The sequence below is a fragment of the Lepisosteus platostomus genome, chromosome 1 (genome assembly GCF_059453375.1).
Source record: "Lepisosteus platostomus isolate fLepPlt1 chromosome 1, fLepPlt1.hap1, whole genome shotgun sequence".
NCBI classification, from domain to species: domain Eukaryota; kingdom Metazoa; phylum Chordata; class Actinopteri; order Semionotiformes; family Lepisosteidae; genus Lepisosteus; species Lepisosteus platostomus.
In genome coordinates, this window is record NC_142611.1 from 32,237,274 (window position 1) to 32,309,362 (window position 72,089).

At 39.4% G+C, this 72,089-nt stretch overlaps 1 pseudogene; it reads left to right on the forward strand.

Moving 5' to 3' along the window:
• Positions 1-6,411: 6,411 nt before the first annotated feature.
• LOC148677890 (uncharacterized) lies at positions 6,412-7,516 on the forward strand (annotated as a pseudogene).
• Positions 7,517-72,089: the final 64,573 nt, after the last annotated feature.

Sequence of the window (72,089 nt, forward strand, 5' to 3'; positions counted from 1 at the left end):
ACTCCCTTATGATCTGACGCTCTAGTAGAGCATCCAACGTCTGCTTTATGGACTCGTATGCCGTGAGGGGAATGCGATACTGCCTGACATAGGTTGGGTGGGCGCCAGGGGCACTGTGTGCAAATCCGTCACCCCGCAGTCATAGGCGTCCCGTGCAAACACTTCCTGGAAATCCTGGAAGATCTGACGCAGCTGCTGACGCTGGCTTTCCGTTTCCAGGGCATCTGCCTTACCAACCTGTTCCTGTACCTGCTCTAGGAACCCCGCTTTTGACGGCATGGCGGTATCCTGGGTCGCACTCTCGGCTGAGTGGTCCGTCAGAACACCTGCGTGTACTGTGTACACAACCATCTCATCCTTATCACTAAGGTCCAGCCTGCACACCTCCTGGTTGCAGAATCCCTCTATTGGCATAATTGCAATCATCCGCCGGGGGTAGGTGTAGTACACCTGCTCGGTTCCCCCCTCCCTGGCCAAGGGACCAGGGAGCTTCCCCAGTACTGGGATGGCCAGTTCGAAATCATAGAAACCATTGTCAATTACCAGTCCCATGTCAGTGCGAGCAGGGATTTTGACATCTTGTTTTGCTATGTTCTGCACCAACAGGCAGGTGGCTCGGCCATTCCGTTCCAGTCTGGGGGTACCACAGACTGCTAGGTTCAGTCTGATAAACTGAGCTGATGGTTGGAAGAAAACCATCTCAGCGTCCATTCTCTGTCCCTTCTTTAGGACAAGGCGTACCGGAAACCCTGCTGTTGACGCAGGAACGATCAGGTCTGATTCGTTTACTACCTGGCAGGCCTGAGGAATCGTCTGACCTGACCGAATGTTCTCGGGGTCGCCGCTTAGAGAGTGGGCATCTGGGTTCACCCGTGTCCACAGCACACTGTTTACTGTGTCCAGCTGGGCGCCCAGTCGAACCAACAGGTCTGCACCAATACAGACCGAATGGGTCAGCTGAGGTGCTACCTGGAAGTAGTGAGCAAACTTCCTTTTTCCGATGGAGATGGAAGCTACACAGCTTCCTTTGCTCCAAATGGACCTATGAGGTGGGGGTGCCCACCACAGAACCTGTGACTGCGTCACCAGGGTCACCTGACGGCTTCGCGACAGGTCCTCAAACAGACCTTTACTGATTATGGACTTCTCAGAGCTGAGACTAAGAATTACATCATCAGCCTGCACTTCTGCCACCTGGACCCCTCCCACCACCATGGGGTGGTAGTCCTGGTCCCCCTGAGGTGCCAGGATGCACAGAAAGGACTCCCATTCATTACCGGACAGGGAGATCCACTCTTCTTCAGGGATGAAAAAGGGGTGTGCTTTACCTAGCGGGTCAAGCAGCTGCTCGGAGCACTGCTCCTGTAGTTGGGAGACCGTGGGAGTGCTGGCCTGGGCAGGACTTCCCTGTAGTTTTGGAAAGCAAGAAAATACATTTATTTCTCGTCCAGAGGAACCAGGAAGAACCTTGAACTCAGCTATAGTGTTCAGTGGGCACTGTGTGAGCACAGCATAACCACTGAACCCCCCTTTTTGCTGTGCGACAGGCTTAGGGTTTTTGACCTGAGCCCACAATTTTCCATGCTGGCAGTCCAACAGAGGCTCCAGCCTGTCAAGCAGGTCTTGGCCAATGAGTAGTGGCTCTGTTTTAAACCTAGAGATGTAAACAGGATGCACCACGTTCATTGGCCCGAACCGAAGTGCCACTCACACTCGGTGTGTGATCCTGGCATGATCCTGGGTATAGCTGGAAATATCTATCTTACACGGTTCTACCTTAAGTTTGATGCCTTTTCCTTTCGCTACTCGTTTGAGCTCGCTGATCGACTGACATCAAACTATTTTCAGCCCCAGTGTCAATCAGTGCTTCTCTATCTAAGACGTTTTCAAGAGAAACCTTGATATAAATACGCCTTGCTTTGCCTTTCTGGCTGAGATTCCCTAAGAATTGTTGGAAGCCTGCCTTTTCTTTGACTTCAGGGGCGGGGTCAGCGCCCAGCTCAGAGTCACAGCCTTCTTCCAGGCAGGAACCCTCCCACCCAATCAGATAGACTGAGGGAGGGGCTTGGGACGGATCCCCGCCTCCTCCAGTGAGGAGGGGCGTGGTCCCCCTCAGCTCATTCACGCTTCCGGCATTCGGTGCGGAAGGTTTACCCTGTCCTGATCTCTCAAGCAGGGCTTGTTCAAGCCTGGCCAGGCGGGCTGCAGTCGAATCCCTTCGTCCAGCCTTATGATAGGCTCTGCCTGAGCCCTTGCCTTCCCCGTAGCGCTCACGGCGGCTCTGACGCTTAGTGCGGTCCTGCCTGCCTATTTTGCGCTGGGGCTTAGTGGGCTCAGGAACCTCAGCTCCCTCGAGCTGAGGCGAGTTGTCAACCCTGCTGGCTTTAGTGGCGAACACCGCCGTTTTAGCAGGTTTTAGCTCTGAGGAAGCAGAGACTTCAGCTCCCCAGGCTTTTTGAGCCAACCTTCTAATGTCAGCCATTTTCATCGCTTTTGCATCAGTGTGCATCACAATCATTTTCCTGACTGATGGATGCAGATTAGCAATGAATAAACCTTTGAAATTCACGTTCTCTTCGCAACCCTCTTCATTCCACCCTGCAAAATAAGTGCGCCTAAGCCTCTCATAATAGTCGCGAGGGGCTTCAGCTTTTTCGTGCTTAATATGGTTCGCAGCGGCCACGACAGAGATGGGATCAATAAAAGCCGAAAATTCTCCGATCATTGCCTGACACAGCTCCTCAAAGCTATTACAGACCTCCGGTCCTTGTCTAGACATCCACTCGTGGACCGCTCGGCTGGTAGTTTTCCTTACTAACATAGCCTTTTCCTGTTCGGACGCTTCGGGCATAAACTGCAAAGTATATCTCAACTCATCGATGTAGGTTTCCACATTATTCCCTGACACTGACGGGTCAAACCTTTCTACATCATTGGCTAACTGCCTCAGGGAGTGGAGGTTAATTTTTACAGTTTCTCCGTGGGCGGGGAGACGGCCGTGATCAGGAGCAGGGAGTCTATGCCTGAATTGAATTGCCCTTGCGTCTCGCGCAGGACTTGGCGATCTCCCCCATGCCGATCCGACCACAGACCCTGGCCGGGAGAAACCTCCTCCGGGCTGCTAGGTGGGCTGGCATGCAAGTGGGATCTAGCCTGTTTTGCTTCCAGTACGGCAGCATCTAACTCCTTTTGCCTTTCCTGGCTGAGCTCGTTTAAACTCTCAATTTCTTTTTCTTTTTCTTTCAAGCTTGCTTCCAGGTCTCTCCTAGCTACCTCAGCCGCAGTTTCTCTAGCAGACAGGTCATTTAATTTACCTAAAACTTCCCTGAGTCTGTCTTCACCTTCCTCTTTTTTCAGTCTCTTTTCTCTGATTATATCCAACAACTCAACTCGCTCCGCCTTATATCTTTCTAGCTTTCCCTGAAGCTTTTGAAACTTTGTCAGCTCGGACAAAGACAGTTCCAGCTGTTTAGCTAGATTTAAGGCGAAACTAGATAGGACCTGAACTGCGTTCACAGACCCTCCTGTGTTAAGCTGGTTCGCTACCTTAGCTACTAAACCTACTTGCAGCTTCTCAATATCATTAAAGTTCAACTTTTCGATACCGCTCCAGTAACCAGGATTGTCGTCGCTAGAAATAGTACTTATAAGCGACTCCACTTCAGACATTTTAGCGGCCATTGTCATTACGTCAGAGAAACTTTAAGAGTATTACTTTTTTCTTTAACCAAAATACAGTATGGAATCTAAACACCGGAGCAGATGGATTTCCAATCAGCACACGATACACTAAACGCTAGAAAACAGGGGGATTTCTTTACGCAGTTATCAGCACACCCGGTATTCCTGTATAGAAGCCGCGGTGCTATACTGAACTTCGCAACATCAGTTATTGATTTGCAATGTTAAAACAGTAAATTGTGACAAAACTGATAAAGTATTAGTTCTTTTTTCAATTGCTAATACACAAAAACTGATACTTTGAATTCCCCAAACCTTTTCTTCACTTACCAAAAGAAAAACTCTTTTGGCAAAACGTTAGGCACACGTTTAATCACAAAGCACAATTAACCTTATTAAGGTTGTCATGCAGAAAACACTGCTATTCCACACAAAAAATCCAGTCTCTACAATGAAACACAAATAACACACGGTTGTCATGTTTTAAGCAATAACCAGCTTAATTGTACACACTGTTACATCCCAGCCTCGCAGGAATCACCGCACCACACATTCCTTTGTGGGCTCAATTATCTAATCATTCATGCAATCTCCTGCGGCTTACTAATACCTGCCGAGCTCATCTGTCCTCACTCAGTATTGGGTTTTCCCTCTGTCAGAGCTCCGATTGTTCTCCGTGACACTGCTTAAACTCGTTATGTCTCCCGTCTATCGACCCTGTTTGCTCCGACCTTGCGTACTGCTTACTGTCTTGTGGACCTGTGGATATCCCTGTGCGAACCCTGCCTGTCTACTTGGACTATGCTTCTGTCTGTGCCCTCAGTACCTCCACTAGTTTTCTGACCATACCGATGTGAATCCAGCTCGCGTCCTTGGATCACACCTTTGTCTACGCCCTCGGTACCTCCGCTGTGTATGGACCAGCCTGTTGAACCCCGACCTCGACCTCTCCTACCACACTCTAGCTGTGCTTAGAGGAATTCCTGCATAGGCTCCAACATTGCCCCCCAGGCGACCATAACACACAAATAGTTTTAAAGTTGCAATCAACCAATGAGGTAATGCAGTTTGAACACATACATAAAAAGGGCCTCAGGTGAGCTCTTTGGTATGTTTGGTGAAATGGAAAACAACAATCAAGCAAGGACCAGAGTAAGAGGAAGAGTGCAGGTGAGAGGAGCTCAAGAAAGAAGAAGAGGAGCAAGACAATGTACAATGGTGTGAAAAAGTGTTTTCCCCCTTCCTGATTTCTTATTTTTTTGCACATTTGTCACACTGAAATGTTTCAGATCATCAAACAAATTGAAATATTAGACAAAGATAACACAAGTACACACAAAATGCAGTTTTTAAATGAAGGTTTTTATTATTAAGGGAAAAAAAGCCAAACCTAGGACCTGCCTGACAAAGTGAAGTAGACCAAAAGATCCTCAAAAGCTAGACATCATGCTGCGATGAACAAATGAGAAACAGAGTAATTGAGATTTATCAGTCTGGAAAAGGTTATAAAGCCATTTCTAAAGCTGTGGGACTCCAGCGAACCACAGTGAGAGCCATTATCCACAAATGGCGAAAACATGGAACAGTGGTGAACCTTCCCAGGAGTGGCTGGCCAACCAAAATTACCCCAAGAGCGCAGCGATGACTCATCCAAGAGGTCACAAAAAAACCCACAGCAACATCCAAAGAACTGCAGGCTTCACTTGCCTCAGTTAAGGTCAGTGTTCATGACTCCACCATAAGAAAGAGACTGGGCAAAAATGGCCTGGATGGCAGAGTTCCAAGACGAAAACCACTGCTGAGCAAAAAGAACATAAAGGCTCATCTCAGTTTTGCCAGAAAACATCTTGATGATCCCCAAGACTTTTGGGAAAATACTCTGTGGACTGACATGACAAAAGTTGAACTTTTTGGAAGGTGTGTGTCCCATTACATCTGGCGTAAAAGTAACACAGCATTTCAGAAAAGGAACATCATACCAGCAGTAAATTATGGTGGTGGTAGTGTGATGGTCTGGGGCTGTTTTGCTGGTTCAGGACCTGGAAGGCTTGCTGTGGTAAATGGAAACATGAATTCTGCTGTCTACCAAAAAATCCTGAAGGAGAATGTCCAGCCATCTGTTCGTGACCTCAAGCTGAAGCGCACTTGGGTTCTGGAGCAGGACAATGATCCAAAACACACCAGCAAGTCCACCTCTGAATGACTTAAGAAAAACAAAATGAAGACTTTGGAGTGGCCTAGTCAGAGTCCTGACCTGAATCCGATTGAGATGTTGTGGCATGACCTTAAAAAAGCAGTTAAGGCTCGAAAACCCTCCAATGTGGCTGAATTACAACAATTCTGCAAAGATGAGTGGGCCAAAATTCCTCCAGAGCGCTGTAAAAGACTCATTGCCAGTTATCGCAAATGCTTGATTGCAGTTGTTGCTGCTAAGGGTGGCCCAACCAGTTATTAGGTTTAGGGGGCGATCACTTTTTCACACAGGGCCATGTAGGTTTGTCTTTTTTTTTCCCTTAATAATAAAAACCTTCATTTAAAAACTGCATTTTGTGTTTACTTGTGTTATCTTTGTCTAATATTTCAATTTGTTTGATGATCTGAAACATTTCAGTGTGATAAACATGCCAAAAAATAAGAAATCAGGAAGGGGGAAACACTTTTTCACACCACTGTATTACAGATAAGATACGTGCAACAATCATCAACCATGTTCTTGTTCATGGCATGACAATGAGTGAAGACGGACAAAGGGTACAGGCAAATTTGAGCCTCTTCTTGGTTGCTTCGATAATCAGGATGTTCAGAGAAGGAAATAGATAGTTCAGATTACTGTATCTCTGTCTTTTGTTTGCTCTTGTATATTTCAGTATGTCACTGCATTGATGCAGGTGGGAATAGAAAATATTTGAACACTTTGTAAAAGCCAAATGTATTCTATTTTTACAGAATTGAAAGGAAGCCAGACAACGGTGGTAGACAACATATCTTTTCACAAGATCAGGAGAATGCCATTGTAGACATGGTCCGTGCCAACAATTGTATGAGGTTAAGAGATATACAGACTCAAATAATTGAGGACAAAAATGTTACAAGAAATTGAAAGGGTCAGCCTGAATAACATTCACCATGTTCTTCAGAGCAACATAATGCACATGAAGCAAGTTTATCGTGTACCATTCCAACGGACCACTGACAGCGTATAAGACGTGTGTGTTCAATATGGAAAAGTAAGACCTTTTTAAAACACCTGGGTTGTCTACAGTTAAGTGTGTCAGTAACATTACAGTACTGTATACTGTTCATTGTGGCCTACCTGATAGGTTTCACTGAATTATAGTGTAAAATACTGTATTGATTATAGTATACCAATTAAAATGACTTTTATTACTGTTATCACATCTCTGTTCCAGAGAATTTTTGAGCTGGAGTCTATGGACACTCCACAGGAATTTATCTTTGTTGATGAGGCAGGCCTTAGCCTTACATAGAGAAGGAGGAGAGGACAGAACATCATTGACCACAGTGACATTGTGGATGTCCCTGGCATGCGTGGGGGCAATGTCACCCTCTGTGCAGCACTCAGCCATTAAGGAGTCCTCCACTGCCATGCCACCCTAGGACCATATAACACAGCACATCTAATGACATTTCTTAGTGATCTTTGGGATCTGATTGAACAAGACCATAGAGAGCAGGAGCAACCAGAACATCCTTCTTTCATTTGTGACCATGTCAGTTTTCATCACAGTATTCAGGTCTGTGAATGGTTCAACGACAATCCACAATTCTTAAATGCCTTCCTTCCACCTTATTCCCCATTTCTCAGCTCTGTTGAAGAATTTTTCTCGGCATGGTGATGGAAGGTATATGACAGACATCCATATGAATGGAAAAATCCCAGTGTGTGTTCTGTGTGTAATTTTTTTTTCTGTTATGTCCATACTGCTGACCCTTGATTCTTCTCCCTTCCCCATTGGCCCACCATTACACCACACTTTCAGACGTCATCATCAATTAGCTCTCAGCCAATCAGAACACATCTTATTCAGCATATAACATGGAGATTTTCAGCAAGGAGAGGCCTTTCGTTTGACTTCTGTCCCGTTTGGTTTTGGTTATCGCTTTGCTTTGCTTTTCGTTATTGCTTCGGCTTCGTTGGTTTGTTTAGTTTTGCTTTGTGTGTGTGTATTTTCGTATAGCTTCGGCTTTGTCGTTTTGTTGGTTTTTAGTTAGTTTATTTGTACTTTCGTTTGTTTGTGTGTTTATCCTTGTTTTGCCATTACCTTGCCCTAACGTGCTACATGTTCAACCTTTGTGTTCTTTTGTACCCTGTTCCTGTTCATTACTCTTGTTTTCCCTTATTTTTATTCCTGGTTCACTTGTGTTTTTGTGTGAACTTTTGTATATAAGGTTAGTTTAGGTTGTTGGGTACACTTTACACACTTAGTTGACTTTGTATTTGTAATACTAGTTTAGTATGGGTGAGTGTCATTTGTCTTGTATGGTTTTGGGTAGTCAGTGGAGGTTAGTTAGGGTGTTGAAGACACCGAAGACCATGTGTTTCGGGTTTTCTTTTGCAGTCAGGTTAGCTTTCCCTCACTTTCCTAGCCAGCTCCATTTTGTTTGTTATTTTCTTTTCTTTGGCACCACTCTAGTTCCTTACCCTTATCACCGTTCCTAATCCCTCACCAAAACCCACCTGCTTCCAAGAGAATTATCCTAAGTGTTACACCCCTTTACCCCTAGACACTTGAGGTCGTAACAGGTGGATTTGCCACAGTAGGTGGTATTTCCTACACTGTGTGGCCAGGGAAGATATTGCGTGTATTGTAGATGAAGTCCTTTGGCCTGGCCCAGCCCAGAGACGGAATGCTGAGGCAGAATAAATCCACATTTTTTTTCTTTCTGTCTAATGGATGTATTCTTTCTATAGAACTTCTATGTTTGATTTTTACTTTGTTCCCAAAACCTCATTTGTGTCTCCATAAATAAAGGTTAACAATTTGGATGTATTTTTTTGTACTGTGTTGTTTCTTCTGCACTCACAGTTTTTACATGGACTTCACCAACATACATATTTATACTTCTTTTCTTTGTGCAGGTATTACCAATTCATTAGCATCTTTCATAACAGTGTTTTCAATTGATTGTACTAGTGTCTAGTTCAGAGTCAGTAGTGCCTATGCATTCAATGGATTTGTGTGTGTTTTGGAGGTAAAGTTTCATTATGAGGAACGTTAACATGCTTTTGAGTCAATTGTTTGCTTTTGACAGACAGAGATGCATTTTGGTGAATTTGGTTTGAGTTTTTGGATTTGTGTTTAAGGTTTTGAAAAAATGGGATATAATTTCAGAACATTTGTTTTAGCAGTTGTAAAAAACTGTAATACACTCACAATCCCATGCACACACATACACACATTCACACATAACAGGTATTTAAAAAAATACTTAACAAAGTTACAATGCTATCCTTTAAATTTGTAACCTGGAATATCTGTGGTATTGGTTCATAGGAAAAAAGGATTCATGTTATCAATCAATTAAATTACTGGCTGACATGTTTAATACAATAAGGTCATTTAGCAAAATCAGAGCATCAAATATCACAGTCCTCACAATTCTCCATTTTAATAAAAGAATAACATGAATCTATGAAACTACCATTACTTACCTTATATTATAATTAGTGCCTCCATTAATAACAATAAGTTAACAATAAGTCTGAATAATGAGGACCTTTCTTTTTTCCATAGATTTTTTCAAAATTTATTTAGTTTGCAAATTCAATAATCATAATACAAGATGACTTTAACTCAGCACTGGACAGATCAAATAATATCAAAAGATAACTCAGGAAATTGGCACTCCACTGAAACATTAAAACAATACATAAATGACATTGGTCTTGGAGATACAGTAGTTGACAATTGAACACATCATCAAGGGAATATTCTTACTTTTCACACCTTCATCAGTCATTTTCCCATATTGATTTTTTTTCTCACTAGTAGTTCAATTATATCTGACATTTCAGATATCAAAATTTACCCAATTACAATATGTGATCTTGACCTTGTTTCCTTCAATTTAAATAATAAACAATCTAAATAACCCACTACTCAATGGCACTTTAATACAGTATATCGCTACTAAAAGATGAAGACTTCAATACATTTTTCAAAATAGATTGGGCATCCTTCATAGAATAAATTATTTAGCTAGAAATTACATCTATTTTACTTTGGGAAACTGGCAAAGTAGTATTGAGGGGCAAAATAATATACTCATCTTATAAGAAAAAAAGGAACAAGAACTCGAAAACAATTTGGAAGAAAAAATCAAAAAGAACTGAATGAATAGGGGAATATAAACTTTATTTATTAAAAAGCTGAATTTCTTATACAGAGGCTCAGATATGATAATTTTGAACACAATAATAAATCAGAAAACTATTTTGCACAAGTTAAAATGTAATACAGAAAAACCAATTATTGCTGTCATAAGGAAGTCAGCAAGGAAAACAATGCAAACATTGCAAGACACTTTTTGTATATTCTATAGCAAGTTATACACATCAGACCATGAACTGACTCAAACACATATTGATTTATGTTTTCTGAATTATACAGACCTTCCAAAAGTAACAAAAGAACAAGCAGATGCACTGGATACCCCCACTGACATCTGATTAATTTTCTAAAGCAGTAGTTCTCAAACTTTTTAGACCAAGTACCTCCTCTGATCAAACCAAAGCATCCAAGTACCACCTACAAGTCATCTTCTCATGGGAACCCCAGAAAATCTCAATGACCAACATGAGCACGTGTGCATGCACACACTCACATACACATATAATAAATATTATAAAAATAAACATTATTTGATATAGTTCCTGTAAAGGTGGCTTCTCAAAGCGCTTTACAGAATGACAAAAGGAACAACAATAATTAAAAATAAACAATAAAAAAGCACCATTTCAGTGAGGGTAGTGATCCTGTTTAGTCCAGCAAACCAGATGTGAATTCATTGGTTGAGCCTTAATACAATTCACAACAGAGTCTAACAGGTTTTAAATCGTCAGTCGTTTATTTTAATGGCAAAGGCCTGGCGGTGGATGCTACAGTTCATATCTGGAGAAACCTCCCTAATTCGTGCAACTACACCGCTGTGTCGGGTTGTCATCGCTCAAGCAACGTCTGTACAACTGGTACGCATACTATAGTTTGAGAACCACTATTCTAAAGCAATTAGATGCCAAATAATAAAGGGATATAGTGTGACTGAGATTTATTTAAATTGAGATGCTAATGTAAATATTGGACATAAGTTGGTGCTTTTTGTAATTATTTACTAACCCTGTTGTAAGGAATATGCAGTGCATGTCTTTGTCAGTGTTAGAGATCCACCCAGCGCCAATTAACCTATTACTTCACCACACCAGCCGGCACCAATTAAACTATTACTTCACCACACCCCTTCCTTTACTATTTAAACCTTCTCCACACAACATTCCACACTTGGTATTAGACAAGTATTCCTCTACCTGAGCTCTTGCCTCCTGCCAACTCTACCTCACTGGAAAGCCTTTTGTTACTTTCGAGGACTCTGACCTAACTAGCCTGTTTAACTACGATTTTGCCTACCTCTTCATTGGACTTGTTTGCCTCCAGATTTCTCTTTTAATACCCATCTAGGGTTCTACTAGTTTTTTCCGCTCTAACAGTCAGTCACTGTTCAACATACTGTATCTGTAACTAAGATGAAGTATAACAACTGTAGCCTGTGAAGGTGCATAAGCAGACACAAATGTAGCCTGTGCATAAAAACAAAATGATAATGTGTTCATTTATTCATCTGAAGGATCTCCGAATGGATCTCATTTATTCAATGGAAATAAAAACCACTATAGTATGATACATGTTCAAATTCAAACCTGAAGCTGCAAACTCGTTTGTTTCTTGACTAACTGTAATTAGTATTGCATTAGTATTTACATACTGTACCCTATTCTGATATATTTTAGCATAATACAATTCTTCAGGATTAAACTGTGTAAATTTGCTATTGTATATCCAAGTTTACAAACATGGTCAGGTAAAGCATAACTCATACTTTCATCTGTTACACCTTTCCTCCACTTTCCACTTTCCTTCCATCTCTCCTCACAGTTCTGCAGGGGGTCCCAGCCTTATCAACCCACATGGAGGGAAGAAGGGGGAGGAGGATGATCAAACATAATGTTTTGATAACATCACTAATCTTATATTTTTGTAATTTACTGTCTTTAAATATAATTTTTTATTCTAGATTATAATTATAAAAATGTATTAGACATAGTGGCTTTAATGAAAATATACACAATTACAAACCTTGCAAATGTTATTTCAGTCCAAGTGTTGTTGTAAACCAGTAGAATTGGTTATTATTCCAGCCATTGACAGCATTCACAATTGGTAACCCATGTTATTAATTTATAATTGTAATATTTAATGTAATATATATATAATAAAAATGTCAAAATAGTATAGGCCATATTGTACTGTAAGAGAAAGACTATTGTTTGTTTACTTTTAGAAAGTAACTTCTTCCTAACAAACAATCTTAAATCTTTTAAAACAGAAGTTGTTAATCCTACTGTACTTCTTTCCTGCATATGAGATCACGATGTTCCCAGTGGGTGTTGTGTTTTGATTACTGAAGATGTAAAGATTTAATGAGCACCAGGAAACATTTTCACCAAGTGAGATTGTTCAGCCACATAATTTTATAAATTATGCCTGGATTTTTGGTTTCACGGGGCAAGATCAAGTTGAATCCAGTTGGAAAAAGTGCAGCAACATTAGAATACCACTTTTTTGTGTACAGTACAAAACATTTGTCTCCAAAAACCACTAGAATTGCCATTTTTGTATAGAATTTGGTATACCGTGGAAATTTGTAACCCCTTTCATAGTTTGCAAGTTCAGTCAAAATGTGAACCGTATTGTCTGTAGTAAACATTTCAACACTGCTTTTCAAGTGTACATTTTTATTTCAATTAAGTTCAAGTAGGTTGCTGTGTCAGCATGCATAGGCTGCAAAGAACAAGTAAAAGTCCAGTTATTCCAAGCTGAAAGGAGATGAAAAGAGACACAATGTTTTAGCTGTGAAGCCTTCTTTAGGTGTGAAGAAGCTGAAAGGTTGTGTCTCTTTTCTATGTGCTCATCTCTGCAACACTGTACTCTTTATAACAACTAGATAGTTAATGCCTCTAAATTGCTTTTTAGTCACTCCGGGGCAAGCGACTGTCCCTCTTCCTTAGTATAATATCTGATCTGAAGTCCTCAGTATCTAGTACAGATCCAGCCATTCAGAATGTGCAGAGGATAATGCAGTACTTTGCAGTTCGGGTGCTGCGGGTTACCACATCTTTTATAAAATACTCCGTTGTGGGACTGTACTACTTTGTAAAACCACCAGGCAGATCAGTGAAAGCTTAACGTGGGTTGTGGAGCATTTGGGCTGTCACTAGAAAATGCCTGGTTTTGAATCTTGGTCAATGTTGAGGGGCAATCTTTTTCCAATTACAGAATTTAAGTTGTATACTGTTTAGTCTATTAAACTGTGTATTATAGTATGTTAAATATTGAATTAATTAAAAAGTAGATATATTTTATCAAAGCAAGATTGCTCAGTTGGATATATACATAAATATAGTTTATTATACTGTAGCTTGAGAACATGATGTGCCTTTTTCAGGTTTATATACGATTTTTAAGATTTTGTCATGTTGTAAAGGCTTGTCTTAAATTGCCTCACTGGGATGAATAAAGTATTTTGAATTAAATTGAATTAAACTGGTTGAACTGTTTTTTTTACACCCACTGTTGACAGTATTCACATTTGCTCATTCATGTTTTTCTTTTATTATTCATATCATTAATTAAACATGCACACTAGAGAGATTAAATGAAGCAATTGTTTAACGAACAACTAATGCACCACAAATGTCACCTGTCGATCATCTTTGGCCAGCAAATCACGTGCTGCGGCAACCTGCAGCCCCAATCCCGTGTTAAGGTGATTTACTATGCATTTTAAATGGCTGCATTTGTAGGTGCTTTGGGCTTAAGAAACTGTGAATGTAAAGGGAATATTTAACACACTGTGATATATAAAATTAATTAAAATATTAATATAGCATACATGTTAATTAGATTTTATTTTAAGAGAACAAGTATATTTAACATTGTAATTAAAATATATACTTTATTCATTTCGAAATGAAAATAACATTTTAAAATTAAATGTAATCTATACAGCTGTCTTAGCTAGCTTCTAGCTTCTTTACTTCTTGAGGAGGCTCAGGTCCTTCAATGTATGTAGTAAGATGCTACATATGTTCTATCAGTCGGTGGTAGCGAGCGCCATTTTCTACGCAGTGGTATGCTGGGGCCCTGGGATTAGAGCAGTGGATTCTAAAAGGCTGAACAAGATCATCAGGATAGCAAGCTCTGTCATTGGGTCTGACCTGGACCCCATGGAGGTAGTGGCTGAGAGGAGAATGGTGTCCAAACTAGAGGCCATCATGGACAACATCTCCCATCCCTTCTATGACAGGCTTGTAGAAATGAAGAGCACGTTCAGCAGTAGACTGATTCATCCACGGTGCGACAGGGAGCGCTACAGGAGGTCATTCTTGCCTTCTGTCATAAGACTGTACAACGCATCCACCTTGCGTCTGGGCAGAGGCAACATTGACAGTGACCTGTTTCTGGACTGAACGCATCTACACATCTTCTGCTACATCTGTTCTCTTTCTTTTTCCCGTTTACAACCATTTATTGTGCAATATATGCCAGGGACCCGTGCAATACATTTATATTTATATCTATATCTATATTTACATCTATATTTATATTCACATGTGTGTTACAATTTTTCTGGGTACTGTTCTGTTCTAGTTTTTTCTTTGTGTGTCCGGACTTTGAGTAACTCTTTTAGTGCACCCGTCACTGTACTGATTGTATTGTATGTATTGTACTATTATTATTATTGTATCATTCGTTACACTGTGGCTGTGTTGTCTGTGTAAAGCTGCTGTTCCACTGCAATTTCCCTCACGGGATCAATAAAGTATCTATCTATATTATATTTAATTTTTCCATTACATTTCAAAGTGGTATTACAAATAAAATAATTTCTTATAATACAATAATATTATTTTCATAATTACATATAAATAATGTGATACAGATAATTAATAAACATCAAAATACTATATACATATTATTTATTTGGTTTAAATATTACAGAAAGAGTCTTAATTTCTTAAAAGTACAACTGGCACATTGGCCTTTTCTCCCTCGGCATTGTGCCTTTTCAACAAAGAGATGTAATTAAGTTTTACACCTCAGTATTTGGCACATTTGCACAATCATTAAACTGGTACTTGAATCAATCATTTTAGAGTTCTCTGCTTATCCAAGCCTACCAGGGTAACATTTTTTCATGCATCTTATCTTATTTATTGAAACGTCCTCCTAGAAAAGAAAAAAATGACTAATTTAAAAGTAAATTTTACTCCAGTTTGGTGGATGTCTGTTTTACGTGAGTTCTACAGCTCATAGAGCAATGTGTAGCGGTGAGGCTTATTAATAAGAAAGAATTAAGTGTTCTGAGCTTTCCCAAATGAGGCCCCATCTCTGTTCATCTCTGTGGTGCAGCCACAGAGAAACTATTCATGCAGGCTGATTTAAGGTTTCCTTTGATAAGGGACAGCTCACAAAGGGGGATGCACTTAGCTACGCCTGGCTATCATGATCAATGGTCATCCATTGGCGCCTATCTGTCTAGGGAGGGCCAGATGGACATCTGGACTGCATTCCTGTGTCAGGAGTAAGTGACTCATATCTCACCTTGATCAACCAATCAGGGACTGGTAGGGCCGAGTAACCCACGTGGGACTCTGATGCCCATGGAACTTTCAGCCAATCAATGAGCTGAAGTTCCTCCAGGTAAAAACAGGCAACACAGAGCTCCAAGACTATTGTAGTGTAGAATTCTGTGGACTTTTCTAAAGGGAATTCAAAGGAGAATTCCAGGGCAGGACGGCCCAGGAGCAGAAGGCTCCCAAGGGCAGGACATTCTCGCAGCGCGCCTCCTGACCATCCTGAGACTCAGCCCGGACAACCACGGAACGGCCAGTGTGTCCGAGTGCCAGAACTTTCCTTTGTTCTAAGAGTCTAGAGCAGAGGTTGCCAGAGAGTAACCAGAGGATCCACCCGAGGTTAGCACCAGCAGCAGGCCTCGTGAACAGGTCAGAACTGTGGACAGCTGAATCACTATTCAGAACTAGCTCTTCATCAGGAACGAACCGGTCCTCTTCCTGACTTGCTGGGACCCACAGTCATCTTTTCTCCTGTGCGCAAACTTTGCTAGTTAAAGCCAACACTAACTAGCTGGTCAGTGAGCATCTGCAGCGCACCGTCGCAAACCGCACAGCACAGCCTGGCACCTAGCCAGAGAGCACGGATTGGACAGCAACAAGTCTGCAACTGTTTCTTTGTGCCCGCAGGAGATCTGAATCCCCAGAGATTGGATGAGTATTCAACTTCAATGCATTACAGCTGGAGAATTCAATTGTTATCCCAACCAGTTGATATCAATTTAATTCCTAAGAGTTATGTACTTGTTTTGAGTATCTAATGTAGAAGTTATAACCAAGTTCATTTATGAAACGGTCTTAAGGAATGATATACTGAACGTATGTCCTCTTGATATGTGTAACACTTTGTAACTGACTGAATATATACCTTTTGTATTCTGATAACCCTCTCGATAAGATCTGTCCCCTACAGAACTGGTGCCTTCAGAGAGCACACTACAAATGTGTCAAACAAATCTTACATTTTCTGAAAATGGCTTACCTGATAATGCTATCATGGAAATGGTGACTCACTCAGTGCTCTGATATGTTCCCTAAAATGGTTGACGAGTCCATTGGTCTGAAACAGGTAATTTAAAGGTTGGACCCTTTCTTTCTAAATTTCATTGTGGTATTAACCTTTATTTGCGCTTTACCTACCAGTACATTTAGATGCTTTTCCCCACTCAAACCAGTTTCAGAGTTTATAACATTATGCTTATTCCAATATTACATTTTACAAGTCCAAGTCAACTGTAAATTCAGCAGTCAAGAAGAGTGTGTGGTACTTGTTAAAAAGAATGGAGTAATGATCTCACATTTGTGGGCACCCCATAATGCAACAAGATGTACGAACCTTGCACATCCAATATAAATGCTTATGATAAGAACTTTAAAATGTTGGTTGCAATTGAATGCTAGTTGTGCCAATGCCATAAAACAGAGTTAAAATCAATCATCTGAAGCTGCTGTTTTCTAATTAAGTAAAAAAAAAACAATTTACATTTATGAATATTTGAAAAAAAGAAAGAAAAGTTTTCAATTTTTTACTTTAATAATACAGAAGTCTTTCTATTTATAAAACAAATCACTAACTATACCTGGAAATGGAATGAATGAAGAAATATGGAATTTATTTTTAAAATCTTATTCTTTTTTATATTTAAGTGACAATTTATCAATATATTTGAAATTGCTATTTTTTTTACGTTTTTGAAAAATGAGATGCAAATCGTAACAGATAATTATCATGAGTGTGATGTTTTTCACCAACCATTGTAAATAAGATACTACAGAAGTTCAATGTGTAATATTGTAGCCTTTTTGTAGGTGATACAATCCGGGCAAGTATCAGCAAATCAATACAAAAACACCTGATAACCTCAGAAGATTCAGTTTAATTGTCAGAATTGCACTTCAATACTTATAAATAATTCAACAAGACTTATTTCATTCCTATACTTTGTGACTCCCAAAGTTAACACCAGAAAAAAAAGGTATGTTTCAAATAGACAACACAGAAATTTAACAATATTTTGATTTTTTAAAACCAAATGGACATTTCTGAATTTTAAATCTCTCTGCATTTGTTTTTTTTAGTCCTAATCCAGATGATTGTGATAAAGTAGTGGTATTGATTTCTAAAAACTAAAATAAATAATTAAGTAGCTTAGTGGGTATAATTAAGGACAAAGTCATGATAGAAATCAAGGTGTCTTACTGACTTTAGTCCAACTCTCTGCATCTCCCCAGCTTTGTTCTTTTTTCCTACTACTTTTTACCATTTCTCATCATGTGTCATTTACTAGTTTTATTATGTTTTATAATGAATCCTACTGTATAAATAATGGCTAAACAAGTGTTTTGTAAATATTTGTAATACAGTAGTTTTATTTTTGTAATAAAATTGAAGCAATACAATGCAATGGTATCTTCTAAATGGAAATCAATAAAACAGTCACTATTGCCACCATTCTAAATTAAAAATATTTTTAAGCACTATTTCTATAAATTGGAAACATGTATTGGCAATTTTAATGAATTGGTGATAGATTTACAACAAATACAGCAGTGCCCATATTTTGTGGAATGTCATTCAGTGCAAAAATTATATATATAAGGAGGGTAATAAACTATATATAAAATTGAGGGATTATAAAATAAAAATAACTAAATAAGGTTCTGACAATAGCTTGCTATGCAAGCAAATAAGATTAAGAATTACATACCATAAAGTCAGGTGACACTGAATCACCTCAGTTGCCTCACTGTTACCTGGCACATACTGCACTATGCAGCCACTCAGAATGCTCAAAGTGTAATGTGCCGAACCGCAACAACTGCTCTACTCTGTAAAACCGACATGTGGAGCATTGAATCCTTAATGTACTTTGTGTTAGCTGTGTCTGTCACATATGTATGAGTTAATAATAATAATAATAATAATAATAATAATAATAATAATAATAATAATAATAATAACAACAACAATAATAATAATAACACATTTAAATAGGTGTTATCCCATTAATCATACTGTACTGTGACACATATTAATTACATATAGTATACAGAATTATTAGTAATTGTGTAAAAATAGTAACAATTTTATTTCACATTGATTGCTAAAATACATTATACACAGTGGATTTAAACACATTTATAACAAAACAAATATGTAAAAAGTTAGTAGTGACTTGAATGACTTACAGTATCAAACAATCACATACTTGTAAGTTACTTTGGAGCTGATAAGCTTGCACTGTACTTTTTTTTTCTTTTAGGAAACCACATTTGTACCACAACTACACTGCATTAAGTTTTTTGCATTAAGGCTATCATAATATGACTTTTTCGAAGTAGCAGTTTCTACCATTTTGTCAAACCATTACACTTTAAATGAATTAGCAGTTCTTTTGCACTTAACATATTTCACGTCTTTCAACATAGTGAACCAATATTTTTATTTTTTTAATGAAAGAAACTTTTAACAGTGATACAAATGAAAAAAATTTTTTTAAAACAATTAGTCTACATTTCTACAATATCAACATTCAACGATGCACACTGTGCAAACCGAAAAAGGAAAGGAGTATCAAGTGAGCATGAGCAGTGAGGTACAAGAATACGAGAGCATAGATATCGATTGATGAGTATCAGTAATAATGCACACAGCCAAGTTGGGCCACTTGCAGCCAGTCTCATGAGGTCAATTTAGCATTTTTCAATTGACGACTATGTTTGTTTTATTATTATTATCAGATTTTCTGTTTTCTGTGTGCACTGATTTCATAACCGGTGTGCACGCGGACACCTTAGAAGGAAGCTAATACTTAAAAAATTAATGAGCTTCATTTTTTGGAAACATCATGATTGTTACACCAATGAGTGAAGTTTGACATAATTTGTTACAGTTATTAATTTTAAAATAAAATAATTTCTCTTATGAACTAATTCCTAAGATTCAATTTTTTTTCCCCTCATGGCACCAGGACTTGTGGCAGCCATAGTTCATACCTTTGCATTATCTTGCACATGTGCACCTGTTTAAAATTGCACCTGAATAGAAAGAAAATCTGAGGCATGATTTGCTCATGCACTGAATTCATATTGTCTGTAGCAAATGCACAAACACTGCTTTTCAGGTGAACATTTGTATTACGATAAATAAAGTTGAGTAGGTAGCTGCATCAGCCTGCATAGGCTGCAAAGGAACAGGTAAAGGTTAATTCCATGCTGAAAGGAAAAGAAAAAAAGACATAACATTTTGGAGCCTTCTTCATTCTTCTTTTTTACTGTATGTTTTATGCACTTTTTATTCTTTTGCATGTTTGATGTTGTTTCCTCTATTTATGGCATTGAGGAACTAAACCAAGTAATTAATTTTCCCATATAAATTCCCAGTAATCAATTTTACTGAAGGAACTGTGTTTTAAAAAATTCTCAATATAGTACTGGTCATAAATTGTTCCGGTATCATTAAAGGTGATCGTAAGTGATATAGGATTATTTCATCATTCCCTTTTCCATTTTACTTATTATTCCTTTGGTCAAAGCAAAAAAGGTTCAACTGTATTATAGTGTCCTCACGTGTGTAATGCAATTTATCTAACGAGGCTATTCATTTAAATTAATTGGCATTTTAAAGCTGACTTATTCTATTTTAGTAATTTTTAAAACATTGCTATTACAATTATCTTCTTTATAAATTCTAAATCCCACAATTTGGCTTAATTTGCAATATTTCACTTTGTCTTTCTCTGGAGTCTTTCATTTTGAGCAGAAGCAGATAATTAATTAGCTTTTCCTCTGCATAAGCCTGCATATTATCTTTGTTGTAACAGAAGAAATAAGGTTCTTGATACCGAGATGAAGTAAAACAGATGAGTTTATTGCATGCAAGGAACAATAAAGCTGAAGTCTTGTTCACCATACTGTTACAAACTTTTGGGTTATATAGTGTCTTCTACTCCGTTTCTGACGTCACTCGGTCTGATGGTAAAGAGGGGGGTTCATGGTATTTGGCCAGTTTACGATGTTCTGGACAAATGGTCAGTTTAAGATTACACCCAGGGGGGTTCCTAGCTTGCATCTGCAATCCTTATCAGTTAACCCCCTTTCCTGCCATAAACCCCAGCTTGTGACTTAGAAGTCTAAACCTCATACAGAAAGGATTAAATTCAAACCCCCGTCTTCACATCTTTCTTCATTCCCCCCTTATAAAATACGGCATACGTCAGTGTAGCCTATTTTTATACATACAATGTCAGGGCAGATCTTTCCTTTCTTGGCGAACAGGTATGTATTGCCATGACATTGTACGTTCCACGTTTATACCAAGATGTGATACATGTTTTTGTGCACGTGATGATTACAATTATACATATAAACAATACTATTCCTACAAATAAACACTGTAAAAAGGTTCCACCCCAGGCCCCAAACACAGACTTTACCCAAGACCCAATTCCCCAATTTTCAGTATAATAGTCCTGATATTTCTGTCCCTCATTGTAAATGTGTTGGGCCAGATCTGAGATGTGCTCAGAATTATCAGGAATATATGTTCAGCATTCAGTGCCAATTACTGCACAAGTTCCTCCTTGGGCCGCCAGTACATAATCTAAAGCTAGTCGGTTCTGCATGGCCACTGTTCTGAGGGCTACCATCTCATCATTAACAGCCTTCAGACTAGATGAGGTAGAATTTGCTAATTCTTCTAAAGTCGAGGCCATTTGAATTAACTCTCGACTCAGAAAGTTCATGCCGGCTTGTGGAAATATTATACCTAAATAATATTCTCAATCAGCCAATTTTCTTTGTGGTCTGTGGTTAGGTCCGAAGGGGCTGTGGGTTTGAACATGGATATGAGGAACCACATATCCTAAATAACATGAGCCAGACCACTGGGCTGGCAACCATGGGTAGGCTCGTTTTCCACAAATGAAATATGTTCCGTTTGGCGCTCCCCATGCCTCTGAAAATAAGAAGCTTATACCGAATTGTGGGGTGTGCCGATCCCATCCTGGAATTTGGAAGGTAGAGGTGGATATATTTGCAGCGATGGTAAGGTTGCAACGACTCCATCCAACCAAGTGCAGACCATAAGTGTGCTGAAAACATATGTTTCCCTCACGTTCCTTATTTAGAGTCAGGCATGGTGGTGTATGGCTTCTGTTATATTTAGGAGCGTAAGAGCCTGTGAAACTCGTGGGCTCTAAGCCTCGCTCCTGTAGATATTGTAATGTTGTGCAGGTTAAAGTCGTGTTATGGCAACCCCCATAGTTTGTCATATTAAAATCTCCTAAATTATCCCTCCAAATGATCATGCCTATGACTTCCTCAAGACGCCAAGGAATGGCCCCCATAGGAAGTCCTCCCTGTACATATTGGGGTAATGTGGCACACACCCAGCAGGCACTTTGGTTGGTTTTCTTAGCTGTCAGATAGGAGAGGCCTAAAAAGGAATTAATTCCATGTTCTCCTTTGTGGGAGAGATGATCACTAATCCCTGCGGAACATAGTCCTACAGCAACAATTATCGTTATTGACAGAAATGATTTCATTCTGAGTCTGTAACTGGGGATGAGGCTTGTCGGCAGTGTGATGCGTGAATCCAGCGATCTTTTCCTTCCACTCGAACCACAGACTCGGTTTTCAGCAGGATCTGGTATGGTCCGTCCCACCTGGGCTGGAGAACCTGTGAAGGAAATTTCCTGATCCACACCCACTCTCCTGGGATGAGGTTGTGCCCTCCTTCAGGTGGTGGTCCCCACACCTCCAGGACCTGCTCGCAGGCTCCTTGGGTGGCCTCTGTCAGCAACTTGCAATAATACAAAGGAATGGTTGATCCATCTGAGGAAACCCCCGTCTCAGCACCTGTAAGAGAGCTTGTTTCAAATTATTAAAGGCGGCTTTTGCTGCGGGAACCAAGGCAATCTTGTCCTTGTACTGCACTCCCCCCTTAAGCAGATCTGTTAAGAGTTGTGCTCACCCTGTAAAAACATTGCACCCAGGCCCTGTTAAAATTTCACAATGCTAGACACAAAAGGGCCTTATCATAACTGCTTCTATTAGACACTCTAAAGCTGAAGCAACTCAGACTTGTGGGTTTCCTCGTCAGGGGAAGCACTCAGAATACCATCAACATACTGAGTGATCACAGTAAGTTGAAGCCACGTGATACCCTGTTCTGGATAGTCATTCTTTGTAATGCATAATATTCCAACCCAATAGATCTGGGATAAAACCACCCATTAAAATCTGGTACTCGGCAAGTAAAACTTGCTGTCCCAATACTCCTGTGGCCTCCTGCCGTCTTCCCATATACATTAATCTATAGCACACTGTTGAACAGAGGAGTGAAACAAGCATGACAGTAGTGCTCCAGTATCCCCTAACAGAGAAACCAACACTCCATTAACAGTACATTTTTAACCACTGGACTGGGACAGACTTAGGGAGGCTACAAGGGATTTACAGGATCTAATCGTTAGGTAAACAGATCTTCTCACAAGACGTTATTCTCCCCAGTCTCGATTCTAAACCTACAGCGTTTCAGCATGTCTGGTTTTGAGACATTTGAATAAAACCAAATTGTTTCCATTATTGCAACTAATTGTATAAAAATACAAAAACTGTTTAACTACTTTTACGTCCACCTGTACTGTACTTATACGTTTCAGACGCTCTTATATTTTCCAATCTCCTTAAGTTGATTTTCGTCAAGTCTCTTTAGTTACGTCTCTAGCCAGTCCCGCTGGCTAAACACACTCACACCGTCATTTAGTATACCAAAACTCACAGTTACACACATACATGCCGGCACACAAATTCATAAAACACACATACGCATCGAGAATATATTTTTCTCTTCGTACTACAATGTGCTGTATTCTTGTTTTACTTCTACATTAATCCTTTTAATTCCTGAAGCGCACTCCAGGTTCGCTGCATTTCTAATTTCGGGTGCGGTGCTTTAACCCACCGGTCAATATCTTCCGGTTTTGGATTTGATCGTATGGGGGAATCAGGGAAGGTAGGTGCGAGTGCAGACCCCCTCGACGGGGTGCGAGACAGTGTTAGAGTGGCGCTGTCATCAACGGCGCCAGCCCCTGCTACATCAAGTCCTTTCCCACTTCGAGTGAGAGTACAGATCTGCGGGCGCCCTCCCTCTAACAGGGGAGACCCTGATCCGTCTTTATCACACTCATACCAAGTGTTATCCCAATCAGACCCCCCTTCTCCATATGGCCACTGTGGGAATTGATCCCAATTATTTTCGTTTCCTGCCTGTTTGTTCCCCTGTGGGAGAGCAGGATATAACTTAGTCGCCGGCTGTAGCACATTAACCAGTGCAGCGTGACCAGGAGTTAATTCCTTCTTTAGTTTCTCATTCTCCTGTACTACCTCTTTTAGCTTTTTTTTCTATACTCTTTCGTAGCGAGTAAAATATCTTTTCTTCCGGGTTTTTGTTTTCCCCGTAAACACACTTTTAAGTCACATCCCAATTTCTTTCTTTTTTTTTTCTCATGTATCTGCCACCACTGGTGCTGGCCGTGCACCAGGGTGGGAGCTACATGCTTGTGCTTTTGCCAATCAATACTCATATGCTTTCTTTACAGGCGTCTTCGCCCCAGACTCCCTCTGACAAACTCAACTTTTCACATATTTTTCTCCCTTTTTTGTTCCTGTCAACTTACACTTTTCCGATATATAAACGGACCCTTCCACCACTTTCTCAAACCATCAGTTAGCACGCATGTTCGATCTTTTTAAGATTTACTTTTGTCGTGTGTGAGGTAACAGCTCATTCAGTAGGGGGATGTTTTCACTTGGAAAAACCTGTGCATTACTGCACTCATTCAGCTAAGGGCGTCTGTTACCTCCAGATCTAAATGCCTCTCAGAGACTTTAGAGGACTTACACCACACTGTTCACAGGTAAGGAACGAGACCTCGAAGACCCCCTTTCTTGATCAGTAATTCACCATCCCCAGAACGCCAGCATCGCTGCTTTTGCCCCGGGGTGGACTTACGCACTGAGCTCAATCAGGGCGATTCTCGGGTCTCAACGTCCTTTAAATCCTGCTACTTAATGCTTTGCTCTTTTATTATGAGGTGTGTTTATGTTAGTGTAGTGTGTGTATATGTATTTCACAAACAAGGAAAACACCAAAAACATACATACATATATATCTATCTCTTCTACTCCTGTTTCCTTTAAAACAAAAAACCACGCCACGCCAATCCGTGCACGATCAAGGCGTAGCTAATCTCAGGACCCCGGGCGCAATTAAGGCCCACACCAATCCTGGATTATACGTGCATTTAATGTACCACTCAGCTCCAGAACCCCGGGCGCAATTAAGGCCCACACCGATCCTGAGCCAAAGAACTCCGGGCGCAATTAAGGCCCACACCAGTCCTGAATTACGTGCATTTAATGCACCACTCAGCTCCAGAACCCCGGGCGCAATTAAGGCCCACACCGATCCTGAGCCACAGAACTCCGGGCGCAATTAAGGCCCAAACCAGTTCTGACCTTCAGAACTCCGGGCGCAATTAAGGCCCACACCAGTCCTGAACTACGTGCATTTAATGCACCACTTGCTCTAGAACCCCGGGCGCAATCAAGGCCCACACCGATCCTGAGCCTCAGAACTCCGGGCGCAATTAAGGCCCAAACCAGTTCTGACCTTCAGAACTCCGGGCGCAATTAAGGCCCACACAAGTCCTGAACTTCACGGTAAGGGTCCAAAACCCGTTCAAAAACTCCACGCGCAATTAAGGCATACGACAGCTTCGAACGCCTGTACACAATACCGCGGAACCCCTGCCAGACCAAATTCTGGGCTTACAGCAAACAACCCATTATATACACCGGTGTCTTCCCCGGACCAGAGGAATTCAGAAACTCACGTTTACTCCGTCATCTCGGGCGATTCTCGCAGGGAGCAGAGACTTCTCAATCGGTCAGAGAGAGTCGGGACTTTTAAATAAAAGAGGAGTCCTTACCTCTTAGTTATGTGCGCGCTGACGTCTCTCCTGCCGATGGGAAGTTCTGCGCCTTCTGGAGCATCCTGCTGACTACGCCAAATTTGTTGTAACAGAAGAAATAAGGTTCTTGATCCCGAGATGAAGTAAAACAGATGAGTTTATTGCATGCAAGGAACAATAAAGCCGAAGTCTTGTTTCCCGCAAGAAACAACAAAACCGAAGTATTGTTCACCGTACTGTTACAAACTTTTGGGTTATATAGTGTCTTCTTCTCCGTTTCTGACGTCACTCGGTCTGATGGTAAAGAAGGGGGTTCATGGTATTTGGCCAGTTTACGATGTTCTGGACAAATGGTCAGTTTAAGATTACACCCAGGGGGGTTCCTAGCTTGCATCTGCAATCCTTATCAGTTAACCCCCTTTCCTGCCATAAACCCCAGCTTGTGACTTAGAAGTCTAAACCTCATACAGAAAGGATTAAATTCAAACCCCCGTCTTCACATCTTTCTTCATCTTGTTATGTTAATATAACTTATTTGGAAACTGCACATATCTGGAAGAACTAAGCTCATGACATTTTTTAAGTGTCACATACATCCTATGAAACAATACAGGGAGATAGAAATTGGATAAGAATAAAGGTTGGAAACACTTCAAAACATGAGAGAATATGGTTGATCTTACATGTCCAGCTGTTTTCATCACACTACGGTAACAAATGAAACAAAAACCTCCTAAAAACAGGGTTTTCCACAATTGCAGATACATTCTTTCTGTCTCTCATTTTACCACACCAGAAACAACATATTTTGGTATTGTTTTGTTAATGTTCATAAAATGTCATATAAATGACCAATTTTTAATAAAGACATTTATGAAGAAATCCTTAGATGTCAGTGTTAAAGTGCTATTGATTATTTTGTGTAGTAACAATAAGGGAAGAGAGGAAAATGAAATATTTAATATATTTCTCCACTTACAGTATGCTTTTCTGGAATGTGTACTTTATATATGCTGGAATATGCAGTGACTCATAATGCTTTGATCTGATTTTTGTTGGTGTGGAAATAATTAGTAGCAAAACATTTTGCTTTTGTTTTGCTATTGCATTTTGCTTAAATAAAGTTGAGCAGCTTAAATTTATTTTTATATTAACACAGCTTGACTATGCAGAAAGTCAAACATACCCTGGTACAAAATGCTGACATTTAGTGAGTTTCCACAATACCAACACTTGGTATCTTGCCGATCATTGCATTTTGGATGATAAAACATCTCCACATGGTGGCACATACTGTAGATAGGTTAAACTCCAGACCAGGGGTGCTACCTGCATGGAATTTGTATGTTCTCCCCATGTTCTCTTGGGTTTTCACTGGGTGCTTCAGTGAACAAATGGTAAGATAATTGGCTTCTGGGAAAATTGGTGTGAATGTATGTGTTTGTATGTACAGTATGTGTTCCTGCAATGGACTACTGTACCATCCAGATTTTATGCTGCCTTACACTAGGGGTTATGCTCCAGTTCTCTTACAGATGGAGCCATTCAAAACGAGCGAGGTACGCTGCGGTACAAAGCGGTGGGTGTGTCGCATCAGAACGCGTCATAACGCGTCACATTGCATCACATTTTTTCCCATATTATATTCCCTGTTATTCAAATTCTAAAAGTGTGTTTTTTTTTGGTGATAACGAAATCACAGAAAAGGTTAAAACATTATCCCATTTCAAAAAGTATATACACTTAATATGGTCAGAAGGAGCACGTAAAAATGTTTCCAAAATAACCACATGTAAGACTTTGATGCTTAAAATGTTTAGTGGAATACTGGTGTGTATTTTTTAAAAAAAATACCAATACCAGCCATATACAGTTTGTAATGTAGGGATTTCTATGTTTATGTCTTTATCTATTGGTTACATTAGTGACAAAGGCTAAACTTTTAGCTTCAGTAATGCGTACGCTGTATGGCCGACATTACATATATGTTTGTTATGAAAATATGGTGTTGATAATATTTATTGTCAGTAATAATATCAGTAGCAGCTTGAAATCATTCATTGTTATTAATAAATGACTTAGCTTTGAACATGTTGTGATACTTAGAAATATAAAAAAATGTCAATATAGTGTCCATAATATTTTCGATTTTCTATTCTTCAGTGCCTGAACACTTCAAACTTTATAAAGTCAATTTCTCTCTAGTACATAATTTACTGGCATTGTACTAATCTAATACACACAATTGGGGGGGCAGTAAATCCATCACTGAGATGCATCACCCATGTGGGCAACAATTGGCAGGTATTATGTCAGCAGATCAATTACACAGCACATCCAGTGTGTCTCACAAAGGAAGACAGTTTGTCACACTGCAGGCCAGCAGTGGCTCACAGCCTGCAGCTCCCAGGAAGAATAAAAGCATTCCCACGAGGAATCACAGCTGTCCCATGGATCAAAGACGTGGTCGGGTTTGGCTTTCCATCCATCATTTTATCCCCACTAAGCATGCACCCAATAATTCCTGACTGCCACTGAAGGGGTGTTCCATCTTTGATCTCTCACTGGCAATACTGCTCTGATTACACTCCTCTCTGGACATGCTAGCACACCCTTTTCAGTTAGCGGAAACTAGTCTAAGCCTGAAATAGTCTAAGCCTTGGACAATGAGTACTTGCTCAGTTGGAAGCCAACTTCTGCTGTGACTATAGCAGCCACTATCCAAGTCGGCAGCAAGTCTTTACTGGCTGCCCAAGTGGGCAATCAGCCTCTGCTGTGACCATAACAGCTGCTACTCCAGTCAGCAACCTACATCTGCAGAAAGTGATTCAGCATCTAACAGTGGGTACCTAGTCCCTGCTGTGGCTTCTAAAGCCTTACTGATCTGCTATAAGGTGGCAGCCAATCTCTGTTGAGACTTCTACAGCCATACAGGACAGCTAGAAGCCAATAGCCAATCACTACCTCAGCTCACTGCAATGCTGCAAGTTTCTCTAATCTACTACAAGGCAGCAGCTAGTCTGTACCAGCCTGCTGCAGTCACTTAAGCTTCATTAACGTGCTGCAACTTTAACAGCCTCACCAGTCTGCTACAAGTTAGCAGCTGACCTCTGATGCAACTTCTACAGCTAGCTGGTCTGCTACAAGAAACATCCAGTCCCCACGCCAGCCTGCTGAGGTTCCTACAGCTTCACTAGCTCAGCTGTGACTTCTACAGCTTCTCCGGCCCACTACGAGCCACTCGGGCCCAGCCACTCACTGCAGCAGCCCACTGTGACAATCACAGCCATTTCGTTCTGCTTCATATCAAGAACCAGTAAGCATCAATCCATCCTGACCGCATGCGCTTGGCTCTCTGGATCTCTTTTCCTCAATCCTGATGAGTTCCTAGTAAACCACCCCAATGATGAATGCTCACTGAAGCAGAGAGTGGTACATGGAGCTGAACCAGGTCAACCCGGTGATGTAGTCCAGGGCATCATCTATCCTCGACAGAGGGTAGGAATCTTTCCGGGTGACCTCGTTCAGCTTGCGGTAGTTGACGCAGAACCTCCACAAGCCGTCTTTTTTTTTTACCGGTACAGCTGGTGCTGACCACGGGCTTGCGGAGGCCCAATCACCCCCGCTTCGGCCATCTTCCGGATCTTTTCCTCGGCGGCAGGCTGCTTGGCGTAAACCATGCGTCCCGGTGGGATGCGGATTGGCCGAGCATCGCTGGTGTTGATTTCGTGTTGGACCAGGGCAGTGCGGGAGCAGTCCTCATCTCTCGCTGCAAAGAGGTCCTCGTTCTGGGCGAGTAGCTCCTGGAGCTGCTGCCGCTGGTCCTGATCGAGGCCCTCGCAGCTCCGCTGGTAGAGGTCCTCAATGGGACGCCTCGCTTCCACGCAACGCGCGGCCATCGCTGCCTTGTCTGGCCCCCCGGCTGACTCGGGGGCAGGATCCAGCACGCTCGCTCCCTGGCTTGCAGGTCCGGTCTTCCCCGGCGGCTGTCGCCGCCGCCACCGCATCGTTTTCCCCCGGCTCCAGCAAGCCCGCGTCCCTCGGCCTTCGCCGGGCCTGCCCTCCACCAGGTGAAGCACTCCCCCTGCCACACGAACTCCTGCCGGCCCAAGTCCAAACTGGCCCCCACTCGCTGCAGTAGGTCCAGCCCCAGAATGCAGTCCTCCTGGATGGGTGCGAGGTAGCAGGGGTGGCGCACCATTGCTGCACCTAGACGGAAGGCAAGCACCTGTTTCCCTCGGACTGCAGCGAGCTGTCCCGTCACGGTCCTTAGCCGCAGGCTGGAGGCCTCCCATCCTGGGGGATTGGTGCCCTCGGTGTCGGGGAGGACGCCCGGCCGGAGTAGGGCTACCGATGAACCGGTGTCGAGTAGGGCCAGGCAGGGTTGCTCCTCGATTTGGCAGTGGAGGTACAGGCCCCAGCTACAGCAGACTCGCCCCACGGTGGCGTGAGGGGCGCCGGTCTTCACAGCGCTCTCCGGAGTGGGGGTTGAGGTGTTCAAGGGCGGCCGTCCCCGCGCAGAGCCGCCCCGTTCCCGTTTCACGACGCCGATCGAGGAGTGCGAGGTTCGGGTGCCTGGCAGAACCGTGCTTGGTGTCCCCTCTTCCTGCAGCGGTCGCAAATCAGGGTGCGGGGCTGTTCCGCGGGGGTCGCTGCATGGGCTGGCTCCTCTTCCCCCTAGCTGGATTCCTCCATCACCACCTCGGTCAGCCGGCAGGGCGCACTGCGTCTGCTGGCGCTTCCAGCCACCCCGAACACGTCCTCAGCCCGTGTAGCAAGGGCCGAGGCCTGCTCCAGCGATGCCTCCCGGGGAAAAGTTGGGTATCCTCGGCGGGCGAGGAACATCACATCAGCAGCAACTGGGCCCAGTCGCTCTCCTGGTCGGCACTGCCGCAGGGTCAGCCTCTCCCGCATCAGGTCCGGCGCCTCCTCCACACCGAAGCGCAGCTGCAGAGCTGCTGCCAGCACCACGTATTCGCCTCTGTCCTCCTCCGGGACGTCCAGGAGCACCTGGCAGGCCCCTCCTTCCAGCGCCGCCGCCAGGTGGCCGGCCATCTCCTCCCGGCTCCAGCCATTCGTCTGGGCCGCGAGCTGGAACTGCGTCTCGTAGGTTTCCCAAGGCGCTTCCCCGCCATAGCGACCGGGTCTGACTTCTGACACCAATGTAGAGTTTACAGGTTCTTCTCAGAACAAAGGACCAGCGGAGACGCGATTAGCAAATCAAGCGATAGCTTTATTCATTAACAACCACAAAACCAGGATATACACGCACATGAGGAGACTGACGGAACACTTACACATCTTTAGAGTGGTAATTACTTAATAACACGCTATACACTTATAAGACTACACAGGGCACTAGAACTACTAGGACATTATTTACACAGGTAGGGTCAGCCGCTGGTCATCGTGCTGACCCTCAGACTCTCACCGTCTACAACTCCCAGCATGCCCAGCGGTACTATGAGTGCCTAGGGGCGCTTCCTCCTCACCACCAGGCAAGGGCGTTACAATATAAATAGGAAGGACCTTGTCCGGGAGTGTCGAGGGAAGATCTCACTATAGTTTGACTTAGTGCTTCCCTATTGAGTGATGCTGGAGACCTGGGTTCAAATCTTCAGCTGGAAGGGTGTGAGCCTGAAAGCGCTACATTATTAATACTATCTTCCGTGTCGCATTAACTAACTCTTCAGTTTATTCCATCAGACAGTATTTGAATATAATTATATCGTTTTTTTATTTCTTTAGATACACCCATATATTATAAATGCCCTTAGGCTGGGCAAACTATTTTTTTATTTTTTAAAAAAGAAATAAAAAATGAGATATAATGATGTGTTCTTGCTTAACTTAAACATTGCATGATTTTAAAAGCTATAAAAACAGGTTTCGATAGTTAATATCCACTTTTTATGCAAGAAAAATGGGTGATCTTTCTTCCTTGTGATCAGCTTAGAATCTTTGTGTACGCTGTAAGTTGTTTTCTTCTTAATTAAACATTTAAAATATATGAATTTCATAAAGACAACACATTTCAAACAGAAAAAAACATATTCTGTTCTCTTCCTGGTATGTACAACAGATCAGCAAGTCATTTTTTTCCCAATTGCTTTTTCCCCCCTGTATTTATCATATTGGCTAGCTAATGTCCTCTTTGCTAGCTAATGGTACTTGTGGCTGTATTTCTGCATTGCGTAGCAATGAGGGACTATATTCTCAGGCGAAGGAACGTAAACATCTTAATTTTCGTGTTAAATAATTTTTTTAAATTTAAATTCATTCTATACAGCACTTGCATATTGGGGGACTGTTTTATAAAAGCAATAAGGCACTTGAGGCCTCTGCTATAACGTGGGTATAGTCACACTTAAAAGGTTGTCTTTTATTGACATAAAATGTCAAGAAAGTGTCCATAATATTTGCTATTTTAGTTTTTTCAAACAAATTATTTGTTAAAACAAAACTAAAGGCGACAACTGGGGTCAAACGCCGGACCTCAGGCTTATAAGGCACATGCTTAAGCCATCATACCACAGACGCAGTGACGTAGAAAGTAGTGAAACAGACATACACATACAGATGCAGCCATTCAAAACGAGTGGGTTATACCACGTTAAAACGTGGTGCGCTTGTCGCGTTATAACACGGGTTACCGTATAATACCGTATAATTCTGCATAATACCGCACGTAAGATAATAGTATCCGGAATTACTGCCAGGTGGAGCTAATAAAGCTCAACCTCTCATGTACATCGTTTGAGCTGTCGCCATCAAAGTCTTTACCAAAGATATTACTAATAGTATTAATAATGAATGACCTTGGACAAGCTGTAAACTCAAACTGGTCCACATTCTTTGTAACCGTCTTTGTAAACGAAAATACTTTATTTTTTCATTGACAAAAAATAACACCACAGCATTTCGTTGATCTGATCATGCATTTGTTTCCAATCATACAAAGTATGCCTTTCACATGCTCATAAAAGATATTAATTTAGGAATATAAACATATTACTGTAAGTAAACTGTACTGTATATGGCTGGTCTTGGTATTTTAAAGAAAAAATACACACCAGTATTCAATTTCTCCCTAAACATTTTAAGCATCAAAGTCTTACATGTGGTTATTTTGGAAACGTTTTTACATGCTCCTTGCTCCCTCTGACCATGTTAATGTACTGGATGTTTATACAGTATACAGTACTCTGTGAGAAAAGTGATAGTTTTAAGCTTTTCTGCGAATACGCTCGATACTGGAGTAAACAAGCATACTTTTAGAATTTGATTTTTAGGAAATATAATATGGAATCGTGTATCTAAAGAAATTAATAACGATATAATTATATTCATGTACTGTAACACAAACAGTAGTATATACTGTACACATACAGTATCTATTGATATGTGTATGGCTGTTTCATCACTTGTCATGTGACCATGCTAGTGTCGTGATGGTTTAAGTGTCTGACTTATAAGCGAGAGGTTGGCTATTCAAATCCAGCAAGCGCCACGACTTTTCTTTTAACAAACATTTCTTTGAAAAAATAAAATAGCAATATTAGTGACAATTAATTGACTTTTTTATATTTCTAAATATCACAACATGTTAGAATCTAAGTCATTTTTTAATAACAATGAATAGTCACCATCTTTCCCTCTGAATTGCTCCAGTTGCAGGAACCTGTATCGTGTGTATCCCTTTCGATCTTCCTTCAGATTTAAAAGGTTATTAATAATATTTTCGGTGTCGCATCTTCTCAGTTTAGCTGATCTTTTGCTGCCTACGCATGTTTACACAGATCCCTTTGTAAACGATCATACTTGACTGAGAAAGCTTTAGAGAACATCAGCTCAGCCAGAGGACTGATCACAGATTTATCATAGATCACACTATCAGGGATCTGTGTAAACATGCGTAGGCAGCAAAAGATCAGCTAAACTGGGAAGATGCGACACCGAAAATATTATTAATAACCTTTTAAATCTGAATGGAGATCGAAAGGGATCCACTCGATACAGGTTCCTGCTACTGGAGCAATTCAGAGGTGAAAGACGGTGACTAGTCATTGTTATTAAAAAATGACTTAGATTCGAACATGTTGTGATTTTTAGAAATATAAAAAAGTCAATTAATTGTCACTAATAGTGCTATTTTATTTTTTCAAAGAAATGTTTGTTAAAAGAAAAGTCATGGCGCTAGCTGGATTTGAATAGCCAACTTCTCGCTTATAAGTTAGGCACTTAAACCATCACACCACTAGCACAGTCACATGACAAGTGGTGAAACAGCCGTACACATATCAATAGATACTGTATGTGTACAGTATATACTACTGTTTGTGTTACAGTACATGAATATAATTATATTGTTATTAATTTCTTTAGATACACGATTCCATGTTATATTCCCTATTAATCAAATTCTAAAAGTATGCTTGTTTACTCCGGTATCGAGCGTATTTGCAGAAAAGCTTAAAACTATCACTTTTCTCACAGAGTACTGTATACTGTATACACATCCAGTACAGTAACACGGTCAGAGGGAGCAACGAGAACGTAAAAACGTTTCTGAAATAACCACATGTATGACTTTGATGCTTAAAATGTTTAGGGAGAAATGGAATACTGGTGTGTATTTTTTCTTTAAACTACAGTACCAATACCAGCCATATACAGTTTACGTCATATGTTTATGTTCCTAAATTAATATCGTTTATGACCTTCAGATGCATTATGCTCCTATTCTTTATATGCTCAGCTACTAAAATTTCCCTTCAGTGGTAAAATTCCATGTAAATATTCAATACTAAGCGGATTAAAACGTGCACAATAAAGACATTAAATGATTAAATCTTTCCACGACCGACCAACGCACCACAAGTGCCCCTGTCAGTCATTTTGGCCAGCCAATCATGTACCGCGGTATGATGTAGGTAGTTGCATGCAGTACGGGTTTCTGGCGTGTACTTTGAATGGATGCATCTGTATGTCACTATACCGGATAAAGTGCTTTGACAATGGATGGAAGAAAAGAAAAGAAATGTTGCTTGTGTTGATGAAGCAGACATTCCAGCTTTGGTTACTTGATACAATACAGAATGAGGATTGCTGAAGATGTCCTCCCGTATCAAAAATATCTCTCCTTCTTTTTCTATAACATTTTAATTTATTTATTGTATCTTGTTTTTGACTTGTTGGTATGTTGTATACTCGCTAGCACACTTAAACTCACAACATCCCACTATTTTGAGAAGTATACTCCTAAGAGAGAGATTTATTTTACAAATTGGATGTTAACTCTCAAAACAGAGTGACTCCTCACGTATAGAACAATCAAAATAAGAACATGTTTTCACTGTGTGATATAACACACAAAATTGCAATTGAACACATAATTGAAACCCTGCAACCCAAAAAAATGAATAATTGGATCAGGTATCTTTCTGAATTCATTGTCATCCATTAAGCTGAAAACCCTTACATTCACTATAACCAATTACTCTTACAAATTACAAAGAACACCTTACACATTTTCCAATTTCACTATCTTACTTGTTAGAAGATAAGTCTTAAAGTTGCAGTTCTTTTTAAAGGGAAGCTATCATACTTTCTGCTGGCTTTTTTCTTGTTTTTGTCAACTTCTCCTTACAGAGCATTTTAATTTCTCTTTGCTGAATGGTTGAATTTGCCTTCCTAAGATGGCAACATTATGCTTTGATGACTTAGGTCAGGTACAGAGACAAATCTTTACTAGTGTCACAAAATGCTCTTCAAAGAAGTGCATTCACCTTATTTTCATACAATAAACTTGCTGTGCTGTTCAAGCGTGCCATATCAAATATAATTCAAGAACTAATTCATAAGAAAGAAATAGGAGCAAGAAAAAAATCCTAAACAAGGTGGCATGGTGAGGCATTAGTTAGCATCACTGCCTTGCAGTGCTGGGGCTCTGGGTTCAATTCGGACCTGGGCTCCTTTCTGAATGGAGTTTGTATGTTCTCCCTGCGTTCAGATGGGTTTCCTCTGGATGTTCTGGTTTCCTCCTGCAGGGTAAAAATATACAGGTCCGATAGGTCAATTGGCTTCTGGGAAAATATTCTTTTGTGACAATCACAGCCATTGATAATATTGTTAAAACTCAACTGTATTTTACACTTGTATGTGAGATCATGGTGTACACACTGGGTATTGTATTTTGATTCCTGAGGATTCAAAGAGCACTAGGGTACTGTTTAACGAAGTAAGATAACTTTAGTAAATTTGTTGACAATAATGTGGATTTTCAGTTTCACAACCAAATTGTATCTAGTTGGGAATTATCTATATGAAGTTTGCCACCCTACAAACAGCACAAACAATGAAAACACCTGCATTCGTTTGTGCTCAATTTTGTTTTAAAGTAAATTAAAAGTAATATTACTTTGGGCTGTAGAGTTGGCTAAACACAGTCTGCCAGTCGGAAACAGGGAGTCTCAGGTATAGGTGAAACTGAATGGCAAGCCTTCTGGAAAGAGAGCCGGATGGCTCTTGAGGCAGAAAACTGCTACACAACCCATAGGTTGGAAAAAGAAGGGACACTTGGGTACAGGTTAAACTGAGTAGTGAGCTTCCTGAAAAAGGGGACAAAATGGGTTTGCAGGGCAGGCTTCAGGCTAAAAACTATTGTGCAGATCTGAGTGCAGGCTTGAGGTAAGTAACTGCTGCAAAGAAAAACTGCTGCAAAAAAAAAGGGAGCCTCGTGTAAGGAGGAAACTGAAGTGTGAGCTTCCTGAGAAGGGGACCAAATGGGTTACAGGGCAAATTTGAGGCTGCAATTTCTGCGCAGATTGAAGTACTGTCTTGTTTAGTAGAGAAATGTAGAGAGTGAAATGTAGAGAGTGAAAGTAGTAGTGTCAATAAAAACCAGGGGTGAGTTAAAGAAGTGAGTGGGCCTCGGAATTAAATAGAAAACTGGGAAATGAATAATAAGATATTAAAGCAAAGTGATCCGGTCAGAGCAGCAAACTCTCGAAAACTATACTCTCGTATATAAAACTATACTCTCGAAGCAATTGTGATAGTAACACAGTAAAATGTTATAAAAAATATAAGTGTATAAAGACCTGCATCTGATCACTTAAAAAAGGCCATCATTAGACCATCATATTGGCAACATGATGAGCTTGATTTGACTATCAAGACTAAACATGTTTACCATAGTGTGGGTGTTAAATTCTCCTATCATCATTTGCCTGAGAAAGAGTGTAACTGAAAATCATGGAAATCTGTCAAGACCTGAATTTCCTTTATGCAGAAATTAGGGTCTGCTGTACCAGGACCTTTATCTTATTTTGCTGCATGTTTATTTCCAATATGGAAATAAAATGATTGCAGAATGTTCTAGTTTGTTTCCCTTCTATTACTTTTTTTTAATATGCAGGTTTAAAATGAGTTTTTATTTCATTAAACCTGCATTGGAGACTGAAGTCCAGTTACATTGTAAGTCTCATTCCTAACACAATCTCTGTAGAATCATTTGATAGCAGGCCTGTAAATTTAAAATAGCTGCAATGAGCCAAGCAAACATCTTATTAATTAGCACCTGAGAGAAAATGTAAAATTTACACTGCTCAATCCACATCTCTTTAGTGTTGGTATTGAGCATTAAATCAAGCATACTTACATATTTTATAATCTGGTGATAATTCATTATTGAAGAATAAGAAAAATGCAGAAATTGGTATGTAAATCACTATTAGGAATTACTGGTTTAATTTCCTTCAAATAAAATGTATCAACATTTAGACTAAAGAGTATTTTGCAAATTAAAAACAATACAGATTTGATAAATGTGTAACTAATGAGTGCAGAGAATTACATTTTTACATGTAAAATTGACAAAATGTCATGACCGGTTTAGATATCACTGTCTGTCAGCATTAACACCGCTGTTTTCAAAACTAATTGCAATTCTGCTTTTAAAATGAATGACTTTAGTCTGCTTTTCAAATCTTGTAGCACTACAGAGATCCTGGAAAAATAAAAGTTGTGAAGAAGCTATGGTGTTTGTTTAGCAGTAAGCTGTTTATATGCTCACAGCTCACATGGAGTTTTCTGGTGAAATACTAAAGTTAATTATAATAAAGAACAGGGGATAAAGGAGAGGGGGATGAGGAGACAAGAAGCAGAAGGAAGATAGGGAGAGAGGGAGAACATAATTAACTCTTCTTCTCGTGCCAAGGTAGACGATATTGTTCTGATTAGTATGAGGATATTTCCGGTTACAGGGTTGGTCTTCTATGTTTCCTGTTCAGTAGAACATCAACCTCTGAGAAGCACTGTATAGCATATAGTGTAATTTAACAACATGTTATGGCAGCAATTCACGCTGCGGCAGGACAATGATCCAAAACATAATGCACACTTAACCAAGGGATTTATCAGGAAGAAGAAGTGGTGACTTTTGGACTGGCCAAATGAATCTCCTGATTTAAATCCTTTTGAGAATGTGTTTGTAGATTCAGATTAGAAAACTCCACAAAAAAAGCAACAGCTTAATATGGCAGTTAAAGCTTGGCAAAGTATCTCAAAGGAATTTATCAAGAGTCTGGCTATGCCAATGGTCACAGACTTGAAGCAGTCATTGCAAGTATGGGACTCTATACAAACTTATATAAATAATTCGTTTACTTTACGTTAATTAGTCTCATTAAATATGCTGACCTGAAATTGGGGGTGATTGAACACATTTTTGTTCTAATGTGGTTTAACATGTATGCACATAAATATCCAGAGATTCTGACAAAAATATCCGGAGATAACATTCTGTATTTTGCCACATACTGTATTTATCTTTTGATTTGAAGTACAACTTTCAGCAGTACACAACAAAAATGACTTCACTCTCCTGACTCAATAACTAAGTTTTTGACTGTATCTCTTTTTATTATTATTGATTGAATATCCTCCATATATTAAAATACAGCATCCTTTTCTTTGTTGTATCAATAATTGGAGGCAGAGGTTATTTACTGCTTCTATTTTCTTAACAATACTACAGCTTGGAACATTGAAAATAAGCCTCTTAATGAAAGGTAACTGTATTCTTCAACATTATTTTAAATAATAAATCTTTAAGGAATATGAAAGTCCTCATCAAGCTTATAACACTCTGGTTTGGAAGTAATATTATTTACACTTTTTATTTTGAATCACTCTGTCGGCAAAAAAAACAGAAAACATTTCCTAATGAGCTCCCAAAAGACACAGTTTCCACAGTAATTTGGCAGAAATCCTTTTGAACATATGACAGCCTATTATGTGTTCATCAGCTAAATGAGGTATATAAACTGTCACAGAAAATACTAACAAAATAATATGCTCATGCAAAAGTGCCTTCCCAAAATATTCTTTTTAACACAGTCTAGTTTGTATGTATTGCAAAGAGTGAATAACAATGTATTATATGTGTTGTCAAGCATAACACTGGTAACAATGGTGAATCAGTGACATATAGATGAAGTTTCCAGGTCCTGTGGGTATTACCCTATTGCAGACAGAGCCTGTCATCAAGAGAGATGCTGAATATTTAAATGCTGGAACACATCCAGATGATATACTGCAAGTCTTACCATAGGGAGTTAAAGGTTGCAAAGTCTTGAGTCTCATTGTAAGAGTGTAGCCTGGCAAAGAATAGCCAGCACAGGATACAAATATATTTTTGGGGTTCTTTATTTCCAGGTAAGCATGGTGTCTGAACTGTTTTGTTAGTTTGGAAAATAATTAAAAAAACTAAAACAAAAGAAATGACATATAATGATATTTTTGCCTACACAAAATATGGTAGTGGCTCTTCCACGCAGCATGTGCAGAAATAGGCCGCTCACAGGCTGTGCAGGTCACCTCTCAGCTCTACCCTCACTGAGAACGTTACAACTCTCTGAAGAAATTTCATTTTTTAAACTGTAACTCACTGCTTCCTAGTCCCTACTGCCCATGCACAGAATGCTGAAATTGGCAAGAACTAAGATACACCGTGATCTAAGAGGCAGCGCTATCTAGTGGATTTGGCATAACAGACAGCTATTCGCCACTGGGTCACATTCTCCTCTTCTGCATAGTCAACGTCCCGGTGACTATCAACCCTTCACCCCCTTGACTGCCTTCCTAAAAAGGACAGCACTTAAGTTTGTTATAATGTGGGAAAAGACTTCTGGAGTTAAGGAGATCGCATTACAGACAGACTTGGGTTCATGAAAAGGATTAGTTTGCACCCCAGCATTGGCTCTATGACTTCTGTGTGGAACAAGAGTAGGTACATTTAATACACGGTCACTTGGAGAGAAGCTGGTAGTAGGCTCAGCACTAGAAGGCTCGGTATCAGCCTTAGTCCTAACCTGCACAGCACCTGTAGATTCAGGAGCAGGTTCAAACCTAACAGGCTCAGAGAACACTTCAGATTCACTACCACAGGGGTCCTCTGTGTAGCAATATCTACTGACTCAGGGAACACCTCCTGAGTTAATCTCGGAAGCGAAACCTCCTCCAACACTACAAACTCTGGCGAAGGCTCAGAAAGGGTACTAACAGAGAATGCTGTGGGAGACCGGTTTCTAACACACCTGGGGGCTGGGACAGGGCCCACACATGGCCTTAAATTAACCCTGTGTACCTGCTTTATAGGAACACCCTCCAATGGTATTTCTGGTACCCTGCACCTCTACCACCCTATTAACAGTAGGTCCCCAAGCATCCTGTATCATTATTTCTCACCAACGGTCTGTGTCTCAGATAAACCAGCTGATCTACACTGACTGGGGGACAGAACACTTTGTCTACTTGCAGTGCAAAAGCTTTTTGTTCTGTGTACTCTTTGGCTCGGGCATGTGCTTCGTTCAACCGTTCCTGGTGGACCACTGGCCAATCATTTCTTTTATCCAGCACCTCCTCCTGGCCCAGCAACGCATCAACAGGTAAGTGAGGATGCACTCCATAAAGAAGGAAGTAAGGTGAATATCCCGTACTAGCGTGAGGTGTCAGATTGTAGGCATAGACTAACTCTGGCAGATGTTCCGACCAACGGCGCTTCTTCTCAGGAGGCAACGTGCGTAAAAGGTCATGTAGAGTCCTGTTGAACCGTTCACAGTGTGGGTTTCCTTGAGGATATAAAGGATTGGTGCATGTTTTCTTCACTCCGTAAAGTTTACACAGCTCTGCAACTACCTGACTCTCAAAGGTTTTTCACTGGTCACTATGCAACCTTTCAGGGCATCAAAATTTCATAAACCATTCTTTCAGGAGGACTTTCGCCGTAGTGTCTGCCTTCTGATCACGAGTTGGAAAAGCCTGTGTAAACTTGGTAAACACATCAGTAACTACCAACACATTCTCCTGCCCGTTAGAGGCTGGCTCGAGGACCATGTAGTCGATAGTGACAACCTCTAAAAGCCTAGTAGCTATAAATGGTTTGATGGGTGCCTGGATTTTTGGCTGTGGCATTTTGGTCAGGATACACCTTTGACACTTCTTGACCCACTGTTCCACATCATTATACTTGCCCACCCAAAAGCCTCTCTGCCTCAACAGATTCTGAGTGCGTTTGATTCTTTGATGGCCCATCTGGCCATGTACACTTTCCAATATTTGATCTTTCATACAATCAGGCAGGAGGAGTTGGAAACACTCACTGACATGAGGATCTTCAATCACCCTGTACAACACCCCATCACGCTCTCGCACCCGATGCCACTGCTTCAACAAAGACAAGGTAGATTAAGACAACTTTTATCTCTCCTTATTTCCTGTTTTTTTCTGCTTATCCCAAAACATCCGGAAAGCACTGAGAGAGGGATCAGCATCTTGAAACGGATGGAGCTCCTTCTTTGTATACCCTGGGAAAGTTTGGGTGTTACTCTGTGACCTGTTATCACAATCCACTCCAGCTACCAAAACATGGATCTGTCTTATTTTAATACTACTACTACTACTACTACTAATAATAATAATAATTGCTTACACTTATATAGCGCTTTTCTGGACACTCCACTCAAAGCGCTTTACAGGTAATGGGGACTCCCCTCCACCACCACCAATGTGCAGCATCCACCTTGATGATGCGACGGCAGCCATAGTGCGCCAGAACGCTCACCACACATCAGCTATTAGTGGGGAGAAGAGCAGTACTGAAGCCAATTCAAAGATGGGGATTATTAGGAGGCCATGACTGGTAAGGACCAATGGGAAATTTGGCCAGGATGCCGGGGTTACACCCCTACTCTATTCGAGAAACACCCTGCGATTTTTAATGACCACATAGAGTCAGGACCTCGGTTTTACATCTCATCCGAAGGACAGTACCTGTTTTTACAGTATAGTATCCCAGTCACTATACTGGAGCATTAGGACCCACAGAGACCGCAGGGTGAGCACCCCCTGCTGGCCCCACCAAAACCTCTTCCAGCAGCAACTTTAGTTTTTCCCAGGAGGTCTCCCATGCAGGTACTGACCAGGCTCACACCTGCTTAGCTTCAGTGGGTTGCCAGTTGTGAGTTGCAGGGTGATATGGCTGCTGGCCGAAATACCTAGCTTGGTTCTTGGCCCGAGCCAAACATCTTCCTATGAGAAGTTCATGACTTGTTCTTGTACCATATGACTGTGAGAGGACACAAGCATAGGCATGACAATCAGGCCACCTGGCAAAGGCACATTCAAAGGCTCCAACAGCATCTTTACATTGCTTTCTCTCATGTGTCTGAGCCATTTAGCTAAGACAGTAGCTACTGATGCAGCAGGGACATGGATAGTGTCTCTTCCCGCTACACATACCACAGATGACTTTTCAATTAGGTTCACTTTGTGCATCTGCTGAAACGTTTCCCTCCAATCAAAATCCAGCTCGCCAACCAGTGCAGAATCAAACTCAGCACAGACCAGCTGTCTGCATTTGCCGATAATATTTATGCCTATGAGGCCTGGGAAAGAGGAACGATAATCTTTTGGCTCCTTTACCACCAAAAACCCACAGTCTGATACTGTCATCCCCATCGTCTCCACATCCAATTCAAGATATCCTAGGTAAGGTATTTCTAAGCCATTTACAGCGGTTAACTTAAGCCACCCTGATATTGAAAGCATGTCTTCGTCCTCCCCCAATAAGTGTTCTCTGAAGAAACTCTCTGAAAGAGTACTGTCCTGGCTACCAGTATCTAATAGACATGACAGAGTGACTCCCCCAATCATCAAGTCTACAGTAGGACATCTGCCCACAGAATGTTCCAGTAACTTGGCACGATCACAGTCAGGTTTGCTTGAACCTATGGTTTTCCCCTGAATCGCCTGGCTCGTCACAACCGGGGGCTCTCGTTTTCCTGCACTACAGGGATGTTTGATGATGGGAGATGCTTTTGAGTACAGTTTTTTGCTATGTGCCCCACCTCTTTACACTGAAAGCAGATAAGCTTGCCATCATCAGTAAACTTGGGTTTAACTTTATGTTTGCTCGCAGTTTCATTACTGCGTAGTTCCCTCTGCATAGTGAGGTCTCTGACAGCATTAGTCAACTCCCCAATAGCTTTACCCTGCTCTACTACTACTTTAAGGACATCTTCTAAAGTGAGCGCCTTTTCTATGTGAGCATCAATAGCAGAGCATTGTGTCAACCCGTCTGTGTTACTGCTTTTACAGTGCCTTGCGAAAGTATTCGGCCCCCTTGAACTTTTCAACCTTTTGCCACATTTCAGGCTTCAAACATAAAGATATAAATTTTTTATTTTATGTGAAGAATCACCAACAAGTGGGACACAATTGTGAAGTGGAACGAAATCTATTGGATTTTTGAAACTTTTTTAACTAATAAAAAAATGAAAAGTGGGGCGTGCAAAATTATTCGGCCCCTTTACTTTCAGTGCAGCAAACTCACTCCAGAAGTTCAGCGAGGATCTCTGAATGATCCAATGTTGTCCTAAATGACTGATGGTGATAAATAGAATCCACCTGTGTGTAATCAAGTCTCTGTATAAATGCACCTGCTCTGTGATAGTCTCAAGGTTCTGTTGAAAGCGCAGAGAGCATCATGAAGACCAAGGAACACACCAGGCAGGTCCGTAATACTGTTGTGGAGAAGTTTAAAGCTGGATTTGGATACAAAAAGATTTCCCAAGCTTCAAACATCCCAAGGAGCACTGTGCAAGCGATCATCTTGAAATGGAAGGAGTATCAGACCACTGCAAATCTACCAAGACCTGGCCGTCCCTCTAAACTTTCAGCTCAGACAAGGAGAAGACTGATCAGAGATGCAGCCAAGAGGCCCATGATCACTCTGGATGAACTGCAGAGAACTACAGCTGAGGTGGGAGAGTCTGTCCATAGGACAACAATCAGTCTTACACTGCACAAATCTGGCCTTTATGGAAGAGTGGCAAGAAGAAAGCCATTTCTCAAAGATATCCATAAAAAGTCTCGTCTAAAGTTTGCCACAAGCCACCTGGGAGACACCCCAAACATGTGGAAGAAGGTGCTCTGGTCAGATGAAACCAAAATCGAACTTTTTGGCCACAATGCAAAACGATATGTTTGGCGTAAAAGCAACACAGCTCATCACCCTCAACACACCATCCCCACTGTCAAACATGGTGGTGGCAGCATCATGGTTTGGGCCTGCTTTTCTTCAGCAGGGACAGGGAAGATGGTTAAAATTGAGGGGAAGATGGATGCAGCCAAATACAGGACCATTCTGGATGAAAACCTGTTGGAGTCTGCAAAAGACCTGAAACTGGGACGGAGATTTATCTTCCAACAAGACAATGATCCCAAACATACAGCAAAATCTACAAAGGAATGGTTCACAAATAAACGTATCCAGGTGTTTGAATGGCCAAGTCAAAGTCCAGACCTGAATCCAATCGAGAATCTGTGGAAAGAGCTGAAAACTGCTGTTCACAAACGCTCTCCATCCAACCTCACTGAGCTCGAGCTGTTTTGCAAGGAAGAATGGGCAAGAATTTCAGTCTCTCGATGTGCAAAACTGATAGAGACATACCCCAAGCGACTTGCAGCTGTAATCGCAGCAAAAGGTGGCTCTACAAAGTATTAACGCAAGGGGGCCGAATAATTTTGCACGCCCCACTTTTTATTTTTTTATTAGTTAAAAAAGTTTCAAAAATCCAATAGATTTCGTTCCACTTCACAATTGTGTCCCACTTGTTGGTGATTCTTCACATACAATAAAAAATTTATATCTTTATGTTTGAAGCCTGAAATGTGGCAAAAGGTTGAAAAGTTCAAGGGGGCCGAATACTTTCGCAAGGCACTGTAAATGTTTTGGAACTACAGGCCTTGTCTTTCAAACTTCACGTAACAGCTTCATCCCATACGTCGATGAGAGTATACTCCGGTTTATCTCTGATAAACTTGCGAAGCTCCCTCCGCAGAGACAAATCCCTAATCCCCTCTATGAACTGATCTCGGATAGCTTGCTTCTCACCCGACACTGTATCAGGTGATACCTTTAACACAGAACTGAGCATGAGAGAGAGAGAGTGAGAGTAATCACGAAGATCTTCCCCCTCCCTTTGCTTACAGCCATAAAAGTCTTGTAATAGCTGGGAAACACTGGGCTTCTCTCTGAAAGCATGTCTGAGGTAACTGAATACATCACTGACCTGTCTAGATTCACCACCCGTACATAAACGTACTTCCTCTAGGTCCGGACCCTTCAACAATGATAACACAAGGTTGTACTGCTCAACAGGAGTCTGTTCTCTGGCTCTGATTACTTGTTCAACTTCTTCGATAAAGTCATCAACAGAACAACCATCTTTAGTTATATCACCACTAAAAGGTTGTACATTACGTTCTCTAGGTAGATAGATAGATACTTTATTGATCCCGTGAGGGAAATTGCAGTGCAACAGCAGCTTAACACACACAACACAGCCACAGTGTAACGAATTATATAATAATAGTACAATACATACAATACAATACAAGAGTTACTCACAGTCCGGACACACAAGAACAAACTAGAACAGAACAGTACACAGAAAATCGTATCACACATATGAATATAAATATAGATGTTACTATAGATATAAATATAAATGTATTGCACAGGTCCCTGGCATATATTGCAAAAAAGTGGTTGTAAACGGGAAAAAGAAAAAGAAAAAGAAAGAGAACAGATGTAGCAGTAGATGTGTTGTATGCGTTTAGTCCAGAAACAGGTCACTGTCGATGTTGCCTCTGCCAAGACGCAAGGTGGATGCGTTGTACAGTCTTATGGCAGACGGCAAAAATGACCTCCTGTAGCGCTCCCTGTTGCACCGTGGATGAATCAGTCTATTGCTGAACGTGCTCTTCATTCCTGCAAGCCTGTCATAGAGGGGATGGGAGAAGTTGTCCATGATGGCCTCTAGTTTGGACATCATTCTCCTCTCAGCCACTACCTCCAAGGGGTCCAGGTCAGACCCAATGACAGAGCTTGCTCTCCTGATGAGCTTGTTCAGCCTTTTGGAATCTACTGCTCTAATCCCAGAGCCCCAGCACACCATTGCGTAGAAAATGGCACTCGCTACCACCGACTGATAGAACATGTGTAGCATCTTACTACACACATTGAAGGACCTGAACCTCCTCAAGAAGTAAAGTCGGCTCTGTCCCTTCTTATAGATGGCCTTGATGTTCTTAGACCATTCCAGTCTATCGTCGATGTGCACTCCCAGGTACTTGTACGAGTCCACCATCTCCACGCCACTCCCATGGATGTAGACAGGAGTAGGTTTGACCTTTTTCCTCCTGAAATCTACCACCAGTTCCTTTGTCTTTGTAACATTCAGTTCCAAGTGGTTCACCCCACACCACTCCACAAAGCTGCCGACCAGTCCTCTGTACTCCTCCTCCTGCTCAACCTTGATACATCCCACAATTGCAGAGTCATCTGAGAACTTCTGCAGGTGGCATGACTTTGAGTACATACACATATGAACGTTTTAGTTTAGGACCCAGTGCAGCAATAGTGGCCATGGCTTGGTCATGTTTTCTAGCTAATTCTTCTACTTGAGACCTCAAGTCATGGAAGTTGTCATCATTACCATTCTCCGTAACTACACGACCATCAACTGCTGCACCATCATCCCTCCCATCACCCGACATTTTGGGAACTGTTCACAAACACAGTCTCTGTGCAAACATCAGTCTTTGAATACCACAGTTCATCAGATGAGTCTGACGAGGCAAGGAGACGTCCTCCACTCTGGCCGTTGGTGTCGTCTGGTTCCCAGCACACTGGTCACTGAACCTCTGGAGGCTGCCTTCACCGTCCGTTATCAGACTCCTTGGACAGCTGTCTTCACCACTACCATATTTTATGCACTTCACTGCCTTTACTATGAGAGTCAGAACCACCAGACTATCAGAAACCCCACTTCTGGTACCAAAATGTTGTAGCCTGGCAAAGAAAAACCAGCACAGGACACAGATATATTTTGGGGTTCTTTATTTCCAGGTAAGTATGGTGTCTGATCTGTTTTGTTAGTTTGGAAAATAATAAAAAAAACAAAAGAAATGACATAAAATGATATTTTTGCCTACACAAAATACGGTAGTGGCTCTTCCACGCAGCACGTGCAGAAATGGATGCTGCACATTGGTGGTGGAGGGGAGTCCCCATTACCTGTAAAGCACTTTGAGTGGAGTGTCCAGAAAAGCTCTGTATAAGTGTAAACAATTATTATAATAATAATAAATAGGCTGCTCACAGGCTGTGCGAGTCACCTCTCAGCTCTACCCTCACTGAGAACGTTACAACTCTCTGCAGATATTTCATTTTTTTTTTACTGTAACTCTCTGCTTCCTAGTCCCTACTGCCCATGCGCAGAATGCTGAAATTAACTGGCAGGAACTAAGATACACCGCGCTCTAAGAGGCAGCGCCATCTAGTGGATTTGGCATAACAGACAGCTATTCACCACTAGGTCACAATAGACATGTCTTTCTAGACTCCTGTGTGAGTCCTCAAATGTTTTGGCAATGTTCCATTGGCTTCCATTAAACCAGTAAATACCTCTTTGCTTTTTTTTACCTAAACTCATTTTTTTTATGTAGTATCTTAGCAAAGATTCCCTATTTAATATATTGGTTGGTTCTTAATTTTCTCTGAAATTTATATGATTTTCATCATAGTAAGCACCCATTTTAAGTTGTAAAAATGTATGCTGGTCTCATTGAAAGTAATTGTTTCTACAAAATATGGGTTGTGTTGTTTTAAAGTACAACATTTCACCAGCAATTATTCATGGCTGGAATGCCCTGGGTATCTTCAACTTCCTGTGCAAAACGTCTATAGACTCGCTGGAAACCTGTGAGCTGTATTATTCCCCCAATTGATGCTACCTCTCCTATGGGTATTGTGGGACTTGCAGCATAAAAAGTAGGTTTTCATAAAAATGCAAGGGTATGAGCATTGAGGCAAACTGATGAATAATTGTTAATTCAAAATGTGGGAGATAAAATGCAAATATATACAGTATACTATTAAATTTACAGAAAAGTATTGGCTTCATTATTACATATTTTGGAATGTTATGCTGTTATTTTTTCCATTAAAAGACCTTGGTTATTTGCAAAGGAAACAAAAAATGTTTCAATTTAATAAATATAAAGTAGATTGTGGCTTCCAGTGTTTTATTTGAGAATAATAAGCTTAATTTCTTCCACATTTGATTTGGTGTGCAACACATCAAGTATTATGTTTTGCTGAGCAGGTGGTAGATTCTTTCTTTCTTACCATTTTCTCTGATTTGTTTTAATGTCTTACAGTATGTGACTTTTCTTTGTGATGGGCCCATTTTTTTCTTTGTACTCTAGCTAATTTATTGACAGGTGATTGACTTGAAACACTTCAAACACATAATGATTAATAAATAATTCTTAACTTACATCACCTTAACCTTAAAGAAAATTAGATTTGAACAAGATGAAAATGATTTTAAATACTGCTTAAAAAGCAAACTCCTGGAATCAGAAAAAAGTACACCATATTATGATTATTTAAAACATTACTGTTAGATAACTGTGACACAGTGGAAGGAATCTCCACCTTTTCACCACAAGATGGCCCATAGGCAACCATCAAGGCATTCCTCTCAATTGTTCTCTCACCCTAACTATTGTGTGAGAACTTGTGGGCCAGCATAGTAGCCTGTTTCCTATGCAGCATAGCTCAGAAGGTGTATTTTGACCTGGACAGCTCCTCTGCCTCTATGACTGCCTCAAAACAGAGATTCTAACCTAGCAGGGAGTCACGACCCATGTCCACGCACAATGTTTGTTAGGAGTAGCATTACGATCCCCACGTATCCGCCTGCGCTCAAATGTTTGACCTGATTTACCTGGCCAAAAATTGCCTGGAACCAAATACCTTGACCCCGAACAAGATAGTAGAGCGCTTAGTATTAGATATGTACTTGAGATATCTACCCCCTGAAATATGGCAAACCATTGCCCAAAGCAATCCACAGACCATGGACAACTTCATGGCCAGGTTAGAGATCTGCTGCGGCTGACATCACCAAAGAAAAAGAGGTTGCCTCTACTATCTGTTGGGGAAAACACCAGGAAGGGAGTAAGGTGGAAATGAAAAGCAGCCCCAGGGTCCGATTTTAACACAGGATAGTCTTCTCTTTTCTGAGCAGGAGCTACGGGGGAGCTCAGTGTTGGCCCGGTTGTTCAAGATTCACCACGGAGGGACATGAGGCAGAGCAATACCTCTCAGAGGACATGAGAATGGACTGTAACATCGTCCATGCCTCCCTGATGGAACAACTTGAAGGCTGTCCTCTCGCTGATCGCGCACCTCTATTAGAAACAGTAGTCCTGAACAGGCACTCACTGCAAGCCCTAGTGGACATGGGGAGTGTGCTGTGTCTCATGTCCCCTGAGATAACCCCAACAAGGGTGCTCCTTCCTGTAACTTCCTGTAACTCTTTAGCAGGTAACATTGTGACTCTCTCTCCATACCTTTCTCCAGCCAATCTGAGAAAGCTATGTCTCTATTGCATTGGAACCAACCCTCTTCTCCGACCTGCTTAGGCAAACAAACATGGGGTCGTTGTGAGGGTTCAACCCTACCACATAACCAAAGCAAAACAAGAGGAAATCCATAAAGAAGTTCAGAGAATGCTGGAGCTGGATGTGATTGAAGAAAGTACTAGCCCCTGGTTCAGCCCCATTGTTCTGATTCCCAAACTGATGTATCTTGGCGTTTTTGCAACGATTTCAGGAAGTTACACCTTCAAGTAAGCCAGTGACTGTTGTTTACTATGTTGAGACAAGGTTGTGTAATTCTGTGGGAATTATTCTGTACAGTGAAAACTTATAGAGCAGACACATTGTGTATCGCCCCATGCACTTGTTAAAATGTTCCAATTTTGATGCGATACGGAAGATATTATTAATAGTATTAATAATGAATGACCTTGGACAGGCGGTGAGCTCCAAAGTATTACCGTGGACCACTTTCTTTGTAAACGTCTCCATCAACTCATTCACCTGTGATTAGGTGAAAACATTTTGCCTGCCCTTTTCAACTACAGCTTAAGTTGTTAAGTGGTGCGTTGGTGTAATGGATTAGGCGTATGCCTTTTATGCTGGAGGTTGGGGGTTTGAACCCAGCTGTTGGATGAGTTTTTTTTTTTACAAATAAACATTTCTTTGAAAAACTAAAATATTTAATGTTATCGACACTTTATTGAATTTGTTGGTATTTCTTAATATCACAACACCTTCAAAGTTAAGTGAGTTACAGATGCAGCCATTCAAAATGGGTGAGGTATTTCGCGGCATACCCCGGTGGGCGTGTCACAGTATCACGCAGTATCACGCGGTGTCACGTGTGTCACGTGACTAACTATCCGGCGTCGCCTTGTAAAACCGCCAGGGGGAGCTTAACCTCTCATGTACAGCACTTGAGCCTTTAATTTTGAACTGTGTATTACAGCATGTTAATCATCAGTCATTAAAATGTTGGTATATATTATGAAAGCAAGATTGCTCAGTTGGACAGAAGTACACAACCTACCTTTATCAGAAATATTTATGCATCAAAGCCTTTACTGAAGATATTACTAATAGTATTAATAATGGATGACTTTGGACAAGCTGTATACTCAAAGTATAATTTCTTTAGCACATTTGTACAAGCACTTGGAATCTGCCCAAGCCATACTTTGTCAGGCATTTTGTTTTACTTCAACGGGGCATAAAAACTTCCTTGCTTTTAACAGGGCGTTTCATAATTTCTAGCTACGAAAATGATTTAAAATGCGACACCTATCATTCAACTAGAGCTTAAAATATCACAAGGAAAAATACACACCGGTATTCCATTTCTCCCTAAACATTGTAAGCTTCGAAGTCTTTAACTAACGTGAAACCGGAGTCAACAAGCATACTTTTAGAATTTGATTAAAAGGGAATATAATATGGAATCGCGTATCTCAATAATTTAATAACGGTATGATTATATCCGTGTACTGCGGCAGAGCTATGTAGGGCTGTTTCGCCTGCCTGATCATGTGAGCTGTCTTGTAGCCTACTGGTCTAGGTGCGTGACTACCAGCTGGCAGGTTGTGTGTTCGAATCCAGCTGGTGCTGGACTCTTCATTTTTATTTATTTATTTTTTAATCGCGTAACATAAACATATTACCGTATGCAAACTGTACTGTATACAATATGTATATGTATATTTAATGTCTTAACTGTGCCCGTTTAATTGAATTTAAAAAAAATATTTAACACGAACATTAAGCTCCTTACATCTTCCGCCTGAGAACAGTCACCCGTTGCTACCCAACGCAGAATGGTGATTGGCTGACACCATCTGACACCCCTCTGATTGGAGAAAAAAGACGTGCTGGTGTGCTATACCAGGAAGAGGATTTCTTTCAATTCTAAACGTGTATTTTAAAAGTTTAAGAAGTAAAAACCTTACAGCGTACACAGATTTCTAAACTGATCAGGATCGTTATCTTTGTCTCATGCATAATAATGTTCACCGCTCTGTCCAGCAAATTAATAATAAACTTTATTTTATATAGCTTCTTAAACGAATAAGTAATTAGATTGCTCATAAACCTAATAACTTGCTTTTTCTTTTTATTTAGGCTCAGATTTCAACTATAGATCGTATTATTAATAACCATAATAACAACCAACCAACAAAAACAACCATATAAACATAATGGTGGTGCTGGACCTTCCAGTTTTATTTATTTATTTTTTAATCGCGTAACATAAACATATTACCGTATGCAAACTGTACTGTATACAATATGTATATGTATATTTAATGTCTTAACTGTGCCCGTTTAAGTATTGAATATTCATATCTAATTTTACCACTGAAGGGAAATCTTAACATAAACATACAGTATATGGCTGGTCTCGGTACTTTAAAGAAAAAAATACGCACCAGTATTCCATTTCTCCCTAAACATTGTAAGCTTCGAATGAAACCACTAAATAAAGACATAAATATAGAAATCTTAAGATTTGTTTTATTTAATGTTGATAGCAGGATGAACTGTCAGAGTGTATATTTTGTCGCAAAGTTGCTACAAGATGTTAACAGTGAAAAAGGTATTTAGAAATGAGTTATTTCAAGATGAAAAAGAAAACATACACGAAACATGGTTTCATTACGACCAGAATCAGTCTTGAGATATTTTTAACTTGATTTACAGTATTTGAGAGGTATGTCTTAACACCGATACTACAGTGCTTAAGTACTGCTCACGTATATGTTTCTAGGTTTATATTATGCATTTCATACGGTCAAATTACTTTTGAGCAACTAATAAGAAGCGCGAAACGGTATGCGTTTTAGTTTCGTTTTGTGCTGGAACCCGTGGATTGATTAGAGATATCAAGTACATACAAGTCATTTTTTAAATGTTGTAGTTCGTCTTGAAAAAATGTTACGAGTACATCATCTATCAACAATTACACAGGTTCTGTTTCCATATTGCGGATTTTGGTTAGGTACAGTATTATCAAATCCAGTGGCGCTGTGTGTTACTTTACTGAGTCCTAGTCTGTGATTGAAACCTGTAAAACCGGTTTAATTCGTCACAGCCAGCACTCTTCAGGTGTGAGGGTCTTCTGCTCAGAATGAAACGCTAAAATGTTTGTGTATATTCTAATGGTAGTGGGGGCAGGGTGTGTGGGAACAGGTTTGTTCTTCACACCTGAAACATTTTCTCTGAAAGGATTTTCATCGAAGTTTAACCGATCTTGTTACAGCATGTTACAGTTTACTATTATTAACCATATTAATTTTAAGTGCTTAATGTAAAATCTTGTAAAAATATATTTTCATTGTTCAAATATACATTAATATACATTAAGTCATATAATAAGTTAAATACAAAACTAAAGAAAAAATAGGGTTAAATATAATTCAAAATATTTTGCTAACAATGTTAACTGTTTATGAATAATAAAATGTATTAACTAAGGAGTAGGATGGCACAGTTGTTAGTATGTTTTTTGTTTTGTTTCTTTTTCATAAATACAACAGTAGTACCTGATGTCTCAGTGGCTTTCAAAATTAAATTATGCATGCAAACCTGTGAACTAGAAAGATAACTAAGATTTTAATACTAATTAAATGACCGCGGGCACTTCCCACCCACCCCTACATTCTCAGAGTAGAACAGACTAACCTTCTAATGAAAGACGGTCCACCCCCCACGGACAGGAAAAGTGCCCACAGGCACTTAAACTTAATATGGTCAGTAACGGTAAACAGTAACATGGTAAGAAGGAGCACGTACAAACGTTTTCGAAATAACCACATGTAAGACTCTGATCCTAAAAATGTTTAGGGAGAAAGTGGAATACTGGTGTCCTTCCAGAAGAATCAGTATGGCTCAGAGATTAAATAAAACTTCACAGACATTAACGAAGAGCATAACGCGTGTACTGTATACACTGCAAGTACAACCCAACTCTCTGCAGGAGTGCTGGCTGTGACGAATTGAACCGGTTTCACGGGTATTTTCAAAGTAGGAGGCGAGATTTCCAGCGAAAGACACCCCCCCCCCCCTTCAAAAACCCAGTAAATACAGTACTTACTAGTTAAAGGCTAGGCTCCCGACTACGGCGAAAGGAACCCTTCTTTCATTAGAAGACAATGAACATATTTTAGCCCTGAATGAATTAATAGCAAACATGGTTTACATAAAAGACATTTTTCCAAGAAAGTTTAGTCTTTGTCACTAATGAAACCACTAAATAAAGACATAAATAGAAAAATCTTAAGATTTTTAAAATACATGATTTTGCTAAAATTTATTTGAAAATAAAAACAATTACAACCGCCAGGGGAGAGAGAGAACAGGGGAGGGATGTTGGTTTTGCATAAGGGGCGGGGCTATGGAAATTAGGTATGTTTGGGAATGTGTAGTTACATGTTCTGGCTGTTTGTGAATTATCGTTGTTGAGTATGGAGTGTTGAGGTATTGATTTTGTGTAATGCTTTATGTTGAAAATTGAGGTGGATTTTGTTTATGATAAACAGGATAAACTGGGATGGGAGGAAGGTTTGGTTTTGCATAAGGGGCGGGATTATGATAATTGGAGGACTTTGCGAGTGTAAAATGGTTTGATTATTTGATTTTGTATTGTGGTTGTTATCTATGTTTTTGGTTGGTATTATGTTTATATGGTTGTTTTTGTTGGTTGGTTGTTATTATGGTTATTAATAATACGATCTATAGTTGAAATCTGAGCCTAAATAAAAAGAAAAAGCAAGTGATTAGATTTATGAGCAATCTAATTACTTATTCGTTTAAAAAGCTATATAAAATAAAGTTTATTATTAATTTGCTGGACAGAGCGGTGAACATTATTATGCATGAGACAAAGATAACGATCCTGATCAGTTTAGAAATCTGTGTACGCTGTAAGGTTTTTACTTCTTAAACTTTTAAAATACACGTTTAGAATTGAAAGAAATCCTCTTCCTGGTATAGCACACCAGCACGTCTTTTTTCTCCAATCAGAGGGGTGTCAGATGGTGTCAGCCAATCACCATTCTGCGTTGGGTAGCAACGGGTGACTGTTCTCAGGCGGAAGATGTAAGGAGCTTAATGTTCGTGTTAAATATTTTTTTTAAATTAAATTAAACGGGCACAGTTAAGACATTAAATATAAATATACATACTGTATACAGTACAGTTTGCATACGGTAATATGTTTATGTTATGCGATTAAAAAATAAATAAATAAAAATGAAAAGTCCAGCACCAGCTGAATTCGAACACACAACCTGCCAGCTGGTAGTCACGCACCGAGACCAGTAGGCTACAAGACAGCTCGCATGATCAGGCAGGCGAAACAGCCCTACATAGCTCTGCCGCAGTACACGGATATAATCATACCGTTATTAAATTATTGAGATACGCGATTCCATATTATATTCCCTTTTAATCAAATTCTAAAAGTATGCTTGTTGACTCCGGTATCACGTTAGTTAAAGACTTCGAAGCTTACAATGTTTAGGGAGAAATGGAATACTGGTACGTATTTTTTTCTTTAAAGTACCAAGACCAGCCATATACTGTATGTTTACGTTCCAAAATTAATATCGTTTATGGCCTTCACACGCGTTACAGTATGCTCCTATCCTTTTTATGCTCAGCTACTAAGATTTCCCTTCAGTGGTAAAATTCAATATCTACAACGGGCACAGTAAAGACGTTTACAGTACAGTAAGTCTTTCTACGACAGACCAACGGACCACGAGTGCCCCTGTCGGTCAACCAATCACGCACCGCGGTATCGTGTGTCATCTTACCTGCGGTATCTGTACTGCGGTGTCTGTACCGCGCACTTTGAATGGCTGCATCTGTAAGTGATTAACCTTTTCTATGAATACTTGCGTGTTATCACAGTAAAATACCTCATAGTTTTTAGAATCTGCTAAATAGAGAACATTATATGGAATTGCTTATCTAAAGACATTAATAATGATATTAATTTAAGGATCTAAATATATGTATTTATATAGCTGGTAGTATTACCGTAATCCACTTTCTTTGTAAACACAATTTATTTTTAATTTGACTTATTCACACATGATTACTTTAGAAACATTTTTAAGCTGTTTGTTCTATGTAGGCGATCCGAGTTTAATACCAGGCACAAGTTTTACTTCTAACAAAGTCTTAAAAAAATAGTAAATATTATGTACACTATATTAACATTTTTTTTGTTTTTCATATTTCATGTTAAGTGATATAAATAATGAAATAAAATGTGAATGACACAGAGCCTACAACCTACAGATTTAAAGATTGCGATTAGTGAAACATTTCACAGCTTTTATTTAAACAATATATAGAACCTGGTTGCATTTTTAGAAAACTTATTTTGAATAAAGCGGATCCCAGATGCAAGTGACTTAATAACACGAGAAGGCATTATGCTATTTTTTTATGCATCAGTTGAAGCCTTCTGACTATAAAAAAAACAGGGTTCCTTTTTTTTCTGTTTCTTCCTACTCTCTCTCACCCGATGTGATTCGGACACAGAATTGTTAAAAATGGGAACAAGTCAGGCAGGCAGAGGAAAGGGGGAGGTGTGAAACTGTTACCTGTCCTGGATAAAGTAATAAAAAATAGGTGGATTTACACTTGTGTAAAGATATTAAGATAATATTCTTAATAAATGACCTTGGACGGTCTGTACACTGAAGATTTATAGAGGAGACACGTTGAGTATCAGCTCTTTTTTATTTCCAACTTAGAATTAACTTTTACCTACTAGTATATTCCATTGCAGCTATCTTATGTAACGCAGCTCTGTACAGTACTTCTCACAAAGGCTAGGACTGCCAACAACCCGCAGTGCAATGTATGTAGAATAGAATAGAACAGAACAGTTCTGGGGGATGGGAAGGAATTTTCAGTAGCATGCACTGTTGTCATGGTTGCTGTTTAACATAAGACAACCAAAAATCAAATGTGGGAAATACATTTATTTGTCATGCATTAAAGTTTAACTCGTTCAGAGCGCCCTACATTACAAACTCCAAGGGTTTAATTTGACTATTGCTACAGTATCGACAGCAATACAGTGAACGAGTTGAGGGTTTTGATAAAAATAGAGAAATCATAACAATGACCCCGTGTTGTTTCATGCTAATCATGCATACCCAACTGAAAGAAGGACACTAAAATTGTCATGAAAGACTTGATGCTTAAAATCTTTAGGAAGAAAGTGGAATACTGCTCTGTATTTTTTATTTAAACTACCAATACCAGCCATATACAGTTTACATAATATGTTTATGTTCCTAAATTAATATCGTTTATGACCTTCAGACATGTTATGCTCCTCTTCTTTTTATGCTCAGCTACTAAAATTTCCCTTTAGTTGTAAAATTCCATATTAATATTCAATATTAAACAGATTAAAACATACACAGTAAAGAGATTAAATGATTAAATCGTTTCACTAACAACAAATGCACCACGAGTGCCCCTGTCGGTCATTTTGGCCAGCCAATCACTTACTTCCTAAAATTCCTATAATTTTTATTGAGCCTCACTGCTTGTCCTAGCTCCCAGGAGTGAAGAACCCTAATTTGGGAGACTACACTCCAGCTCTCTACTTCGTCTCGAGGTATCAACCCTCCAGCCTGTGAAAAGGCAGTCCGACAAATCCCCACAGTGTTACATAACATACTAAAATGAATACAATTTAATGATTATTTCACTTGGCTGCTTGCGTTTCAGTAATTTACCGCCACAAAAAGCTAATATAGGTTTATACAAAAATAACCAAAGTGGAAGACGTGGCTTCTGTGGAATAATATTGAATCTCCCAGTTAGAAGTATGTTTTGTACCCAGTTCCCAGTTTAAAAAGAGTAAGTATGAAATGTGCCTGCTTTGTACCAATCAGTAATAATTGTACAAGTAAAAAATGGACAAGAGTAATTAGTTGTAAAATATCACAACAATCCACTTAGACATAGCAATGAGGTAATAGAAGGAAGGTACTTTACTACATTCCTTTCTTGTTTTCATCTGCACCATTAGTTCTCAGCACTGGAATAGTGGTACAGTAACTCGAATAGGGATAATAGTTGAGATGAAAGCAAAGCATAAACGAAGACTGAATAAAAGGGCGGAGCGGTGGCTCTGTGACTAAGGATCTGCACCTGTGGCTGGAAGGTTGTTGGTTTAAATACTACAGCCGGCAGAGGAATCCTACTCAGTTGGGCTCCTCAGAAAGGCCCTAAACCTCAACTGCTCCAGGGGTGCTGTACAATGGCTGACCCTGTGCTCTGACCCCAAGCTACTTTCCCTGTCTGTGTATCTGTGTGTCTCATGGAGAGCAAGCTGAGGTATGCAAAAAGTCCTAATGCAAGAAATTGCATATGGCTAATAAAGTGAACTTATCTTCTGTTATATGCTATACAATATACTGGTGGGATTATTTTATTTTAATACTATATCACTATAGTATAAAATACTATGGTATGTAATGACTGTATTTTCTACTTAGTGCCAAACCATAGTGTGCAAGAGTGCAGGATTTGAACATAATGGCAGAAGATCTGTGAAATCTAATTCTAATGCCCCTGCATTTCTATCTCACATGCTGTCACTTCTTCTGTTCTTCAGGAACAAAAGATGGAATTTCTCATGTTGCCTAGCAGTAATATACAGGCAACTAGGAACCAATTATTGCTACTGCAGGACACTTAGGAAATGTTTCTCATGGTAAATTAAGAATGTTATGACAGCATATGCTATGTTATAACAGGCAAATTAATCTATGTTTATTTTTAAACCAGATTTCCTTTATTGGTGTTCATCAATCTCCAACCACTGTTGCATTGCTTTGATAGACATTGTCCTAAATATCTCTTGCTAGTTTAAACAAGGAGGCCACAGCTTCAGTATGTGAACTGTCAAAACAGTTGGCACAGCAGTTATGGAACTAAATTAATTAATTAATGTATAAAGCTGTGCTTTGACAGTGAGTATAATAGACCTTGAAGGAAAGTATTACCCTCAGTAGTGAAACTTTCATATTTGTCTGATTACATTTTTTATTAGGAGTCAGAAGAAACCACTTCATGAAAAAAAATACTTAGACTTTTAAAAATCCCATTTAATATTGCTTCTTGAATAATATGTTTTAAAAGCATATAACAAGACAAATATTTGTTCCTGATTTATAGATCCAAACAGATCACCAGGTTGTCTAATGCTTAGTCGCTCATAAAATATGAAATATTAATAAAGATAAAAGGTGCTTTTGCAGTTGTTATTGTGACCATATATGCAAGAATTCTCTCTTTTCCTTTATTCTGAAATTGAAAATTAATTTATTAAAAATATACTGTATTGAAAACATACACAGATGCAGCCATTCAAAATCCATGATTGGCTGGCCAAAATGACCAACAGGGGCATTCATCGTGCATTGGTCATTAGTGAAAAGATTTAATCATTTAATCTCTTTACTGTGCACATTTTAATCAGCTTAGTATTGAATTTTTATATGGAATTTTACAACTAAAGGGAAATTTTAGTAGCTGAGCATAAAAAGAAGAGGAGAATAACACATCTGATCATCATTAACTAAATTAATTTAGGAACATAAACATATTATGTAAACTGTATATGGCTGGTATTGGTAGTTTAAAGAAAAAATACACACCAGTATTCCACTTTCTTCCTAAACATTTTAAGCATCAAAGTCTTACATGTGGTTATTTCAGAAATGTTTTTACGTGCTCCTTCTGACCATATTAAGTTTATACTGTATACTTTGTGAAAGGTCCTAATGTTTTAACCTTTTCTGCGAATATGCTCGTTATCGGAGTAAACAAAAGGATACTTTTAGATTTTGATTAATAGGGAATATAATATGGAATTGCGTATCCAAAGAAATTAATAATGATATAATTATATTCATGTACTGTAGCTCAAATAGTAGTATAAGACACTTTCTATGGATATGTGTGCTTGTGTTGCACTGCGTCCCACGTGACTATGTCTGTGGCCTGAAGGCTTAAGTATGTGCATTATAAGTCTAAGGTCTGCGGGTCAAGTCCTGCTGTTACCATCAGTTTTCTTTTAACAAATAAACATTTCTTTGAAAAACTAAAATAGCAAATGTTATGGACACTACTGTATATTGACATTTTTTATATTTCTAAATATCACACCTGTTTGAAGCTAAGTAATTTATTAATAGCAACAAATAATTTGAAGCTGCTACTACTGTTGTTATTACTGATAATAAATATTATCAACACTATACTGAATTTGTTGGTATTTCTAAATATCACAAAACGTTCAAAGTTAAGTGATTACCATTTTCCATTAATACTTTCGCTTGTTATCACATTAAAAGAAACTAATTCTTTTTAGAATTTAATTATTTAAGCAATAAGGCACTCAAGGATATCTATATCGTGGATATCGTCACAGTTAAAAGGTGTTGTTAGGCCTGACGCGATGCCGAAATGTTGCATGTGTATTTCGCATAAGCCACTCCTATTTGGCTTTTTAGTTATGGAGGCGGGAAGACGCCCCCCCCCCCAGGGTGCCTGATTTGTCGCCATCTTTAACCGTTCCGTGTCCGAAATGCAGTAGCTACGCGTACGAAATAAAGTTCATCCCAGCTACAATACATATATATTTACATATACATATATATTTTTGTGGTAAGAGGGAGCAAAACATCAGTATTTACAGTATTTACTGCTATGAATTAGTGTACGATTTTAACTGTGACGATATCCACGATATAGATATCCTTGAGTGCCTTATTGCTTAAATAATTAAATTCTAAAAAGAAATAGTTGAAATCTGAATAAATATAAAGTTGCAAAAGATCGCACCAGAAACAACACTCTCTCTGCCTGTCATAGACGTTTAGGAAAGGGTGAATGAAGTCATGTCAAGTACAATAATTCTGTGATCAATAATAACAGTTGTAGAACAAGAAACAAAAGATAGTGAAAACTTAAGCTTTTTAAGGCTAAAACTAAAATTCATTCTACAAATTAAGGCAAATTAAAATTCAGTACGTTAAAGTGCTAGAGGTGTAAAAATACAAAAATGCACATGAGCAAAAAGTTTTAGAAATGGAGCAGGTGTTGCTTTGAAATAAGCAAACAGAAAAAAAGCCATGACTATATATAGTGCAGAAGAGGGATGCAGGAACACTTGCTTAGATATACAAAAAAATCACAAAAAGGTGTATGTTATAAAAGAACATGCAAACATGTTCATAATGTACATGAACATGTACATCAATTTCCCTTCGCGATAGTCTTATCTATAAACATGAAACAGAGTGAGGAATCAGAAAATTTGCATGCATAAAAAACAGCAATCCTGTCAGTGAGCCCTAAATGAATTAATAGCAACCATGGTTTCATGGAGGGCTTCTCAGATAGTTGGGCATTCAGGTAGATTGCCAGGTGAAAGGATTTGTAAACGTATTTTGCAAGTCAGTTTTTTCTGCAACACATAAAATACATTTCTCCAAGAAAGTTTAGCCTTTAAATAAAACCACTAAATAAAGACGTAAATATAGAAATCTTAAGATTTTTTTATTCAATGTTGGTAGCAGGATGAACTGTCAGGTTGAATGAAGTGTATATTTTGTTGCAGAGTTGCTGCAAGATGTTAAAAGTAAAAAAAGGTATTTAGAAATGAGTTATTTCAAGAAGAAAATGTTCAGAACAATTGCAAATCTAGCAGGATAGAGAAAGCACAGAAAATAGGCAGATTGATCAGATTAGTATGAAAAGTCATTTAGCAAAGAGGTAATGAGAAGAATGACAAACTAGTATACTTTAGATCTTTTTTCTGAACCAGGGAAATCTGATCATGTTTCTCTATAACAATAATAAAAAACTTTATTTTATATATCACCTTTAAAAGTGGCATCTCAATACAATACAGTAGATGTAAAAACAGATAAAAGGACCACAGATTACAAAGTAAATACATATAAGACAGACAAGCAGTTAAAGGTGCTACCAAAATTAGAAAATGAAGCAGATACAGACACTAAGTCTTCAGAAAAGAAAGGTTTTGAGGTTAGATTTAAATGCACTCAGGGTACATGACTGATATCACTGGGGATACAAATTGAGAGCTCTGGGGTGTAGCTAGAGAAAGTCCTGTCACCCACAGAATGTAGATGTTCTTGAGGACAGCTAGAAGACCAGAGTCAGATGGACAAAGGTGGGGAGTAGACAGATAATAAGCTATATACTGTAGGTACTGAATGAGGATGAGGATTTTGAAGTTGACTCAAAACCTGATAGGTAACCAGTGCAAGGACTTGAAGACAGGTGTAATGCATCCCTGATAGGATTCTCGCTGTCATATTCTGAACATATTGAAGATTGCTCAGTGTGGATTTAATTTCCCCAGTGAACAGGATGTGCTTTTATTAATTCTAGAAAAAAAGCCTTTCTTAATTTCTCTAGCTCTTAGTTTCTCTGGTTCCCTTTAAAATAAACTATTATTCCACAATGCAGAGTATTACATGGCCAGTATTTACATATGATATTTGTGATTTAAAGAAATTAACACAAGCAGCTTTTGGGGATTTAAGTATTGGCTGAGTTATTGCAAGATAAAAGACTAGAGATGTTGGTAAGAAAAATATAATTTTGGGAAAGCTGAGGAATACACTGAGAAGAAGAACACTTCCTAATGGGGTTAGGCATACTTTTGATGAAGATGATGAAGTTAACAGACTGTATGTTTACATAGATACTGAAATGAGGATTGTATTTTAGATTTTGTGTAGTTGCTATCATTGAACTGTGTGTTGGATGCACATGAATTGAAGGAATGGGCAAACATAGCTGATGGTGATCCACAGAGCCAGCATATTAAGATGTTTATAATTAGAGGCAATTTGTTTAAATAACTAGGTATGGATACTGATGTGCAAGAGAGGTGGAAAGGCTGTTTCCTTAAGCCAGCACTATAAAATACTTTATTCTCAGTGAGATGCTGCCATTTCATAGTGGGTTTCTAACACTGTGTATAGTTCCATCCACACAGTGCCTTTACTTCCATCCATTTTCTAATCTCTTTATCCAGTACAGAGGATTTGGAGCCTATCCCAGTAAGCAACGGACACAAGGCAGAATACACCCTGGACATAGCGCCAGTCCATCACAGGACAGACAGACACAAACACATACACACCAGTGCCAGTTTTCCCATAAACTAATTAAGTTACCGGTATGGATGGATGGATATTTTAGTTATCTTTCTAGTTCACGGGTTTGCATGCATAATTTAATTTTGAAAGCCACTGAGACATCAGGTACTACTGTTGTATTTATGAAAAAGAACACAACAAAAAGCATACTAACAACTGTGCCATCCTACTCCTTGGTTAATGCATTTTATTATTTATAAACAGTTAACATTGTTAGCAAAATATTTTGAATTATATTTTACCCTATTTTTTCTTTAGTTTTGTATTTAACTTATTATATGATAGTCAGATTTAATGTATATTTGAACAATTAAAATATATTTTTACAAGATGCGGGGGAAAGTGCAACAACTTATTACAGTGCTAAATTTAATATTATTGATTACTAATAGTTTATGCTAACACCTAACTTTCTTAATTAGATGTATTTAAAACAGTGAACTAAGTGTAACATAACATTCAGAAATACAATCAAGAATAGTTTTGTGGTGTTTGTATAGATGAAATGTTTCTAAAATGTATAACGTAACAAAATTAAAGACGACTAAAATCTGTAATCTTTCCACTTGTAATGTCATTAGAAAGACCAACAAGTTTCTGCTTTGTCTAAGGATGGTATCAAAAAGTAGTCTAAGTGGTGAGAAAGCTGTGCTTAATGATAATTAAGGCTGCTTAAAAGAAAAAAGAGATGCTTCATGTTTCTTGATTAAATTAAAAACTAAGTTATAAATGCAGACACGATTGGTGCCATTAAGCAGAATGTTCAATCTGAACTGCCGAGCTCCGCACCTCCTCCCTCTCTCGGTGCCGCGTCCCTCTCTGACGGAGCGCAGTGGGCAGTACGCTATTTTCAGAGCCTCTGATTGGGAAAAAAAGACCTGCTGATCAGTTTCACACAACAGGAAGAGAAAAGAATGGGATTTTTTTCTCTTTGAAACGTGTGTTGTCTTTATGAATTTTGTGTATTTTAAATGCTTAATTAAGAAGTAAAAACCTTATAGTGTACACAAAGATTCTGAGCTGATTACGAGGAAGAAAAATCACCCATTTTTCATGCATGTAAAGTGTTTTTTAACTCTCGAAACCTGTTTTTATAGGTTTTAAAGTCGTGCAGTGTCTAGCCAGGAACACATCATTATATCTCATTTTTTATTTCTTAAAAAAAAAAAAAAATCGTTTGCCCAGCCTACTTTTAGTTTAGCAGGATTTGAGCTACAGTATATGAATATAATTATATCATTATTAATTTCTTCAGATACGTGATTCCATATTATATTCCATATTAATCAAATTCTAAAAAGTATGCATTTTTTTACTGCGATAATGAGCGTAAGTATTCGCAGAAAATGTTAAAACATTATAACTTTTTACAAAGTATATCAACGTAATATAGTCAGAAGGAGCACGTAAAAACTTTTCCAAAATAACCACAGTATGTAACCGAATAAAAGACTTTGATGCTTAAAATGTTTAGGAAGAAAGTGGAATACTATATCCAGTTTACATAATATGTTTATGTTTCTAAATTAATATGAGCATTTTATGAGCATGTGAAAGGCATGGTGAATCGGAGATTCTTAAAACTTACTTTGTATGACTGGAAACGAATACGTGATCGGATCAACAAAATGCTGTTACTTTTTGTGTTGCAACAGTTAAACCGTGAAATTGAATACTTTGAGCTTACATCCCATCCAGGGTCATTCATTATTTATAATATAAGTAATATCTTCCGTAAAGACCTTGATGCATAAAATATTTATGCATAATTAAAATATTTATGATGAAGGTGGAAGGTTGTGTACTTTTGTCCAACTGAGCTATCTTGCTTTTATAAAATATACTGACTTTTTAATGTTTAGTGATTAACATGCTGTAATACAAAGTTCAAAATTATTAAAAGTTTAAAGAGTATACAACTTAAATTCTTAATTGGAAAAAGACTGTCCCTCAGCAGTGACCGGGATTCGAAACCGGGCATTTTCTGGCGACAGCTCAAATGCTGTACATGAGAGGTTAAGCTTTATTAGCTCCACCTGGCAGTGATTCCAGGTACTATTATCATAACTGCGGTATTAGACGATATGACGCGTTGTGATGTGACACGCCCACCACGTTTTACCGCAGTCTACCCTGCTCTTTTTGAATGGTTGCATCTGTACTGTTGCAATAGTAGATGGTGGGACATTTTGATAGCGTGGGAAGATGCACAACATTTTTAACAAAACTGCCGTTGAAAATCCATTTTCCATCAGCTTTATCCAATACAGAGCCATGAGGGATCAAAGGCTATCCAAACAAGCAAAAGGAACAAGGTAGGATATTCCGTGGACAGGATGCCAGTCCATTGCAGGGCACACACAGACAGGAACACACTCATACCGGGGCCAATTTTCCCAGAGATCAATTCTAAGAGCACCAGAGCACACAGAGGAAATTTACACAGATATTACCCCAGGTCCAGAATCGAACCCAAGGGCACAGCACTATGCAGGCAGTCTGTGTGTCTGTGTGTTTCATGGAGGGCAAGCTGGGGTATGCGAAAAGATCATTCCTAATGCAAGAAATTGTAAAGGGTTAATAAAGTGATGTTATTATTATTTATTATTATACTAACCAGTGTGCTGCCATGCAGTCCTTTACTGAAAATTCAAAAATAAAGACAAAGGAATGTACAGTTTTATTGTACCATTAAAGCAAAAAAAAAAAGCATTAAAGCACAGTCTTTCTCAGTCCTTTGATTTATACAACAATATCAAGGTTTAAAATTTAGTAGTTATTTTCATGATGACTCTTAACAAAACATACAGATGCAGCCATTCAAAATGCGCAGGCGATACCACATTATTTTGCGGTGCGCTTTACGCAGTGTACCGCGAGTGACCGGTAAATACCGCTAGTTACCGTAAATTCTCCTATAATACCGCAAGCAAAATAATAGTATTCGGAATTTCCTCAAGGTGGAGCTAATAAAGTTCAACCTCTCATGTTTGAGCTGTCGCCAGCAAAGTCTTTAACGAAGATATTACTAATAGTATTAATAATGAATGACCTTGGACAAGCTGTTAACTCAAAGTATTGCCCTGGTCCACATTATTTTTTTCATTGACCGTCTTTGTAAAAGTAACACCACAGCATTTCGCAATCACGCATTTGTTTCCAATCATGCAAAGTACAGTAATTTTTGAGAATCAATTCACCATGCCTTTCACACGCTCATAAAAGAGACTGATTTAGGAACATAAACATATTACCGTATGCAAACTGTACTGTATACAGTATGTATATGTATATTTAATGTCTTAACTGTGCCTGTTTAAGTATTGAATATTTATATGGAATTTTACCACTGAAGGGAAATCTTAGTACCTGAGCATAAAAAGAATAGGAGCATACTGTAAAGCGTGTGAAGGCCATAAACGATATTAATTTTTGAACTTAAACATACAGTATATGGCTGGTCTCGGTACTTTAAAGAAAACATACACACCAGTATTCCATTTCTCCCTAAACATTTTAAGCATCGAAGTCTTTAACTAACGTGATACCGGAGTCAACAAGCATAATTTTAGAATTTGATTAAAAGGGAATATAATATGGAATCGCGTATCTAAAGAAATTAATAACGATATAATTATATTCATGTTGCAAAAAAACTGCAACGGACATAAAACCTCCCTTGCTTTTAACAGAGCGTTCCATAATTTCTAACTACGAAAATTATTTAAACTGCGACACTTATCATTCAACCAGAGCTCGAAATATCACAAGGATCCCCAAGAGCACAGCAAAGACTGTATTAAAAGAGTCGCGTATCTAAAGAAATTAATAAGATATAATTATATTCGTGTACTGCGACAGGGCTGTGTAGGGCTGTTTCACCTCTCTCTTCATGTGACTCTATTCAAAAGCCATTTAGCAAAGAGGGGACGAGAAGAGTGACAAACTAGTATACTTTAGATATTTTTTTCTGAACCGGGGAAAATCTGATCATGTTTCTCTATAACAATAATAAAAAACATTGCCACACCCGGACTGTTAAACCAATGCATTAGCACGTCAAAGCCCATTGAGGAGCCGGGCGCAATAATTGTTTTGTCCCTTGATTTACTGATCTGCATTAATTACAGAAATTGAGTTCCTGCTCTTTGCAGACGACTTGGTCCTGCTGTCGCCCACAGAACAGAGGCTGCGGCAGAACCTGGCATTGCTGGAGCAGCACTGTCAGACCTGGGCGCTGACAGTCAATCTGGACAAGACCAGAGTTAAGGTTTTCCAGAAAAAAAGCCAGACCTCCCTTAATCTTCCTGAAATTGTCGGATTATGAGTGAATAAAAGCATCTTATTAAAAACACGTTTGCGTTTGTTTGGGGGCTATATTATGTATTTTTCATATGTAAGATATAATGATGTGTTCCCGCTTACACACCGCACGACTTTAAAAGCTAGAAAAACAGGTTTCGATTCACATTATCTGGCGAGCCTTGTTTTGTCAAAGGACAGCACAAAAAAAACAGACAATACACAGGGGGGGGAGGGCAAGCGAGAGAGAGAGTTTTTTACCCTCTGTCAAAAAAACCCAAATCACCCGGGGCAGAGACTCTGGGGGGATCATTGTGTGGTACAGAATGGAGCTCAGTCAATCAAAACAATTTCAGTAGTAAAGAGAGAAAAGTCAACAATTGATTTAAGGACAATCTGTCAAAGTGCAATGAAATACAATACTGTTGTTGTTGCTGTTATTGTTGTTTTTATCCTGTAAAGCGTTTTGAGAAGCCACCTTTAAAGGCGATATATAAAAGCACTGATTCTTATGGAATGTGTTCCGCCGGGGATTCAAAAAAACTGCAACGGACATAAAAACTCCCTTGCTTTTAACAGAGCGTTTCATAATTTCCAACTACGAAATATATTTAAACTGCGACACTTATCATTCAACCAGAGCTCGAAATATCACAAGGATCCTCTAGAGCACAGCAAAGACTGTATTAAAAGTATACTAGTGAGAAACTAGTATACTTTAGATCTTTTTTTCTGAACCGGGGAAAATCTGATCATGTTTCTGTAGTGTGCTCTCTGAAGGCACCAGTTCTGTAGGGCTTGGGCATTTACTGGGACAATTATTAATTGTAGCAGTAAATCACAAAATTGATTATTTTGATGGCTTTAGAATCCAACCATGCGATATAACTCAAACAACGCACACACACAGGTACTAATACACGAGGATACATTTATTAATACATAGAATATGCATATAAACCTAACAGATCTTATCGAGAGGGTTATCAGAATACAAAAGGTATATATTCAGTCAGTTACAAAGTGTTACACATATCAAGAGGACATACGTTCAGTATATCATTCATTTAGTCCGTTTCGTAAATGAACTTGGTTATAACTTCTACATTAGATACTCAAAACAAGTACATAACTCTTAGGAATTAAATTGATATCAACTGGTTGGGATAACAATTGAATTCTCGAGCAGTAATGTAGTGAAGTTGAATACTCATCCAATCTCTGGGGATTCAGATCTCCTGCGGACTCAAAGAAGCAGTTTCAGGCTGTTGCTGTCCAATCCACGCTGTCTGGCTAGGTGCCAGGCTGTGTTGTGCGGCTTGCGACGGTGCGCTGCTGATGCTCACTGACCGGCTAGTTAGTGTTGGCTTTAACTAGCACAGTTTGTGCACAGGAGAAAAGATGACTGAGGGTCCCAGCAAGTCAGGAAGAGGACCGGTTCGTTCCTGATGAAGAGCTAGTTCTGAATAGTGATTCAGCTGTCCACAGTTCTGACCTGTTCACAAACCTGCTGCTAGTGCTAACCTTGGGTGGATCCACTGGTTACTCTCTGGCAACCTCCGCTCTAGACTCTTAGAACAAAGGAAAGTTCTGGCACTCGGACACACTGGCTGTTCCGTGGTTGTCCGGGCTGAGTCTCAGGATGGTCAGGAGGTGCGCTGCGAGAATGTCCTGCCCTTGGGAGCCTTCTGCTCCTGGGCCGTCCTGCCCTGGAATTCTCCTTTGAATTCCCTTTAGAAAAGTCCACAGAATTCTCTCTCAGGCCCTTTGTGTTGCCTGTTTTTACCTGGAGGAACTTCAGCTCGTTCATTGGCTGAAAGTTCCATGGGCATCAGAGTCCCACGTGGGTTACTCGGCCCTACCAGTCCCTGATTGGTTGATCAAGGTGAGATATGAGTCACTTACTCCTAACACTTAGGAATGCAGTCCAGATGTCCATCTGGCACTCCCTAGACAGATAGGCGCCAATGGATGACCATTGATCATGATAGCCAGGCTTAGCTAAGTGCATCCCCCTTTGGGATCTGTCCCTTATCAAAAGAAAACATCTTTAAATCAGCCTGCATGAATAGTTTCTCTGTGGCTGCACCACAGAGATGAAGGGAGAGATGAGGCCTCATTTGGGAAAGCACAGCAACACTTAATTCTGTCTTATAATCAAGCATTTCTGCTACATTTCTCTATAACAATAATAAAAAACATTATTTTACATATCACCTTTATGTGATATCACCTTAAGGACAGCACATACAAGGGTTAATTGCACAATGGACCGCGCAAAGAAATTTAAAATAGTCTTCTTTAGGTGTGAGGACAGGAGTGGATCGCAGAAGGCATAATCAGCAAATTAGGAAAACAAAGAACAGGACAGGTGAGACGTTTATCCAGAGAGCGAGTGATCAGAAAAAGGAACAGCTGTTATGCCCAGGTTTTACGCTCATTCTCTGCTGAATGAATAAAAGCATTTTATTAAAAATGCGTTTGCGTTTGTCTGGGTATTTACTTTGTAATCTGTGGTTTACATCTACTGTATTGCTTTGAGATGCCACTTTTAAAGGTGATATGTAAAATACAGTTTTTTATTATTGTTATAGAGAAACATGATCAGATTTTCCCTGGTTCAGAAAAAAGACGATTAAAATCTGTAATCTTTCCACTTGTATGTCATCGGAAAATACAAGAAGTTTCTGCTTTGTGTAAGGATGGTATCAAAAAGTAATCTAAGTGGTGAGAAAGCTGTGCTCCTCAAAGCGCTTTACAGGATAAAAACAATAACAACAATAGTGTTAAGCTGGGCAAACGATTTTTTTATAGAAATACAAAATGAGATATAATGATGTGTTCCGGCTAAGATATTAACGAGTACAACCCCCCTCTCTGCGGGAGTGCTGGCTGTGACGAATTAAATCGGTTTCACAGGTATTTTCAAAGTAGAAGGGGGCGAGATTTCCAGTGAAAGACACCTCCCCCCTCCAAAGCCAAGAAAGTACAGTACTTACTAGTTACGAAAGCTAGGCTCCTCAATGAAATTGCTTTAACATGCTAATGCGTTGGTGTAACAGTCCGGGCGTGGCAAGCTTCTAATGTCAACTCGACTCAATTGGAAGACAATGAACATATTCTAGCTCTAAATGAATTAATAGCAAACATGGTTTACATAAAAGACATTTTTCCAAGAAAGTTTATAATAATACGATCTATAGTTGAAATCTGAGCCTAAATATAAAGAAAAAGCATTTTCAGAGAGCAATTACGCTGTGTTTATGTAGAAAAAGTGATTAGGTTTATGAGCAATCTAATTACTTATTCGTTTAAAACGCTATATAAAATAAAGTTTATTATTAATTTGCTGGACAGAGCGGTGAACATTATTATGGATAAGACAAAGATAACGATCCTGATCAGTTTAGAAATCTGTGTACGCTGTAAGGTTTTTACTTCTTAAACTTTTAAAATACACGTTTTGAATAGAGGAAATCATCTTCCTGGTACAGTATGTATAGCAAACCAGCACGTCTTTTTTCTCCAATCAGAGGGGTTAGACGCTCGGTTAAAAGCAAAGGAGATTGTCTGTTATAGTGGACATAAAAACAAGAGTTCGCTGGCATTATATCCTAGAAGACACAGACCGGGAGAATGCCCGCAGCGTAAAAGAAAATGCCTGATGAACTAGGGATTGGACAGTTTCCAAGTGCTTGTACAATCGATGGAAATGTTCAAATAAATGTGCAAAAGAAATAAACAAAATAATCATTTATTTCTTTATCATATTGGCTAGCTAATGTCCTCTCTTTGCTAGTTAGTGGCTGTGTTTCTGCATTGGGTAGCAACGGGTGACTGTTCTCAGGCGGAAGATGTAAACAGCTTAATTTTCGTGTCAAATAATTTTTTTAAATTAAAATTCATTCTATACAGCAATCGCATATTTGGGTATCGTTTCATAAAACTTTCATGCTTAAAATGTTTAGGGAGAAATGGAAGACTGGTGTGTATTTTTTCTTTAAACTATCAAGACCAGCCATACACATTACAGTTTATGTACATACAGTAATATTTATGTTCCTAAATGAATATCGTTTATGACCTTCAGATGCGTTATGCTCCTCTTCTTTTTATGCTCAGCTACTAAAATTTCCCTTTAGTGGTAAAATTCCATATAAATATTAAAAACTAAGCGGATTAAAATGTGCAATGTAAAGACATTAAATGATTAAATCTTTTCAATACCAACCAAATGCACCACGAGTGCCCCTGTTGGTCATTTTGGCCAGCCAATCACTTACCTCAGTAGTCATTATATTATAGGAATTATATGGGAATAATTCCTGTTTTCCATGAATGGGCCAACTTTAAAAATCTTAAGCAAGAGACAAGGCATTAATTCTGTGGTCTTAGGGCCTACTCACACCAACTGTATAGGCTTTTTAAAGATGAGAGATTTAATTTTTAGTTTAATCCTACCCTTAACTCTAAAACTAAAACATGGACCTAATATAACCTTAAATATGGATGTTGAGCAAAAACTTCAATATAAAATAAAGGATTCTTCATTCTTCAAGGATTTATTCAGATACTTCCACTGAAACATCTTGTTCCCTGTAGAACCAGAGAGGATCTTTATTTTTGTTAGTCTCATTTATAAGGATGAAAAACAAAATTAATCTCTGGTAGTGTTGGAAGGTTCATGCTGTGCATATGCCATATTAAACTCCCACCTCCCAATCTATAATAAGTGAGAAATGCAGAGGCATTGTGGTTATGATCAACTGAGAATTGATTAACTGAGAAACTCAACTGTCTGCTTGCTCCTAATTTAAATAAGGCATGTTTCAACTCATATCAATCATGGGACCAAATGTAGAGAAGACTTTGAAAATCCATAACATCATAAATTATGCTAATATGTTTTTTCATGAATTCAGTAGACCTAACAATCAAAAGTAGAAC